The 72,089-nt window shown below is 35.0% G+C and overlaps 2 protein-coding genes and 1 pseudogene across 8 annotated transcripts; all 3 read right to left on the bottom strand.

Moving 5' to 3' along the window:
• Positions 1-28,846: 28,846 nt before the first annotated feature.
• Positions 28,847-32,004, bottom strand: LOC141717337 (protein MRG2-like). Of its 4 annotated transcripts, none has more exons than XM_074519419.1 (4): positions 31,923-32,004; positions 31,224-31,839; positions 29,784-29,868; positions 28,847-29,223 (listed from the first exon to the last, which is right to left on the bottom strand). In XM_074519419.1, the coding sequence occupies exons 2-4, from the start codon at positions 31,324-31,326 to the stop codon at positions 29,130-29,132; spliced, it is 282 nt and encodes a 93-aa protein (XP_074375520.1). In that variant the 5' UTR covers positions 31,327-31,839; positions 31,923-32,004; the 3' UTR covers positions 28,847-29,129. The 4 variants fall into 4 exon arrangements, with proteins under 4 accessions (XP_074375520.1, XP_074375521.1, XP_074375523.1 ...); XM_074519420.1 differs by having other exon boundaries at positions 31,224-31,823; XM_074519422.1 differs by having other exon boundaries at positions 31,224-31,393.
• An 8,021-nt stretch (positions 32,005-40,025) lies between these two features.
• On the bottom strand, positions 40,026-49,234 carry LOC141721790 (protein MRG2-like). Of its 4 annotated transcripts, none has more exons than XM_074524904.1 (10): positions 49,034-49,234; positions 48,401-48,553; positions 46,999-47,052; positions 46,155-46,860; positions 45,376-45,416; positions 44,697-44,801; positions 43,254-43,333; positions 42,555-42,724; positions 40,959-41,043; positions 40,026-40,398 (listed from the first exon to the last, which is right to left on the bottom strand). In XM_074524904.1, the coding sequence occupies exons 4-10, from the start codon at positions 46,177-46,179 to the stop codon at positions 40,305-40,307; spliced, it is 600 nt and encodes a 199-aa protein (XP_074381005.1). In that variant the 5' UTR covers positions 46,180-46,860; positions 46,999-47,052; positions 48,401-48,553; positions 49,034-49,234; the 3' UTR covers positions 40,026-40,304. The 4 variants fall into 4 exon arrangements, with proteins under 4 accessions (XP_074381005.1, XP_074381006.1, XP_074381007.1 ...); XM_074524905.1 differs by having other exon boundaries at positions 45,376-45,413; XM_074524906.1 differs by lacking the exon at positions 44,697-44,801.
• A 995-nt stretch (positions 49,235-50,229) lies between these two features.
• On the bottom strand, positions 50,230-53,081 carry LOC141721789 (putative receptor protein kinase ZmPK1; annotated as a pseudogene).
• Between the last annotated feature and the right edge of the window lie 19,008 nt (positions 53,082-72,089).

Here is a 72,089-nt window from a genome sequence, read left to right as displayed (position 1 = left end):
TCAAGTCAACCCCAGTTTTTGATTTTGGCATTTCCCTGGGGGCACTTAAAACCTGCAGATACAAACTAGGGGGCGCTATATATAAGAATCTAGGATTCTTACTCACAGATTATATATATATATATGTTATGTGTTTTAATATAAACTGTTCAGAGAAGAAACAACTCATGCACGACAAACTCGCTGCTGTTTATTCATTGCTTAATATCAAATATATACTGACTTACATAAACGTGCATATGCTAAGAAACAGGAACAGAAGTAACAGACTCCTACTGCACCTCACCCACTAAACTCGATCCTACAACTACTCAACTACTGACTTGACCCAGTCACACACGACCAGTACTAGTGCTAAGAAAATCAGACAAAATAAACAGCCATTTATAATGTAATTCAGATTAACAATCAACATTTCTCCCCCTTAATCTGAATTATATTCTGACAAATTCTTGATTCCCAACAAACTTCGCATTCGTTCAAACTTGATTGTCACCAGGGCTTTAGTTAGAACATCAGCTCTCTGTCCTTCGCTGCTAACATGCTTGAGTACCACCTCTCCTCGTTCTACGCATTGTCTTATAAAATGGTAACGTATGTCGATATGTTTACTGCGTCCATGAAAGACCGGATTCCTTGCCAAGTATATGGCTGATTTGTTGTCGATGTAAATAGTTACAGGACCAATGTACTTGCCTGTTATCTGACTTAAGACATTCCTGAGCCAAATACCCTGACATGCAGTCGCTGTGGCAGCCATGAACTCTGCTTCACATGACGACAAGGCCACGCACCTTTACTTTTGCGATACCCAAGTAATCATGCTTTCGTTTAGATAGAACACCATGCCACTTGTGCTTTTCCTATCATCCACATGGCCTGCCAAATCACTGTCTGAGAACCCTGTTAGTAAATGATTTCCGCTGCCTTTCGAATATACTAACCCGTAGTGAATCGTGCCTTTTATGTATCTAATGATATGTTTCACAGCATCCAAGTGAAGAACCGTAGGTTGTTCCATATACCTACTAGCTATTCCTACAGCATAGGAGATGTCCGGCCTGGTGTGAACCAGGTATCTCAAGCACCCGACCAGGCTCTTATAATCAGTGGCATTCACTATTTTCCCACCTTCATCTTTACTCATTTGTAGACTTGGATCCATGGGATATTTTGAGGCGTTACAACTTGCCATACCAGCCTTTTCAAGAATCTTTCTCGCATATCCAGCTTGCTTAAGCTCCGTAAATCCATTTCCTTGTTGAACCTCTATCCCCAAGTAATAGCTCAGCTCTCCCAAATCTGTCATTTCGAATCTGCTACTCATCTGCTTCTTGAAATCTTCAACGACTGTTGCCTTTGAACTTGTAATCAAAAGATCATCCACGTATACTCCGACAATAATCACATCATCACCGTTCTTTCTTGTGTAGACAGCGTGTTCATATGGACATCTTACAAAGTCTAAGCTTTCAAGACACTCGTTAAGCTTTGCATACCAGGCACGGGGTGCTTGTCTTAGGCCATACAATGCTTTGGCCAATTTGTAGATAAGATGTTCCTTTCCTTTTCTTTCAAATCCCTCTGGCTGACTTACATACACTTCCTCGTGTATCTCCCCATTCAAGAAATCCGTTTTAACATCTAGATGATGTACTTTCCAACTGTTCCAGGCAGCCAAAGCTAGTAAGAGACGAACTGTTTCAATGCGTGTTACAGGAGCGAAAATTTCATCGAAGTCAACTCCTTGTTCTTGAACATAACCTCTCGTGACGAGCCTTGCTTTGTGTTTTACAATATTTCCATCAGCATCCCATTTGAGCTTGTAAATCCATTTAAGACCGATAGTTTTATGTCCCTTAGGAAGTTCAGTCAAATGCCAAGTTTTATTTCTTTCTATGGATTCCATTTCTTGCATCATGACTGCTTTCCACTCCGCTTCCTTGTTTGCCTGCTTGTAACTTGTAGGCTCATCAACCCCCATCAAGAGCAGCTCTTCGTCTAGTTCGACGAGCTCTGTGTTGTTATATAAATCTGCTATACTTCTGAATTTTCTTGGAGGCTCATTTCCATCATAATTCTCACTGTTGACTTCTGCAGTTGAGAGACTTGACACTGGTGTATTTAGTACTGGTGTAGAGCTTTGGTTCGAGTCATGTTCTGTACTGGTTTCTGCATCTGACTGCTCCGGTGTGTGGCTAACATCATGATCATTCTCAGTACTCTCATCTGCATCTGATTCGTGTGTGGTTTCTTTACTGGCTCCATTCATCTCTGGGATATCAAATACGTTTGATTCTACATTGTCGCGGGAGAATTCACCTTGATCGCTCCATGCCCACCTTTTGTCTTCTTCAAATACCACATCCCTGCTTACATGAACCTTATTTTTCACTGGATCGTATAGACGATAGGCTTTAGTTCTGGGCTCCTTCCCCAAATTAACCACCTTCATACTCCTGTCGTCTAGCTTTCCGGTATGAATGCTTGGTACCTTCATATGAACGATACACCCAAACACACGGACATGTCCAATGTTTGGCTTTTCCTTGAACCATGCTTCAAATAGAGTCTGTCCAGACAATGCTCGAGTGGGTAACCTGTTTAACAAGTACACTGCATGTCTAATCACCTCACCCCACAATTTCGAGGGAATATTCATCTCCTTCATGCAGCTGCGAGCCATCTCCACTACAGTTCTGTTACGTCTTTCAACAATCCCATTCTGCTGGGGCGTATAAGGTGCAGTGTAGTGTCTCTCGATCCCATTTCCTTCACAGTAAGCTTTGAATTCATTTGAACAGAATTCACCTCCGCGATCAGTTCTGAAAACCTTCACTTTCTTACCCGGCTTGTTTCCCACCATAGCACAGAAATTCTTGAATGCATTTAGTGCGTCATCCTTGCCTTTTAACAAATACACCCACATATATCTGTTGAAATCATCAACAAGTAAAAAGAAGTATTTGTTTCCAGAAGCAGTTTGTGGTGTTATAGGCCCACAAAGATCTCCATGGACTAAATCCAAAATATGTGTTGCACAGTAACTGCTTTAGGATGGGAATTGTTTTCTTGCCTGCTTTCCCATTAAACAGCCATCACACACATTTTTGCACAGATTAATTCTCGGCATTCCTCTTACCATATGGTCTTTTGACATCAACATCATAGCCCTGTAGTTTACGTGCCCAAGGCGTAAGTGCCACAGGTGTGCAATCTCGTCTGTACTCGACAGTAAGCATACAATTCATACAATATTTTGTTCATTTTTCAAAAAAGAATGCTTCTATTTTTTTTAGCACCTCGACTGAGGTGTCAGAAGGTTCTACAACCAGTGACCAGGGATCAGTTTCGACCACAGTAAGCAGTGAACCGAGAAAATTCAGGCTGTTAAGTGATGTTTATAATGATATAGAAGAAATTGAGCTGGCTGAGGATTTGTCGTTACTTAGTATTGAAGAACCTACATCATTTGATCAAGCTGTACTAGAGAAAGAATGGAGACAGGCTATGGAAACAGAACTCGAAGCAATAGAAAAAAATGATACGTAGGAACTGACGGACTTGCCAAAAGGTCATAAGCCAATTGGTTTGAAATGGGTGTACAAAATTAAAAAGGACTCGAATGGAGCAATAGTAAAGCACAAGGCTAGACTCGTGACAAAGGGATATGTTCAAAAATAGGGTATAGACTTCGAAGTAGCATTCGCTCCAGTCACTCGTCTAGAAACTGTTCGACTTTTGCTAGCTTTGTCGGCAACAAACAGTTGGGAGGTACATCATTTGGATGTAAAGTCTGCGTTTCTAAATGGCACAATTGAGGAAGAGGTATGTTAGATATATTTGATAATGTCATGGCTAATGTGATTTATGTTTAGTTTTCAGATCTTACTTAAACAGGATAAATCAGTACTTATTGGAAGTCAGGACTTAAGGATATCAGTACTTATATTATCAGGAGATAATCATCAGAAGATGGATATCAGAACTTAAGTACTAAAGGACGTTCAGATAAGGAAGACAGCTGGTTAAAGGAAAGAAGATCGAGACAAACATAAGAAGAGATATGCATGAAGAAGGAATTTTATGAAGAATAGAATACTTGGAAGAAAAGATATCTAATTGATATATTTTAGGAAGCAGAATTATATTCCATATCAATTAGCGATTTTCTTGTAACTGTGTAGTATACAAACACAGACATAGGGTTTACACTATAAGTGTTATCACAATCAAGAAGATTATTCTTTTGTAACCCTAGCAGCTCTCGTGATATTTGTTCATCACTGAGAGAGAACAGTTCCATACTGTAACAGAGTTTATTGTTTCAATAAAGTTTGTTTTCTGTTACTTGAGTTATTAAAGTTTGATTTGATTGTGCTATACATTGTATTCACCCCCCTCTACAGTGTGTGTGTGTGTGTGACCTAACAAGTGGTATCATAGCCTATCTGTTAACACACAAACAGTTTAAGATCCAAACACAATCATGTCTGAAGCAAAAACTCCAACTAAGCCCACCAAAGCTGAAGAACCTCCAAAGACACAAATTCAAAGTCGATATGAGACTATTAGAGTTCCCATATTGAGACCATCTGAATATGCCATATGGAAGGTGAGGATGACCATGTTTCTGGAAGCTACAGATCCAGAATATCTTGATAGAATCAAGGAAGGGCCTCACAAACCAACCAAGCTCGCTGTTGCAGTTGCAGGTGATGCAGCAAAGTCTGTACCAAAAGAGAAGAGTGATTACACTGCTGAAGATATCGCATCAATTGCTAAGGATGCTAAGGTACGACACTTACTGCATAGTGCTATTGATAATATAATGTCAAACAGGGTAATAAACTGGAAGACTGCAAAGGAGATATGGGATGCCTTGGAAACAAGATGTTAGGGAACGGATACGATTAAGAAGAACAGGAAGACAATACACACTCAAGAGTATGAACACTTTGACTCAAAGGCTAATGAGTCATTGACTGATTTATATGATAGATTTGTCAAACTCTTGAATGATTTGTCACTGGTTAATAAGGAGTATGATCTTGAAGATTCAAACCTTAAATTCATGTTAGCTCTTCCTGAATGCTGGGATTTGAAGGTAACAACAATAAGAGACAACTATAATCTTGATGAAATAACTCTTGATGAAATTTATAGAATGCTCAAGACTCATGAACCTGAGATGGAACAAAGAAGCAAAAGAAAAGGAGGAAAGTCAAGGACAGTTGCTCTTAAGGCTGAAAAAGAATCCCCCAAGGCAGCTACCTCATGGAAAGACAAGGGTAAAGCTCTCTTCACAAAGTCTGATACTGAGTCATCAAGTTCTGAAAGTGATGATGACTCAGAATCTGAAAGCTTGCCTGAGACGGATGCTGATGAAGAGATGATGAAGCTGTGTGCTCTTATGGTGAAAGGAATCACAAAGATTGCATACAGGAAGTTCAGGAAGGGAAAGAAGTTTTCCAGGAAAGGCACAAGTTTTGATAAGTAGAATTTCAGAAAATCTGAGGGCAGAGGAGGAAAGTCTGACAGATGAGATTATACAAATTTCAAATGCTACAACTGTGGTGAGAAAGGCCACATATCTCCTGATTGCAAGAAAGTGAAGAGTGACAAAGGCAAGGCTCTTGTCATAAAGAAGAAAAGCTGGACGGACACCTCAGATTCTGAAAGTGAGGAGAATTATGCCTTGATGGCATATGCTGATAAGACAAGTGCTGAAAGCAGTTCTGAAGCTGCTGAATTAAAGGTACCTCAAACTACTTATGCCTTTCATACTGATGATATTAATGAGTTGAGAAGATATCCTAAAACCATGTTTATTAGTTATAGAGATCAAACTTTAACATGTGAAAGATTAACTTCTGAAAATCTTGCTTGCAAAAAGAGGAATGATTATTTAGAAAAAGAGTTAGTCATGTTCCATCAAACTCAGAAAGATAGAGATGATGCTTTCTATGTTAGGGATGAAGTGCTTAAAATGAATGAATCTCTAAAAGCTGAGTTAGAAAAGGAAAGAGAGATTATCAGGACTTGGACTAACTCTGGCAGAACAACTCAGAATTTGTTAAGTAGTAAAAACTGGAAAGAGGGCTTAGGTTATGGAGAAGATAAGAATGATAAAGGAACTGTAGATATTAAGCCTGTAGTTGTTAAACAAAAGCCAAAGTTAAAACTTGTTAAGTTTGTAGCTGTAAAGTCTGATAATGAGAAATCAGAAGTTAAAAAGGAATTAACTTCTGACAAACTAAAACAGGAAAAGACAACTGAAGTAAACGTAGGCTTAATGACTAAGAAGCAGCTTAAGCATAAGCTGAAAGATGTTAAGAATACAAACAAGGTAAAATCACCTAGGAAAAATAGGAATGGAAAGGAAGGTGTGAATAAAAGCAATGATTATAAGCCTGTTCCTGAAGCTCCTAGGAAAATGTGTCATAACTGTGGAAGTCTAACCATCTGGCTTCTTTTTGCAGGAAGAATAAGAACATAAACTCCTTACCTTCAAAGTCAGGAGTTAAGAGTCAGTCTGTTAGATATAAGCCACAAAATCCTTGTTTTCATTGTGGTAATTTATGGCATTCCATTTATACTTGTAAGGAATATCATAGTTTGTACTATGATTATTATCAAATAAAACCTTCTTTAAAGAAAGTTACCATTGTTCCTTCTAGTGTAAGTTCTGATTCAAATTCTGATATTGTAAATTCTGATAAGAAAAATGTTAACATAAACTCTGATGCTAAATCCGCTGCATATGTTAACAGACTTAATAAGGCCAAAGGATCCAAGCATGTATGGGTCCTTAAAACTAATAATTAGTGCTCTTTGTGATTGTAGGGCAACAGGAAAAACATCCTAGTTCTGGACAGTGGATGCTCAGGACATATGACTGGAAATAAAGCCCTGCTATCAGACTTTGTGGAGAAGGCTGGCCCAAGTGTTTCTTATGGAGATGGCAACATTGGAAGAACATTGGGATATGGCAATATCAATCTTGGGAATGTCATCATTAAAGAAGTAGCTCTGGTCTCAGGACTTAAACACAATCTGCTGAGTGTCAGTCAAATCTGTGACAGAGGTTATCATGTGGATTTCTTTGAAGAACACTGTGAAGTTGTAAGTAAATCTACAGGCAAAGTTGTTCTGAAAGGATACAAGCGTGGTAACATTTATGAAGCCAAGCAGCGTGGTAACATTTATGAAGCCAAGCTTTCAACAAGTACTGATGGTTCTGTAATCTGTCTGATGAGTAGAGCATCAATTGAAGAAAGCTGGAATTGGCACAAGAAACTCTCTCATTTAAATTTCAACAATATAAATGAACTATTTAAGAAAGATCTTGTGAGAGGACTGCCAAAGTCAGTATTTGCTCCTGATGGCCTTTGTGATTCTTGTCAGAAGGCTAAACAAAGGAAATCCTCATTCAAGAGCAAGAATGAATCATCAATTCTTGAGCCTTATCACCTTCTACATGTTGATCTATTTGGTCCAGTAAATGTCATGTCTATTGCAAAGAAGAAATATGTTATGGTCATAGTGGATGAGTTCACTAGATACACATGGGTGTATTTCTTGCACACAAAAAATGAAACTGCATCTATCTTGATTGATCATGTCAAACAACTGGATAAATTGGTCAAAGATTATGTGAAGAGAATAAGGAGTGATAATGGCACTGAGTTCAAGAATTTGATAATGGAAGAGTTCTGCAAAAACCATGGAATCAAGCAGGAATTCTCTGCTCCTGGAACTCCACAGCAAAATGGAGTTGTTGAAAGGAAGAATAGAACTCTCATTGAAGTTGCACGTACAATGCTTGAAGAAGCAAAGCTTCCAACCTATTTCTGGGCTAAAGTTGTGTAGACTGCCTGTTTTACTCAAAATGCAACACTCATTAACAAGCAAGGAAAGACACCATATGAGATGGTGAAGAAAAAGAAGCCAAATCTGAAGTATTTTCATGTATTTGGATGCAAGTGTTTTGTTCTTAAGACTCATCCTGAACAGCTATCCAAATTTGATCTAAAAGCTGATGAAGGAATCTTTATTGGATATCCACTTTCCACAAAAGCCTTCAGATTCTATAACTTGAGAACAAGAGTGGTCTTGGAGTCTATCAATGTCTCTTTTGATGACAAGAAGATTACTGGACTTGAAGATTTTATTGATCATGATCAGCTGAGATTTGAAAATGAAGACTCAAATTCTGATACTGAAAATCCTGACAATCTAAATCCTGATACTGCAAACTCTGATGGATTAAACTCTGATGTTATTAAAACTGTGGTGACTACGCCAAAGGAAGATGCACCTATGCAGGGGGAGCATACTCAAGATCTAACCAAATCTCAAGAAGCATCAGAACATACATCTGGCTTTTCAAGTTCTGATTCATCAAGTTCTGATAAGCCAAGTTATGATAGTTCTGAAAATCTAAATTCTGAAGAATCCAACTCAGAGAGCATAGTTTCAGGGGGAGCATCAGAAAATGTTAATGAAGACGGCATGGATCATGGGGGGGCATCCAGTTCTAGAGAAAACCTTCCATCTGCAAGGAAGTGGACTAAATCACATACACCTGATTTGATAATTGGAAATCCTGATGCAGGTGTCAGAACTAGAACAGCTACTTCAAGTGAATGTCTTTACAATTTTTTTCTTTCTCAGACTGAGCTAAAGAAAGTGGAAGAAGCTCTTCAAGATGTTGATTGGGTGCAAGTAATGCAGGAAGAGTTAAATGAATTTGAAAGAAACAAAGTCTAGACCCTAGTGCCAAGACCAAAGAACAGATCTGTTGTTGGTACAAAATGGGTATTCAGAAATAAAACTGATAGTGATGGCATAATTACAAGGAATAAGGCAAGGCTGGTTGCAAAAGGATATTCTCAATAGGAGGGAATTGATTATGATGAAACATTTGCACCAGTTGCTAGATTGGAAGCCATAAGGATATTTTTGGCTTATGATGCTCACAAAAAGTTTACTATCTTTCAAATGGATGTGAAAAGTGTTTTTCTCAATGGAGAATTGGAGGAAGAAGTATATGTTGAACAACCTTCAGGCTTTGTAGATTCCAAATATCCAGATTATGTCTACAGGCTTGATAAAGCACTTTATGGACTTAAGCAAGCTCCAAGAGCATGGTATGAGACTTTAGCTCAGTTTCTTCTGGAAAGTGGATTTAACAGAGGAACAATAGACAAAACACTGTTCTACCTCAACCATGGAAAGGACTTACTTCTGGTCCAGATTTATGTTGATGATATCATTTTTGGTTCTACAAATGACAGACTTTGCAAGAAGTTTGCCAAAATGATGCAGTCAAGGTATCAAATGAGTATGATGGGGGAACTTAGCTATTTTCTGGGCCTTCAAGTCAAGCAGAATGAAGAAGGCACTTTTATTTTTCAAACTAAGTACACCAGAAATTTGCTGAAGAAATTTGGAATGCAAGATTGTTCAAGTGCATCCACTCCCATGGCCACTGCAACAAAACTGGACAAGGATACTGGTAAATCAGTAGATATTACTGATTACAGAGGTATGATTGGCTCTCTACTTTATCTAACTTCTAGTAGACCTGATATCATGTATGCTACATGTCTTTGTGCAAGATTTAAAGCAGATTCAAGAGAACCTCACTTAACAACTGTGAAAAGAATTTTCAAGTATCTTAAAGGAGCAGTTGATCTGGGATTGTGGTATCCCAGAGAATCAGATTTTAAACTAATAGGTTACTCAGATGCAGATTTTGCAGGTTGCAAAATTGACAGGAAAAGCACAAGTGGAAGCTGCCAATTTCTTGGAGGCAGATTGGTTTCTTGGTTTAGCAAGAAACAAAAGTCAATTTCCACATCAACTGCAGAAGCAGAGTACATTGCTGCAGGAAGCTGTTGTGCACAGATTCTTTGGATGAAGATTCAGTTACTGGATTACGCGTTAACATATTTTAAAATCCCTATTTACTGTGATAATCAAAGTGCTATTGCTATGACAGGTAATCCAGTTTAACACTCAATGACAAAGCACATCAGCATCAGGTACCACTTCATAAGGGAACATGTGGATGAAGGTACAGTGGAATTGCACTTTGTTCCAACAGATCAACAACTAGCAGATATCTTCACAAAACCACTGTGTGAAGCTACTTTTACAAGATTGGTAAATGAACTTGGAATGGTTTTAGGTTTTTTCTCTAAATCTGCTTAGTTTTGTTCTGATATATCAGACTTTATGATCATTATTTACAGAAATTACTCTCTTTGTGTATTATGTGCTTAATTAAAAATTTCTTAAGTACTGACTGTTGTCTGATGTGACTTTCTAAACTCTAATAGTGATATGACTGTTTATGTAACTATTCAATCCTATGAGGATACATGTGCTAGATGCTGACCTAGTTGTCTTCAATACACTAGAGATCCCACGTTAGAAGTAATTATTTCTGTGGAAATCTACTGACACAAACAAATTCTGATATTGAGCTTAGTTGATTTTACTTTGTCTATCTTATTACTAAGTCAAAAACTAGAATGATGCCTCTCTTCTGTTCAGTTCTGATGCTAGTAAATATGTTGAATGTACTAAGTGCTAATAAACCTCACTTATCAAAAGAAAAAGGAAAAGAAACAAGGAATAAAAATCAGGTACTCATTTGAGATCTAGAGTAAAAATATGGAAGGGACGACCCAAGTGCATTGTTGGTATTAAGTAAAATGCATCAGAAAAGCAAATAAATATTTTTCTTGGTGACTTTTCACACTCTATGATTACTGGAGAAATACTCTGATAATAGCATAAATTCTGATAAGCAGTCGTGACTCACTTACACTGAGAAGCCACTGTAAAATGGAATTTAAAAAGATGCACAAAATTAGCACAAAACAGTTGAGGTGGACTCAAGCATGAACTCATTCAATAGTCGGCTTCAGAATAATGACAGATTTTTAGTAAAGTTTTAGTTATGCCTTATTTCTAAGATGTACTGAAGTGAATCAGACTTTACTCTTTGTCTGATATTTAGCTTAATACACACACTAACACTCCATATGAATGATGAAAATTACTGTGGTGATCTATGTTATTTTAGATTAACAGTTTATGTGTCAGATTGCATAAATTCTTAGGACAAGTTCTGTTGAACGTTCTGATGATTAAGTTCTGAAGAATCGATATCAGAATATGTGTGAAGAATTACAAAGATAGGCATTCATTTTTCGAGTTAAGAGGTCATGTTTTGATGATTGTTAAGCTCTGATATAAGTCTAAGTTCTGATATTAAATTCTGATCCTTTACTTGACTTATTTGTGGATAAAATCTAAAAACAATCTCATTTTAAATCAGAATATGTTAGGTTTAGAAGCTTAGGACAATCTTGTAATGCTCTGATGTAATTTAAATTTCATGAATGTATTCTCTTAATATATTAATGGAATTTCTACTTTTTGCAAGTTTTTGTCTCTGAAATGTTTATAATTTAAATGCACTGATAAATCCTGATATATTTATATTCTGATGACCATTTCATTTTTTATTTAAATTTAGTTCTGATCTTAAAATATCAGTACTTGTTTATTTGATTTATTTTGGTCATTCTCACACTCGAACTTTTTTTCAGAATATTGGTTTAGCAGTGAAAATAATTGAATAAGTGGGAACAGTTTAAATTTTGAATTAAAACTGACTTAGCTCAATAAATGGAATTACTGGGTAAGTGGAACGGTTTTTCCTTGAAAAACTGCAAGTGGGTAAGTAATGATTACTGTTTTCCCGTGCCCATTAACTATTCATTATTGCTGCATGTCTGACAGGTGTCCAACGGTTATATTTTTTTTACCAAGTATAAGTAAGAGAGAGAGAAGACTATACAATCATTTATTTACTTTTACACTTTATCTCTCTTTCTTTGTTTTTACTCTCTCTCATCTCCTGACGTTGATTTTTTATACAGACATTTTATCAAACACCTAACAGGCAACTCTTAATTTTCGATTTTTCTCATGGCACCTAAGGATTTGATCATTGATGGAGCTAAGTTCGTTCCAAATAACTATGCTGCAATTCTCGATCATGCTGAAGCTCCATCTGAGTTGCATTTTGTGCAAGATCTTCTTGCACACAGTGAAATTGGGTATGCATTGACCCAGCCTTCAGTCTTTTCAAGCCAACAAGTTCTGATATTTTGGCGGACTGGGCATTTTGATAATGGTGGTACAACTGGTACTCCCAGTATTGTTTTTGAAGTGAATGATTCTGAACATGTGGTAACTTCTGGTACAATTCGCAAGGCCTTATATTTACCAGAAGGCTGTACTTTTTCAACACTGGAGGAATCAGCTCTACAAGAGTTAATGGACAGTTTGGGGTATGAAAAGAGTTTGGCTAAGCTTGGACAATTGAAACAGGCACATATCAGAAAGGAATGGAGCTTCTTCTTCGACTGCATCACTAAAGCCTTCGGGAATAAGTGTTCCAACTTTGATGCCATTCCTATAATGAGTCAGCACATCGGGTATGCTATTATTAACCAAACTCATTTTGATTTTGCAAATGCTGTGATAGGTTTTATTGGGGATAGGATGACAGAAGATAGGAATGTTGTCTACTTTGCTAGATTTTGTCAGCTTATATATAATTTTTATTGTGCTGATGAACCCCAACCTACCACTGACATAACTCTACCTTTTAAAATTGCAAAACGAGCCTTTAATGACTTGGTAAATGCTGATCTTAAGAAAAAGGTGGTTAGAGATCTGTTTATCCTAATGTACAACCCATCACCATAACCCAAACACCACAGCAACCATCAGATGATACCACTCATACATCTATACCTCAACCTTCCCTCAGAACATATCTCAAATCCTATCTCTCAACTTCACAGACAGCTCAACATTCATCCTCAGCACCTACTGTGAAGCCTTCATCTTCCAAGCCCAAGAGGACAAAGACTGTTTCTCAAACACCACAGAAGAGGAGGAGGATTGTTTTGAGAGATGAGTCTGATAGTGAGGAACAGGTTTCTCTATCAGAGCCCATTGTTAACGAAGCTGAGAAAGTTCCTTCTCAGAAGGATTCTAGAATCGGGGGATCTAAGCTTTTCAAAAGGCTTAGAAGAATGACTTCTGCTGAACCTCCCAAGGAATCCCCACCTTCAAAGAGATACAAGAAACAGAGAGCTAAAAGGCCAATTTCAGATGATGAGGAAACAGCAGCTAAGGAAGGAGATCAGGAATCTCTGATCTCACAAGAACCAGAATTTGCTGAAGCCACTGCTTCTCCATTGACTCCAACTCATGAAGCTGCTACAGAAAAGGCCAACACACCATCTGTGTCTCCTGTACATAAGACTGTATCTCCTGTTGATCCAGGCACAAGTGTTGAAATTGATATTCAGAACCTAGTTGTGCCTGAGGTACTTTACTTAGAAGCTCCAACAGCAATTAATCCATCAACAACACCTATTACTGATGCTACTCAAAATCCAGAATTGTCTACTACACCTTCTATGCATCTAGATGTTGATGATCAGAATAAAGGTGAGCATCATGATATGGATGTTGATCAGAACTTGGAATCAGATCAGCACTTAGAGGATGATACTGAAGCCTCAATTGCTTCTCATACTGTTGTTTTATCAGAAGATGCTGATTCTGTAAGTTCTGATGCTGCAAATGCTGATGATACTGGTGATGCTGCTCCAAATGCAGATGTTGATGAAGCAGGTCCTTCAGGACATGCACCTCAGCAAACTGTTCACAAAAGTGAACTAGTAAAGAAGTTTGTTACAAGAGAAGCACCAGTGCCTTGGAGTGAAACTCCTGCAGGACAGGAGTGGACTAAGGAATGGAACTCAGTTACCTGTGTTCCATCTGCAAAGAATCTTGCTGAGCACTTGATAAAAGTTGATGAGATGTTAATTACTGATGATTTCAAAATATAGCTTCGAGTCACTGCATTGAGTACTAAACATCTGCAAGGTCTCCATTCAACTACTCATGCAGAGTTATATAAAATTCAGGAAGAATTAATCAAGCAAGAACAAGTTCAGAAAATTGACAAGAAAAAAAAAATTCCAACCTACCTTTGACAAAGTTGCTTATATTGAGAAGACCCAAGAGAAGCAACAGTCTTAGATTGATGTTATTTTGAAAAATCAAGCTTCTCAGCAATCTCAACTTGATGAAATCCAAGCCTCAGTGGAATTGCTTGTCTCTCTTCTCTTACCTGCTGATGCCAAAAAGGGGGAGAAAGTAATTAAGTCCAAATGCAAAACTGATAAGACACTGAAGGGGAAGGATGATGAAAAAGATGATCAGGGAAACTTTGGAATGGGTAGATGTCATAGTCAAGGTAGAGGTTTCTCATCAAGAAAAGCTGAAATCACAAGTCATAGGACAAGTTCTGATGCTGGAAAAAGAATTACTTCTGCTACTGGTACAAGGATAAGTTCTGATGAACTTTTGGATCTTGATGAAGAAATGTCAAGACATTTATTTCTTAAGGAAAATCCAGGAATGGACTTGGAAAGTCTGATGGAAGAAGAAGCTAGACTTAAATCAGAAAAAGTCAAATCTAAATCTGAAGCTTCTGGTAAAAAGAAACTTGCAAAACTCAAAGGCATTGTGATAAAAGAAAGGACAAATTCTGAAGCAACCAAAGCTAAATCACAAATGTAGATAGATCCAAGGTCCAAGGGCAAAGAGAAAGTTGGTCAACCTATCAAGGTTTATGTGCCTCCTGTGAATGAAGAAATTATTGATGAAGATGCTGATCTTGCTCTGACTTCAAGAAAAGTTTCTAAGACAACCTCTGACATGGCTCAAGTTGTTCAGAGTCAAGAGATAGTTAGTTCTGATATCTCAAAGAAGCAAGTAACCTCTGACATAGCTCAAGTTAACTTGATATCAGAAGATAAATCAAAGGAAATCTTTGACATTGCTCATGTTAAACCTTCAAAGATACTCCTACCAGGATTCACTAAAGCCAAACAGACTCAACCTTTGAAGACTGCTGTAAGTGGTTTTGAAGCAAGAGTGGTTACTGGAAAGGAAGCAAGAGATAAAACTGGATTGGAAAATGTTGATGAAAAAAGAATACAGAACACAACCAATGATCCAACTTCCATAAGTGAACCAGGTATTGGATCAACTCCTGAGAGATTGAATCAACTAGAATCTGTACAAATGGTTTACCATACCTACTTGAAAGAACACATCTTGTTGTACTTCATGACAGATGGGTTGTACTTCATGACAGATGGTAGGGTTTATCATATAAGGGAAAATGCCATTCCACTGGAGTATTTTGAAGAGCTGGAACATGTATTATTCTTACTTCAAGTGAATGACAAAATAACAGAAAGTGCTGCAAACTTTTTAAAGAGTCAAATTCAGAAACAGAAAAAGCTTTATTCTGTTAAGTCTGACAGCTCATATCTTCCAAAGTATAGAGATCACAAGGGTGATATTGTTGAGATGAAGCCCAATTCTGCTAAGATTATAACTATCTTTCTGGGTTACAGGGTTGTGGAATTCAATCTTGAGTCTGACAAGGCATATTTGATCAGACTGGATCAGGACATAAAGAAAGCTAAAATTAATGATCTCAGGGCTGCAATCATTCAAATTGGTGAAGATTCTGCAGAACTTAAAGATGCTAAAAGGAGGATGATTGATGAACTCAGATATGCTGAGAGATATTTGTTGAAGAACTATCTCTGAACAACTCCTGACATCAGAGAGATCAGAAGATGAAGCCAAGTCAAGATCTACAACTACTTAAATTCTAATATGGATATAGACTGATGTTGTTATCAGAAGTTAAAGATTGGTAAAACTTTAAGGACTGTAAGTTGTAGTTATCTAGTCAAATTCTCATGCATTTGTACTTAATGTTTTTGACATCATCAAATATCTGTTAAACTTGTATATTATGCTAATTTACAAGTTGGGGGAGATTGTTAGATATATTTGATAATGTCATGGCTAATGTGATTTATGTTTAGTTTTTAGATCTTACTTAAACAGGATAAATCAGTACTTACTGGAAGTCAGGACTTAAGGATATCAGTACTTATATTATCAGGAGATAATCATCAGAAGATGGATATCAGAACTTAAGTACTGAAGGACGTTCAGATAAGGAAGGCAGCTGGTTAAAGGAAAGAAGATCGAGACAAACATAAGAAGAGATATGCATGAAGAAGGAATTCTATGAAGAATAGAATACTTGGAAGAAAAGATATCTAATTGATATATTTTAGGAAGCAGAATTATATTCTATATCAATTAGCGATTTTCTTGTAACTGTGTAGTATATAAACACAGACATAGGGTTTACACTATAAGTGTTATCACAATCGAGAAGATTATTCTTTTGTAACCCTAGCAGCTCTCGTGATATTTGTTCATCACTGAGAGAGAACAGTTCCATACTATAACAGAGTTTATTGTTTCAATAAAGTTTGTTTTCTGTTACTTGAATTATTAAAGTTCGATTTTATTGTGCTATACACTGTATTCACCCCCCTCTACAGTGTGTGTATGACCTAACAAGGTATATGTAACACAGCCCATTGGTTATGAGGTAAAGGGTCAAGAGGGCAAGGTGTATAAATTACGTAAGGCGCTGTATGGGTTGAGACAGGCACCTCGTGCCTGGTATGCAAGATTGAGAAAATTCTTGGAACAACTTGGTTTTCAAAAATGTCCGTATGAGCACGCAGTTTATGCTAAACATGAAGGGAATGAGTCACTGATCATTGGTGTCTATGTGGATGACATATTAATTACAGGGTCGAGCACAACAAATATCATCGAGTTTAAGCAGCAAATGAGCAAGGAGTTTGATATGAGCGATTTGGGAAGATTATCCTATTACCTCGGCATAGAGGTTGATCAGAAACATGACTACATTGAGCTGAAACAGTCTGCATATACAACTTCATAAGGACGTAACAGGAAAGGCAGTGGATTCATCAAGATATAGAAGCATCGTGGGTGGTCTACGCTACCTGGTTCATACCAGGCCAGACATAGCGTACGCTGTTGGAATGATAAGCAGATATATAGAACGACCAACCTCATTGCACTTGGGGGCTGTGAAACGTATCCTTCGTTATATAAAAGGAACGATAAACAATGGTCTGGTGTACTCAAAAGGCACAGGTAATCATATGATGTCCAAATATTCTGACAGCGATTTTGTAGGAAATAGTGACGATCGAAGGAGTACGGGAGGCATGGCGTTCTACTTGAGTGAGAGTCTAATAACCTGGGTGTCGCAGAAACAACGTTGTGTGGCCTTATCCTCTTGTGAAGCCGAATTTATGGCTGCAACGACTGCTGCGTGTCAAGGATTATGGCTGCAGAAATTATTAAGTCAGATTACAGATACGGAGGCAAAACCAGTTACTTTGTATGTGGATAATAGGTCTGCAATAGACCTAGCAAAGAACCCAGTGTTCCATGGACGCAGTAAACATATTGACGTGCGCTTTCATTTCATTCGTGATTGTGTGGAGCGTGGTGAAGTTATTATCAAGCACGTGAGTTCTGAAGATCAACGTGCGGATGTTCTTACTAAACCTATGTCAGCAGTCAAGTTCGATAGAATGAGGGAGCTGTTAGGAATCAAGAAGCTTGCAGGAACGTGTTTAGATTAAGGGGGAGTGTGTTGGTTTAATCTAAACGCATTTTAGTATTTTTAGTAGCAGTTTATTTATTTGTTTTATTTCTGTAATTAGTAACAGACTTGGTCCTAGTAGAAGTTGAGTTTCTGTAGGAATCTGTTTCGGAAGAATAAGTCGTGGCGTCTTTGTAGGAAGGTGGTGCTACTTTCATGCAGTTGCCCGTTAGCTCTGTTTGGTTTTTAAGCTCTGTAATTTTTATTCTGTTAATTAAGGAGTAAGAGTTATTTTATTCCAACACAGTTTTTCTTTCTGGTGCATACTTTATAGATTCAACAACCGTCAACACCTATAAAAGAAATTAAGAAACATGATTTTACCCATTTTGTTGTGAAAAAACGGCCACAAAGAATGTCAAAGATACAAAGAAAGGAAAAGCCATTTTACAGTTATGTTCTACAAATTAATGGAAATGAGACTTGACACAAGAAATCTCATTTTTAAAATGCATCAAAATGCATGATAATATACAAAGTTTTACCTTGGCCTCACACCATTTGTCACTATAAGAAGCCCAAACTTTCTCACCTTCTTCATAAAGACTATTATCCGAGGAACAGTTCATCAAGTCAACCCCCAGTGTTTGATTTTGGCATTTCTGTAGGGGGCACTTAAAACCTGCAGATACAAACTAGGGGGCGCTATATATAAGAATACTAAGTTGTTTGCGGCAATGGCTTAGAGAATACACGATTGAAAGGTTCTTATATAGTGAGAGTTTATTATGACCTAGTTGACACGCGTACATATTAACTGAAACTTTTCTCACTAGTTGCGTCCTTAGCTGAACAGTCGTGTCCTTTTATAATTCATACAATTTATACAATATTTTGTTCATTTTTCAAAAAAGAATGCTTCAATTTTTTTTAATACTTTAAAGAGGAGATTGAAAAAAATTAGAGCTCTTTTTTTATGAGAAAAAAATATGAAAATTAAAAAATATGTAAATTATGTTCAAGTGTCTTGTAAATATTTATACTAGTTATACCACAAGTTATAAGTTTCAACTTAACTAATCATCAAAGTTAAATTAAAAAATACAAAACAGGTATTTTCGTAAAATGAGGTGTTTTAGTTCAGAAAAATAGAAAATATAATGTGCTTTACCTGAAAAGATAATTGGTTAGTTATAGGCTGAAAAACCAAAATACCCACCATTTGGGGAGATTTGCCTAAAATGCTGATTGGAGGGGGGTTCCGCCCTAAATACCCACTGAATACGCATTGCTCACATGCGAATTCTATTTCTTTAAAATTTGTAAAGAACATGCATGTACAGAATGCGGGGTTATTTTTTGTTTTTTAGCGAATACGCATCTTCAAGATGCGTATTCTAACTAAATTCAAAAACAAAACACGCATTCTTGTAATGCGTGTTCTTTACATTTTTTAAAAGTCTGAATACGCATATGTGCAATGCGTAATCCGTGGGTATTTAGGGCGGAACTCGCGCACACAGGTATTTTGGGCACTAGAAACTGAAAACTGGTGTATTTTGGGCATTCTTTCTTAGTTATAAATATAAAAATAATGACCAAAAACCAAAACTTTCAACGTTTTCAATGTCCGGGCACCTAGACACATACTATACATTTATTCCATTTAAGCTCGCATATTATATTTTTTATTTGCTAGAAAATATGCTAGGAAATATTTTTAGCGATAAAAAATCGAGAATAAAATCTAGATAAACAATTTTCCTCATTGATAAAAATATATCATCTAATTGAATGTCTAAAATAACACACTAAAAATCTTTATGAACCCTCAAAAGTGAAACCCCATGAAAAAACTCATGGGAAAAAGAGTGCCCCTATACATTACATTATATACCAAAATTAAGAATAAAACTAGTGTCTTCCAAAAGTTACGAGAATTCCTTCATGTCACCAAAATTGTAGTTAAATTAATTTAAAAAGCGAGCTCATTGTGTTTTAAAGCACCTATTAGTTCTTTTTCCTTTTCGAGAGACATCGATGTAGTCAGTCCTTTTTAAAGCTTCTTTCTCCCTTTTGAAAGGATCCTCTTGCGAATATAAAGCAGCTAGAGTAGGAGGTTCCTCCCTTTTTATGCTTTTCCAAAAATCGGCCCTGATCCGAACGCCGGCTATCAAGAAGTTTTTTATAGCTTCCTCGTTAACTTCCTCATTATTACCTCTCGGGGGAGGAGGCTCTACAATTCCAACATCAAGTTCCTTGTCATTGTTAAGTAGGCTTTGTGTTTCACAATCTCGCCTAAATCTGGAGATATCTCTCCATCCTCTCACCTTGCCTTGCTCCATCCGGTTATATGACTCCATCTGAAGGTGTTTTGTCACCTCTGGGCATTATCTGTCCTTCCTAAATTAGAGCCCCCCTAACGAGGCAAGAAACGCCTATCATCATCAGGAAATTCAACTATGGCTTCATCATAAGTTAAAGCACAGAGCGTGACTACTTGAAACCCATTTTCCTTATATCTTCTTCATGTATGTTGTTCATGGGGTTGGGTTGATATGGGCTCGCTCGTGGAACCATCCCCTCCAAGCAGATGGGAGATTTCCTTCCTAAAAGTCCCTCTTCCTTCTTGTAAGCATCTTATAAATGATTTCAATGATCATAAGCAAATTGATATCGTACCCCAAAAGGACGGTACTTGTTTTCTGAGTATTTAGGTCCTAATACATAGTGCATTTCCTTCTCCAAGGCCTCCATACGATAGGCCATCATAGTAATCACATAAACCAACGCAAACTAGAAATTTAGTTCAAATTACAAGACACCATAAAACCACAATTCACTTTATAGAAATAGGGAGCAAAATATGAAACTAGTAAAGAAATGATTACATCACATTATGGGGCATTCCCCGCCTTCAAGGATTTCCCGATGGGTCACCGGGCTGTGAGGCTGCAAGATCACGAATGTAGTCTTCAAAGATATGTCCCTCGATATCGACACCTAAACTCTGCATACGAGCAACGGACTGGTCATAACCATCACCGAGAGCAGCAGCAATGTCCTCCTCCCCCTTCTGAACTTCTAACTTCAGTGTCGTATTCTCTTCGACAATCAATTTATATGATTCATTCATCCCATCAACCTGACGCTCTAAACATTCACACTTTACCCTCACATTGTCACGGTCCTTCTCAGCTTCACGCAGCTTACCCTCGAGATCCGCCACCCTTTCGTTTGTTGACTACTCGGACACTTCCATCTCCCCCACATGCTTCGACAAGGTAGAATTGGCGCTTTCCAAATCACTTACTCTCCTCTCCAGCTCAATACAGCTTAAGCCCAGCCTCTTATTCTCTTCTTTAAGAGTTGGAACTTCAGCCTCTAGTTGGGATCGAACTTCACTCCCAATATCAGTTTTATATTCCTCTAATACATGCATGAAATCAGCAAGGAACTGCATAACACACATACACCAGTAGAGAAGGTGATACACTAGTTAGACAAAATAGTTGAATAGAGAAAGCTAAAAGACAAAATACATAAATTCACAAAAATTGATATGTAAAATAACAAATTCATGCCCGGCCAGCTCTTCCTTTGCACTGATCGACAAGTTCATCACGGCTCCCGGCCAGTATAGGCAACGAAATCTTGAGAAAGATGGAACAATTTAAAGGCCCTTAACGGCACAGTAGATCCCCCCGTCCAACGTTCTGAAGGTTGAATCTCAACCCTAACAGCCTATTTCCTTGCTCGAGGGTCGACAGTATTTGCATTAGAACCTGATTGCCCACCAAAGTCAAAGTTTTATTCACCCCACCAATCTCCACGGCAAGCTCCACAGCATCACCACCACTAGTATTCTTTGCCTCCATCTCGCGGAGATTTTTTTTTCGAGGGTTCCCATCAGCTACCTCAATATCCGGCACAACCTTCCCTGAATCCTCCACAACCTTGTTCCCTTGATCATCTAACAACTCTATAGAAAGGGAATGGCCAACACCCGACGGGCCGACCCTTGATGGACCAGGCTGAGACACATCAACATTCTTCCTTGGCGCCCACTGTACAAGTAGAATCATGGCCTTATCCATCTCCTCTCGAATTCTGCTGTTCAAAATCTTCTTTAAAGAAGATCTGGCCATTGAAAGAAACGAAAGAGAGATTTAGTCAAACTATAAAAATGATAGAGGAAAACAACATCGAGCATAAATGAAGCAACAAAAAGAAAATAGAAGCAAAGAGAAAGTAATCTTTAAAATATCCCCTTTACAATCATGCATTTCCAAAAAACTAAGTTCTTTTAAATATAGATGGGTATATACCGACCCCAACCCATGAAAATCATTCAAATGGTTCGTGTCATACTTTTCTATATTATTCAAATAATCGATAGTTAACTGACTAATCTTGCCACAAGGCTTCACAAACTCCAAATCTGGATCCCCAACGTACAACCACTTGGAATGATACCCAAAATAAACTTCACTCTTTTGTAAGGAGAATCAAAATAAACTTGGCCATTGTGGTATCGAACCGCGTATATCAAAAAGAAAAGTTTGAAAGAAGGAACCTGATTCATATCACAACAAAAGGCAACAAACCCGCTAAGTTGAGCAATGGAATTGGGCGTTAACTGGCTAACCCCACACCCAATCGCCTCGAACATCGCCAAGAAAAAAGGATGCATAGGAAATCGGAGCCCAAAATGGAATAAAATCATCTGTATCCCATGCATCCGGAATTCCGGCATCATCCACACACGCTCATCCGTAGTCGGCACTCGATATCGATATCCGTTGTTCAAATCTACATACGACTTTAACTTACTCAATGAAGGATCCTTGGTAATGTAATGACTTAAATATTTCAAACTCGATTTATCCCCAAACTCCTTCATACCCAATTGGAAGCTTTCCTCAACAATACGGTTACTAGACTCTAATGTCCCAAGACTTAAAGGAGGCGAAGGAAGCGGACCCACGGGCACACCTTTCAAGAAATCATCTTCATCTAAAAAATCAAAAGAACCACACTGGGCCAAGTCAGGGATCTCCAAATGGTTCAAATTTAGATATGATTCTTGATCACCCTCCTGGAGGGGCCTCTTACCTAGGTCGCGATCAGACACAGTGCGAATAGAAGAAGAACTCGAACGATCCATGGAACAAGGGGGAACGAGCAATAGAGCAAGATAACAATGCAAGTGCTGAATGAAAAGAAGAAAAGCAGAATAGAAATGAGAGAAACTTACAGGTGATAATGAAACCAAAAGACTGAAAAGCGATCCTCCGAGAAACCGCTGAGGTTTTGATAAGAATGAGAGAAGCCGAACAGCCAGCCCCCAATCAATGCCACCCTGAAAAGAAAAAACAAACACAAAAATAAGTATTTATACATACATAAAAAAAATAACAAACAAACAAAACGGAACACGTGCTCACCATTTTTCTTTTTTCCTATTTTTTTTAATTTAACCCTTTGACCTGCATAATATATTTTTGTAATACGTAAATTTATTGATAATTATCACATAACACTTCTCTAATATTTCTACCAATTATTTATGTAAACTTGAGTGACCAAAAGTTGTGATATTGCCAAAAGTTGTGATATTGTATTTTTCTAAATCAAGGGATGCTAGAGGTGTCAGATGGAGCGTCTAAGAGAATACGTAAATCTTGGAGAATATTGTGGGGGTGGAATTCCAGTGACTTTCATTTTACATTAGAAAGGGAAGGGTCTTCGGATAGGCATAACTTCATTGGTGCAAGGTCTTATGCTTAAGACGATAACATTCTTCACGGATTGAAATTATTTTCAGTATTTCCTTGTAATGTTGGTTATATAGTTAAGGACGAGGATGTTTATCCTTCGATTTACTTTTTGTTACAGTTTTATTTTATGTTTGGTGATGTTGGTCAAGTAGTAAATTAACAGGGATGTATATTTTGAAATGTACTGATTGGTGATTATAAGAACTTGCAAAAATATTTGTAAAATATATTTATAAGAACATTTTCATTAATATTTAAAAGGTGTTGCAGTAGTTGTACTACTATAGTGTTAATTTATTGATAATAAATATTATAATAACCACCTCTGGGCCCATGTGTGGGCTGGACCCGCACTATTTTTCGAAATATAAATATTTTCTATAACACGACTGTAATATTGATGTAGGGCTCTCAAGATGTTGCCATGGATATCTAGGCCAACATCAACATTTTTCTGCATGTTGTCGTAGCTGAAGATGGTATTATTTTTGGGAGCAAAGGCAACGTCTAAAAACCCACCCAGAAATGTTGTCTTTGCTAATTTTGGTCCTATGGTAACAGTTTTTCAACTTTTAACTACATTTTTTGGGTGTTGCACAAAGCAATTTATGGAAGTGCATATTTTGGGGTCAAAGGGGTCAAAGGATATGGTCACACAGTTAAAGGGTTTATGAGTACAAACACATGTACTTTAAAGTCCAAAAGTTTAATAAGCCTTCAAATAATTAGACAGCTAAAAACCCACACCGAGATATGTTGTATTTGCTAATTTTGGTCCTATGGTAACAGTTTTTCAACTTTTAACTACATTTTTTGGGTGTTGCACAAAGCAATTTATGGAAGTGCTATTTGGGGTCAAAGGGGTCAAAGATATGGTCACACGGTTAAAGGGTTTATGAGTACAAACACATGTACTTTAAAGTCCAAAAGTTTAATAAGCCTTCAAATAATTAGACAGCTAAGATTGATGGTCATTGATGGATCAAAGTATTGATCAAATTTTTATTCAAAAAAAGTATTGATCAAATTGGGGTACCGAAGTCTGAAAGTCTGCAATGCCGGTGATATAAATCAAACAAACAAATTATTAACTGAAAAGGTCAATCTAGCTCTAACATTCCAAATTATTCTGATCACTGTCCATACCGTGCGGCCGAACAAGTAGAACTTTACTGCTTCCATTTGTCAGTACACGAAACAAAATTCACATGCTATTTGTAAGGATACTACATACTTAAAAACGTACTTGCACACGCACACAGGGAGATGCCAAAAGACACAAGTATAAGTCCAATTCAAGAACTAAAATACTTAGGACTAATCTAAGCTGTACTAATAATACAAGTGTTTAGTCTATGAATATCTGTTTAGGACTAAAATACAAGTGTTTAGTCATGAATCTCTGTTTCGGAGCTGGCGTGGCGGCAACTTACGGCCAAACACATTTCCTTCTATTGTTGGTCAAGATTGGCTTCATATGTTGCCGTACAGATTCCTTGCATGCGTGCATGGAGTTTAAATATATATAGTTACTTAGAGATCAATTGATTCAAGCTAAGTTGATTATCATCCATTCCAAAACAAGGCATATCATATATTCGTTTGTTTTGGGTTCTCAGTTTGTTTCATTGTTACAGAAATCGATTGATATCCATTACACAACTACGGGGCACATTTTGTTTCACTGAATTCAATTCGAAAATAAGTTGCCCTCTGAATCAAAGTTTTAATTCACATCAAGATATCTGAGAGTAATGGCAAAGAATCTCAAGCATGGGCTTAAGATATTACTAGTTCTTATTATGGCATGCTCTGTAATTCTAGCAGCCAAAGCTCGTCCTATTGATAATGTTAAAATTTTAGACTCAGCACGCAGAGAAACCAATACGATTTTCGGAGCTCTGCAAGTTCTAAGCAGTGCGGGAAAGGTTTCTGTTCAGGAAGATAGTGATGAATCTGGTCCAAGCCCGGGTGTGGGGCACTAGTAACCAACGTCTATATATTCTTTTATTTATACAATTCACCATTATTAAGGCTAATTTTGTTCATTTTCTGAGATGGTTTACATTCTTCAATTCATGTAAAGAAAAATTTTCGACCGACAAAGAGTTAGTTGGTGGAGTGGTTCCACTTCTAGTGTATTGTATTGGTGTGTAATTAATTAGTAAAAAATATGTTGGCTAAAGAGATATAGTATCTATCAACAGATTAAACTCCGTAACTGTTTCCTATCACAGATGTAATTTATTCATATGCAGATTAGTTTGTCATGGCTTAGACAGAATTTAATAGTGTCTGACAAACATAATATCCTTATCAGGCATATGTTCTATATAGGATTAAAAGTATATACATTAGTGGCAAAATCAAATTAATTAATTTAAATTTAAAATAACAGAACTGAGATGAGTAGTTATTATTCAATGGTATTAACAATATTATTGGGCACTAATTTTAAGAAAAAAGGAGAATAGATGTAGAAAAGTTAAGAAAAATGGTTGTTTCATATTTAGGAAATGTTAAAATATGTATTAGACATTTTAAAATTTTATTGATACATATTAAAATTTGACCCTTGTTTGAAAAGGACCATTGTTATATTTTTCATTTTTTTCTTTCTTTTGTTGGTTAAGTGGTTTTACAATTATTTACTTAATTTTGAATGCACGGCTAACATTCTCTTTTTCTTTACAACATGTGAATAATTTATGTTATTTTAAAGTTAAATTACTATAAAATCTAAATATTATTTAAAAATTTATGTATATTGTAATTGTAAACTATTTACCACCTCAAAACATTCAAAAAAAATGACCATTTATTATTTAAAAAAAACTGGCTACTAATTCTGTTATAACTATAATTTGCTAAATATTTTTAATGATATTATATAAATTTAGATATTGTTTATTAAAAAATACAAAATCAAAAATGAAATATCAGATATTTTTTAAAAGAAAAAATTGATTTTCCACCTAATAGCCGCCATTTTGTCACATTTTATTACATGCTAAATTTTGCAATAAATGAGGTCTGAAATCAAAAAAAAAACCTATACTTACATTACAAATGTGCTTCCAATATCCTTAGGTCAGATACACTCAGTGACCCATCCATCTAACTGTATCCGAGTTACTCCAGCTAAGTATATCCAGCTACTGAACAAAATCTATCTCCAATTCATGAACTAAAATAAGTAGTATTAATCTTCATCTGTACTAAAATACAAATGCTCTGTCTTGAGGCTGGCCTGCAACTTCTAAGTTACAATTACAAATTTACAACCAAACATATTACCTCTATTTTTGGCAAGATTAGCTTCATACCATGTCTTCAGATCCCATGCATACAGTATATATTGAGACTTTGATAAAGGGGGAGAGATCATCAGAATCAACTTAACTTGTTTGATTACCATAATAATTCTAGCATGGGTTTCTGGTATTACTATTTACTAGTGCTTATTATGGCATGCTCTACAATTTTAGCAGCCAAAGCTGGTCCTCTTAATGATGCCAAAGGTCTGAACTCGAAAGGCAAGGAAAGTAATACAATTTTTGGGGCTGTGCATGTTGTAGAAGCTAAAACTGCAGTTCTAAGCAGTGTGGGGAAGGTTTCCGTTCAAGAAGATACTGATGAATCTGTTCCAAGCCCGGTGTGGGGAACTAAATAGCAATGTTAGGATGTTCTTAGTTTACTAGTGGTTAAGTGGCTTGTGTTGTTCTTTAATATTCCCTTGTCTTTAATAAATAGTCTCTTTTGTTAAAACGACAAATAAATGAATAATTTTCAAAGTTAAAAGCAGTAAAGGTGAAAAGCACTTCTACTGATTCCTCTTCCATGGAAGAGAAACCTATCAACCTTTTAGGTGGTGGTGCTTCTACATATTTTACTTAAAATTCACAGCATTTTAAATCAGATTGCCTACACAACTATCCATTTTCTGATATCAGTGTCTAATTATTTAAATATTATATAAACTATTTGGTTAACAAATGCATTTAATTTTCATTGTCTGTTCAGTTAAATAAAGATATCTTCTCCAAAGTAGTTTGAAGAATTAGATATACTTCAGCAAATCAAGTATCTTTGGTTGGAGCTTCAGCAGTGTTTCCTCTTCAATCTTTGCATCATGCAAGATCTATGCAACTTTAATCATTAACCGGTTGCTTAGAACTTTATATTTATTAAGAATATAAAAATGACCAACACGAACCGAGAAATCAAAAATATTTTTAAATATTTTATTTAAAAACACATTTATCAGGCAACTTCGAAATTTCACGTCAATGGTGATTTATAGAAATTGATATCATGTGTAGGATAGCCACGGCTTTGTCACTTTCTGTTAGATAGTATTAAATACAAATTGATCAAAAAAAGTAGTTCATTGAAAGGTAGCGACCACTTGCTATATTTTGCAATAAATGAAGTCCGAGAAAAAAACGAAAACGTCTAATTACATTGCAAATACTCTCAAGTGCTTTCTTCCGTACGTCAGAACATGGCTCATAGACAGAATGCAATAACTATTTCTGGATACTATCCCTGACATATATTCTGTTAAATTACTGTATATACATTTGCCCACATCACTAGAAAAAGTCCTTACACACTGAGATATATTATTCATATGTCAGACTTAGCGAGGGGCACGAGGAACACGTATAACCAAATTAAGTAGTATTAATCTAACCTGTACTAAAATACAAGTGCTCTGTTTTGAGGTTGGCGTGGCCGCAACTTTACAAGTTACGATTACAAATTTACAGCCAAACAGATTACCTTCTATTTTTGGTCAAGCTTAGCTTCATACAATGTATTCAGATCCCATGCACACAGTATATATAGAGACTCTCAGAAAGGGGGAGAGATCATCAGAATCAACTTAAACTTGTTTGATTACCGTAATAGTTCTAGCAGACAAGGTACTTTGAGGTGATGGCGAAGAATCTCAAGCATAGGCTTCTGGTATTACTATTAGTGCTTATTATGGCATGCTCTATAGTTTTAGCAGCCAAAGCTCGTCCTCTCGATGATGCCAAAGATCTGAACTCGAAAGGCAAGGAAAGCAATACAAATTTTGGACCTGTGCATGCTGTAGAAGCTAAAACTGCAGTTCTAAGCAGTGTGGGAAAGGTTTCCGTTCAAGGAGATACTGATGAATCTGTTCCAAGCCCCGGGGTGGGGCACTAGTTTGTAATGTTCAGATGTTCTTTCTTTAGTTTACGAGTGCATGTCGTTAAGTGGCTTGTGTTGTCCTGTACTATACCCTCGTCTTTAATAAGTTGTCACTTTGTTAAAAACGACAAATAAACGAATAATTTTCTGAGTTAACAGCACAGTAGTATATTTTCTAGGGCCTGCAGGATAAACATGTCATATGAGGCTATAAGCTTGTGCCAGATGGAGAAATATAAAAATTCACCGTCAATAATATGTTCATGACCATTCTGCTATTAAAATGTTAATGCAGTTTAATTACATATGTTTAAGGAGATAGATCACTAAACCTTCCAAAAACCTAGTCACTTGCATAAGTTAGTAACAGATTCGAGCCAATTACAACAGATGCAACTGCTGCAACAAAACAATGAAGTATCAATTCAACATTAGTTAACCAACCAAAACACAAGTTTTAACCTATATTGATTGAACCACCTATCCCTCTAAACCATTATCTTATACACATCTATGTCAACCTACTCTGGTGTTCAAGCTTTAATATCGTTTTTCATCTCGGTATCCAAATCTTCAGGTGTCTGGTAAGTGGATAGAAAAAGGGTACCCTGATTCTTCTGCAAAAACCTGCACAAAATGTGGTTCGTAATGTTAGTTGTATTGGCAAATTTAGGAACGAAGCCAACATTTTTTCCTTATTTGGGAATCTAAAGAAATAACAAGATCACAAACTGAAGAAGGGTTTAAAGGAAAAGTGAGAGAAAGGGCGCCTCTGATTGATGGAATTTCAACCCTCGAATCTAATTTTCATCTGTTAGTGTTTGATTTAAATGGTAATTAACCTCATTCCCGTCAACTTTGTAACTAATTCTCGAGTATGGATTGGGATTCTATATCACTCCCATTCCCCTCAACAATCTGAACGCCCCCACAGTAGAGGTGAAAGCACTTTTACTGATTACTCTTCCATGGAAGAGAAACCTATCAAACTTTTAGGTTGTGGTGCTTCTCACTGATGATTGTATATCTTTTACTTAGAATTCAAAGCATTTTAAATCAGATTGCCTACACAATTATCCTTTTTCTGGTATCAGTGTCTAATTGTTTAAATATTATATAAGTTTCATTGTCTGTTCAGAAAAATAAAATGGTAATTTCTGCAAAAGAGTTTGAAGAATTAGACATACTTCAGCAAATCAAGTATCTTTGGTTGGAGCTTCAGTAGTGTTTCCTCTTCAATCTTCGCATCATGCAGGATCTCTGGCAACTTAACTGCAATTAAAATAAATAACCAATTAACTCTAAAGAATTTTGTATCATATCTATGGTAATCAGAAGAGAAATATTTGAAAAAATTATGGCCGTGTTAAAATTCATAATAGCGAACCTTCAAGAAACATATGTACAGTTTCAAGAACAATATTTCCAACTTTTATCATATAGTGCATGGTCCTCCAACACCATAAGTAAATAATTGTTCTCTCAGAAATAAAGTACATGATCATAAAATTATATATATCCAATATAGCAATATCATAGATATATTTAATAATAGGTTCTGTGTTTTTTACATGATGCTTACTTTATTTCACAGAACACGGAACCTAAGTTCAAAGCTCATCTTTTTGCTAATTGCTCATTTGTAAGAAGTGTAATTTCAGCATGTCCAATTCCACTAATGCAGGCTTAGAATGACTTCCTCAATGGCAGAATTAAAGTCCAGGATTGTACGGCTCTAAAGTATCATGTTGCTCCTTTATTTCTTGCCATGGTAGTTTACGACATTTAGAGGGAAAAAAAATAATTCGCCTTCATAAACCAGGAAAAAGAAATATGGCTACTTACTTGATTGGTGAGGTTAAGAGACTGTTCGAGAAAAGCTGTTAGCCATGGTAGTTTACGACATTTAGAGGGAAAAAAAATAATTCGCCTTCATAAACCAGGAAAAAGAAATATGGCTACTTACTTGATTGGTGAGGTTAAGAGACTGTTCGAGAAAAGCTGTTTACTTGTAGTTCTTTTAGGAGAAAAAATAGAGGAGATCAGACATTAGGTTTATTATAGTATTAGCCTTGGCTGTTATCTTTCTTCAGTGATGTATGAACAATTTCCTGGATTAACAGTTTGTTATTTTAATAACTTGGATCTTGTTCTGGTTATCTTTCTTCAGTGATGTATGAACAATTTCCTGGATTAACAGTTTGTTATTTTAGTAACTTGGATCTTTCTATTAAGTTTACAAAATTATTGTTTAGCAAAAAAAACTGTACCTATTAACAAATAACTTTGTTTAATTTTCATTTTTTTCATTTTACCCTAGAATTGCATGTTATAGAATTTCAATGACTATAAATCAACATGCTCCAGAAAAACCATGATTTGAGGTAAGACAAACTTCTCCATATCAGAAACTCTTGTCAATTTTTTATCCAAAAAAAAAGAGTCTAACGGTGCATGATAGGTCTTCAAATGTAACTTTCATACTATTGAAACCGATGTCTTCAGAAATTTCTACAACTAATAGAACTGACCACCATATAAACAAAGAAAATGTGGTATCAAAAAGAATATACCATGAACTTCATTTAAAATATTTAATATAACTCTCTAAGACTAGTTAAGCTTACCGAAGAGACGCAATAAATGTTCAGCCCCATAAACTGTTGAAGGAGGGATGTGCTCCGCACTCACTTCTTCGTATTGCTTGCGCTCATTTTTGTACAGAAGCATTGCAGGTTATGCTTTGTCAAAGTAACAACGAAAGCCGCTTAAGATCTCTTGAATTGCCTCGCTCAACCTTTTACCAGAAAGCATGTCAGAAGATATATGACCACCACGTGAGCGGGAGAAACACTACAAACCTAGTTCGTAAAACCATATTTAAAGAGATAATGGTAGACGAAACAACAAATATTAATGAAGTTTAATTTTTTGGATGAAATAATAAACATGCTTGTAAAACTGTTAGAATTTGCCAAAAAAAGTTGAATTAATATCATTGAAACTACAAGTCAGCCAGTTCTTTCTTTGAATGTGGGCCTACATATAGATAACAAACTCTTGCAGATATTGAAAAGGAAGAAAATTTAAATCATTTATATCACATATTCCAACTGAAGCTTCCTTTCTGAAAAGAGGCAACTTTCACTAGTCTACTGGCCCTTCCTTCTTAAGACTCGATGGTTCTCTGAGAACTGGTTTATAAGATATTACAATTTAACACCTTCCTGACCAAAAAACATACTATTCACGGCCTGATTACTATATTTGGGGGATATTGCATCACTTATAATATTAGGAACATTAATAATAAAACACGAACTTACTTGTCATTCTTCTTCACCCTTAGCGCAAAATACTTCTTCAATATGTCATCGACATTGGGAGTACGTGGCAGCTTAACAAGCTGCAAGGCATATGGAAAATCAATTAAAGTCTAATTATTACATATGGAAATGGAAAAATGTTAATTATAATTGAAAAACATTCATAACTGATTAAAGTCTAATTTTTCAACATTTTAATAAGCATCCCAGCACCTGCATATCAAAATTAGGTAACATAGTTGTCTTGGAATGACAGTTCCAGTTGTAAATGTAAATGAGTATTTTCTACCCAACTGCACACATACATGGTGGAGTGTCTCAGTGCTATGTTACCCTGACTCGGATATTAAGGTCCAACATGGATCGGCAATATTCTGAAAATTTTACATATTTGTAGCCTAAAATAGGTGTCCGACTGTTCATACCCATGTCCGAGTGTCGAGTATCCGACTCAAGTACTTGAGGAAAATTTAAGAGTCAGGGTAACATAGTCTTTGTGTTGGTAATTGTTGATAACTTGAATTATGATGGGTTGACAATCCCATCCCCAACCTTGACTTAAGGACCACTGCAGGTTCCAGTCCTTTAGTAAGAGGATCAGCTATATTATTCTGAGTTCTTATGAACTCTATAGCTATGATCCTATCAGTCACTAAACCCCTTATAGACTTGAGTCTAACTTAGATGTGTCTCTTAGTTTTAGCATTATGCTTTTTACTGCTAATCTTGTCGATAGTTGTTCGACTATCACAGTGAATAGCAATAGCAGGAAGCGGTCTGCTTACTACAGGTATTGCAGACAAAAGTCCGTGTAACCATTCAGCCTCCGTCCCTGTGGTATCAAGTGCACACAACTCAGCCTCAAAAGTAGACCGAGTAACAATAGTCTTTCTGCTTGACTTCCAGGATATTGCTCCACCAGCCAAGGTGAACACGTATCCAGTCACTCCATTGGAACCAGACTTCTTAGCTATCCAACTTGCATCACTGTACCCTTCAAGCACACCAGGAAATCTCCTGTAGTGTAAACTAAGGTACATTGTGCCTTTTAGATATCTAAGTACTCTGTCAAGAGCATCCCAATGAGTTCTGTTTGGACAGCTTGTATATCTCGCCAATTTAGACACAGAATATGAAATATCTGGTCTAGTACAGTTAGCAAGATACTGCAAGCTCCCAATAATCTGAGAATACCTTAACTGAGACACAGGCACTCCTGAAGTATTCTTGACAAGGGCAACTTTCGAATCATAAGGTGTACTAGCGATTCTACACTGTGAATAACCATATTTCTCAAGTATAGATTTCTCTATATAATGAGATTGAGTCAAGGTTATTCCTTCAGTGGACTGAATCAATTTGATTCCAAGAATCACACTTGCCTCACCCATATCCTTCATTTCAAAATGCCTTTTCAAGAATTCTTTAGTCTCGTTAATAATCTCAATATTGGTTCCAAACAGTAAAATGTCATCCACATATAGGCACAAAATAACACACTCATTACCTTTAACTTTAGTGTAGACACACTTATCACTTTCATTAATCTTATAACTGAAAGGCAATATAGTTTCATCAAACTTTTTATGCCAATCTCTGGGAGCTTGTTTCAAGCCATAGATGGACTTGATCAACTTACATACTTTCCTTTCATTGCCTGATGCAACAAATCCATCAGGATGATCCATATAAATCTCTTCCTCAAGTTCACCATGAAGAAAAGCCGTCTTTACATCCATCTGATGGATGATAAGACCATGGACTGAAGCCAATGCTATAAGCATTCGGATTGTTACCATTCTTGCAACTGGAGAGTATGTATCAAAATAATCAATTCCTTCCTTTTGCTTAAAACCCTTAGCTACCAGTCTAGCTTTGTACTTATCTATTGAGCCGTCAGGGTTCAACTTCCTTTTAAAGACCCATTTGCACCCAATAGTAGAACACCCAGGAGGGAGATCAACCAACTCCCATGTTCCATTGGAAACAATAGAGTCAATTTCACTCTTGACAGCGCCCTTCCAGTGCCTTGACTCAGAAGAATCCATAGCTTGCCGGAAAGTTAAAGGTTCGTCCTCGATATTGTAAGTGATGAAATCACCTCCAAAATCCTTGACTATCTTTGCACGCTTACTTCTCCTTGGTTCCTCTAATTCCTTAGGAATAGAGCTACTACTAGGTTCCGCCCCCACATTTGTCATCTTTTCCACATGATCAGGAATAGAACTTGATGTGTGAGTAGGATCTTCCTCAGAAGTCATTTCAGGTATTCCAGTCTTCATAGGGTAGACATCCTCAAAGAATGTCGCATCTCGAAATTCAACTATCGTGTTTGCCACTATACCATCTATGTCAGATTTTAACACTAAAAATCTCATAGCTGTAGTGGTTTCAAGATAGCCCAGAAAGATACAATCAACAGTCTTTGGACCTAGTTTCTTTCTCTTGTGTTCAGGAACAAGCACCTTAGCAAGGCACCCCCACACACGAAGATACTTAAGACTAGTCATCCTGCCTTTCCATAACTCCAAGGGTGTTTTATCCATGTGTTTCAGAGGGACTCTATTCAAAATATGGCAAGCCGTATTTAGAGCCTCTCCCCACATGTATTTAGGCAACCCAGAGTTAATAAGCATACTATTAATCATATCTTTAAATGTTCTGTTCTTTCGCTCAGCAACCCCATTAGACTCAGGTGTGTATGGTGGAGTAACTTCATGAACTATACCATTATTTGCACAAAATTCATTAAAAGCATTACTCGTATACTCACCACCTCTATCAGATCTCAATCTTTTAAGTAACTTACTAGTTTATTTTTCTACTTCAGTTTTATATATAATGAATTTACTAAGTGCTTCATCCTTATGTCTAAGTAAATAAACATAACAATATCTACTACTATCATCTATAAAAGTAATGAAGTATCTAAACTGGTCCTTGGTCAACACACCACCAAATTCACAAATATCAGTGTGTACTAAATCTAACAAGTCTGAATCCCTAACAACGTTATGAAAAGGTTTCCTTATCTGTTTAGCAGACACACATACTTGACATTTAGAATTCTTTTCTATGGTATATTTTGGAATCAACTCTAAGTTCATCATGTTCTTAAGAGCACCAAAGTTTAAATGACCTAGTCTAGCATGCCATATATTTGAGGATTCGATACAGTTAACAGTAGGAATAACATTATTAATCAAATTTCCCAAAACGGGATCCGCATTAATAACAAATAAACATTTGACAAGTAACCCTTGCCAAAAAATGTACCAGTGTGAATAAGAACTACTTTATTACACTTAAACGAAATTTCAAAACCACTAGAAACTAAACAGCTTCCACTTATTATATTTCTACGCATGTTGGGAACATGATGCACTCTCGTCAGAGATAGAATACGTCCTGAAGGGAACTTCAGATCCACGTTTCCAACTCCATGTACTTGAGCAACACTAGCATTCCCCATCTTCACAGTCAAGCTATGACTCTGTTGATAAGATACAAATAAACTAATATCAGCACAAATATGTACATTAGCTCCAGTATCTATCAACCATTCATTTGACAGATAGGTAGAAAATATCACAGGGTTATAGGATACATACCAGTCAACGTTGGTTTCAGAAGCCGTAGCCTCACCAACAACCATGTTCACTACAGGCCCACTTGCGGTTCCAAGCACAACATTTGCTTGTGCTACCTCGGTTTTCTTCGCTTTCTTCGTAGGGCAGTCCTTACTCCAGTGCCCAACCTGCCCACAAGACCAGCATGGTTTGTTTGCCTTGGGTTTCTTGGCCTTGTCCTTGTCACTCTTAGGTTTATTACTATTAGCTTTCTTAGCAAAAGCCTTCCTCTTTTGTCCTACAGTTGCTATGTTTACCTTCGAGGTACCGTGTTCAGTTGGCATCACATGTCCCTGTTTGGACTTGTGTTGTTCTTGCACCGAGATGTCCAGCATAAGGTTGGTCCAGGTGATCTCTCCTTTCTGTCTTTTCAGGGAGAGAGAGAACTCTTCCCAAGACTTCGGGAGCTTTTCAATCACACTCATCACCTTGAACTTCTCCGAGAGATTCATTCCAGACTCCTTCAAAGCATGCACTATCATCTCGAACTCATGCACCTGCTCAGTCATGGACTTATTGTCCACCAGCTTGAACTCGAGGAACCTTGCCACAGAATACTTTTCTAGACCTTGTGAGTCAGTATTATGTGTCTGGTCCAGCTTCTCCCATAAGAGTTTTGCAGAGTAGGCATCAGAAGAATAGACATCAAACAAAGTGTTTGTTAGTGCCGCCAGAATGGCCGCCCTAGCCACTCCATCCTTCTCAGCCCACTTCGCAAAAGCCTTAACTGTGTCAGCCTTCTCTTGATCCACTACTGGTTTCTCATATTCCACAACCGGCCACAGACCCTTTATAGTCAACCACAACTTCATCCTTTTCTGCCAGCGAGAAAAGCCAATGCCACCGTTGAATTTCTCTGGTAAACCGGTTAGTTCAACAGCTTGTGGGAAACTATAGGTGGTCCAATCAATGGCCCCAGCAGTTGCACCCGAACTGCTACCACCACCAACGATAACCTCACTTTCGTTAACCATTATGCTAAATTCTATATAACCAATAATCTCTTCAAGAATGTTGAAAAACTCACTAACAAGTATAGCAACATAGAGGCAAGTGTATAAAGAATTTAACAAGTTTAGGCCAAGACCACAGTTAACAAAACAAAACATGCAGGTAAACAAAATCAGTAACTGAAATAACGAAGAGAGAAAGAGAGATGCACCCGAAACCATAGCTTTCAACAGTGACTGAAATAAAGGTTTACAGATACAAAATGCCAAGAAAATAATCACAGCTGAGTCACCAGGCCTTGCTCGAAGTCCTGGCTGCTCTTGAAGAGATTATTGCCCCCTACCTGCTGCGTTTGGGATGTGCGCAATATCTCCACCAGGATAAAACAGCTCGGAGTTTATGTTAACAGCAGCAACAAAACCTCCACTTCGACCAGCACCTCAGTCGCCGGAAAATATCAGCACTTCAGGACTTATGGGAGAGAAATGCAGAGAGGTTGAAGAGAAGAGATGAGAATGTAGTGTGTGTTATTCATTCAGTTTAGCCTCTATTTATAGGAGAGGAAAAATGAAACTGTCCACACACTTAATGTCTGAATTAAACTGCTCCATTAATGAAAAAATCAAAACTGATCAGATTTTGAATTCATAAATGAAAAAATCAAAACTGAACAGCTTTTGAATTTAAATTATTTGTAACAGCTTTTCACATTAACACCCACATTATTATCAGAACTTAAGTTAAGTTCTGATTTAACTCATCAGTACTTAAGTTCTGATTCTGATATCAGAACTTGTTAAGTTCTGATTTTGTTCATCAGTTCTTAAGTTCTGATTTTATTCATCAGTTCTTAAGTTCTGATTCTAATATCAGAACTTGTTACCGATCAGATTATTTGCAGGTTCAATATATTTAGACTACTTAGCCTATTTCAGAACCCAGCCCAATAATCCAATCACCGATAAATAAATTCGAATTAAAATAATTCTCAAATAAATAAAATCCTCGCCCAGGTCGCCTCGCGTACGCGAGACGCCGAGACATTCGCCCAAATCGCCCTTCGACCCGACCCGGTCCAGTGCGGGGCGCGTGTGTGTGTGTGCGCGCGTGAAGCACACAACAACACAATGGACCATCACACACCTTAGTAGTTGTATACTACTCATGTGGGTAATACCATATAAAGCACACAACCCCCTTTATTTATTTCAATGTGGGACAAACATTCTCAAATTTTCCAAGCTTTTCCAAGCTACTTTCATCTCTCATTTCATATGAATTTCATTAAGAAAATTCTTAAAACCATACATGAAAATTTAAGTTCAAATATCATTGAACAATTTCCAATCATTAGATTTTAGGATTAACATCAAGAACATAATTAAATTAAGCTCTAAAATCCTAATTTTCTAACAGGAGCTTTAGCAGTGTTTCCTCTTCAGTCTTTGCATCATGCAAGATCTCTGGCAACTTAATTAAAACAAATAATGAATTAACCCTAAAGGATTTTGTATTTTTATAATAAATAATAATTGCATAAAATATTTAATTTTATGAAATTAGGCTCATCATATTTAATCACAGGGTGGTTGCTTAGAACTTTATATTTATTCAGAATATTAAAATGATCAATATGAACCGAGAAATCAAAAATGTTTTTAAATATTTTATTTAAAAACAGGTTTATAAGGCAACTGTGAGAGTTCATGTTAGTTAATGGTGATTTATAGAAACTGATCTTGTGTAGGATAGCCGCCGCTTTGTCACTTCTTGTTAGAGTATTAAATACAAATTGATCAAAAAAAAGTAGTCCATTGGAAGGTAGCAACCACTTGCTATATTTTGAAATAAATGAGCTCTGCAGAAAAAGGAAAACGTCTACTTACACTGCTACTTTCTTCCGTCAGGACATAGCTCATAGACAGAATGCAATAACTATTTCTGGATACTATCCTTGGTATATCATCTGTTAAATGACTGTATATACATTTGTCCATATCACGGGAAAAAGTCCTTAGACACAGGATGTGTTGTAAAAATCGGGAATCGAGAAAGATCGGTGGAATTTTCGATTTGAGATTAACTGAAAATCGGGGATTAATCAAAGTAAAAATCGGATGTATTTTGGTATATATTCTGTTAAATGACTGTATATACATTTGTCGGCATCACTAGAAAAAGTCCTTAGACACGGAGATATATTATCCATAACTCGGGTGTTGTAAAAATCGGAAATTCAGGAAGATCGGTCGAGTTATTGATTTGGGATTAACTGAAAATTAGAGATTAATTGAAGTAAAAATCAGATATATTATAATATTGAATTATATTTAGTATATTATTAAGATTATATCTGTGTTGTAAAAATCGAAAATTCAAGAAGATCAGTCGAGTTATTGATTTGGGATTAACTGAAAATCAGGGATTAATAGAAGTAAAAATCGGATGTATTATAATATTGAATTATATTTAGTATATCATTAAGATTATATTATTTATTTATTAACAATTTTATATTTAATATATCATAATTTCTATAATTATTTATATTTAAATTAACATCGTATTTTAATTTTAATAAATAATTATATGTACTCCAATAAAAAAATCGTAAAGATTAATCGGAATCTAAAAATCAAATCAGCAGGGTATTTTGTAGGGAATTAATCTATTGAATCATTGATTTTTTGAACACTGCATAGGGCACCCAGGAACACGTATTACCTATATTCTGTCTTGAGAAATGCAAATGTAAAAATATAACTCATATCCTGTCCATAAACCAAAGTACGTAGGATTAATCTAACCTGTACTAAAATACAAGTGCTCTGTTTTGAGGCTGGCGTGGCGGCAAGTTACGATTACAAATTTACAGCCAAACAGATTACCTTCTATTTTTGGTCAAGCTTAGCTTCATACAATGTATTCAGATCCCATGCACACAGTATATATAGAGACTCTCAGAAAGGGGGAGAGATCATCAGAATCAACTTAAACTTGTTTGATTACCGTAATAATTCTAGCAGGCAAGGTACTTTGAGGTGATGGCGAAGAATCTCAAGCATAGGCTTCTGGTATTACTACTAGTGCTTATTATGGCATGCGCTATAGTTTTAGCAGCAGAAGCTCGTCCTCTCGATGATGCCAAAGATCTGAACTCGAAAGGCAAGGAAAGTACTACAACTTTCGGAGCTGTGCATGCTGTAGAAGCTAAAACTGCAGTTGTAAACAGTGTGGAAAAGGTTTCCGTTCAAGGAGATACTGATGAATCTGTTCCAAGCCCCGGGGTGGGGCACTAGTTTGTAATGTTCGGATGTTCTTTCTTTAGTTTACGAGTGCATGTCGTTAAGTGGCTTGTGTTGCTCGTCTTTAATAAGTTGTCACTTTGTTAAAAACGACAAATAAACGAATAATTTTCTGAGTTAACAGCACAGTAGTATATTTTCTAGGGCCTGCAGGATAAACATGTCATATGAGGCTATAAGCTTGTGCCAGATGGAGAAATATAAAAATTCACCGTCAATAATATGTTCATGACCATCTGCTATTAAAATGTTAATGCAGTTTAATTACATATGTTTAAGGAGATAGATCACTAAACCTTCCAAAAACCTAGTCATTTGCATAAGTTAGTAACAGATTAGAGCCAATTACAACAGATGCAACTGCTGCAACAAAACAATGAAGTATCAATTCAACATTAGTTAACCAACCAAAACACAAGTTTTAACCTATATTGATTGAACCACCTATCCCTCTAAACCATTATCTTATACACATCTATGTCAACCTACTCTGGTGTTCAAGCTTTAATATCGTTTTTCATCTCGGTATCCAAATCTTCAGGTGTCTGGTAAGTGGATAGAAAAAGGGTACCCTGATTCTTCTGCAAAAACCTGCACAAAATATGGTTCGTAATGTTAGTTGTATTGGCAAATTTAGGAACGAAGCCAACATTTTTTCCTTATTTGGGAATCTAAAGAAATAACAAGATCACAAACTGAAGAAGAGTTTAAAGGAAAAGTGAGAGAAAGGGCGCCTCTGATTGATGGAATTTCAACCCTCGAATCTAATTTTCATCTGTTAGTGTTTGATTTAAATGGTAATTAACCTCATTCCCGTCAACTTTGTAACTAATTCTCGAGTATGGATTGGGATTCTATATCACTCCCATTCCCCTCAACAATCTGAACGCCCCCACAGTAGAGGTGAAAGCACTTTTACTGATTACTCTTCCATGGAAGAGAAACCTATCAAACTTTTAGGTTGTGGTGCTTCTCACTGATGATTGTATATCTTTTACTAAGAATTCAAAGCATTTTAAATCAGATTGCCTACACAATTATCCTTTTTCTGGTATCAGTGTCTAATTGTTTAAATATTATATAAGTTTCATTGTCTGTTCAGAAAAATAAAATGGTAATTTCTGCAAAAGAGTTTGAAGAATTAGACATACTTCAGCAAATCAAGTATCTTTGGTTGGAGCTTCAGTAGTGTTTCCTCTTCAATCTTCGCATCATGCAGGATCTCTGGCAACTTAACTGCAATTAAAATAAATAACCAATTAACTCTAAAGAATTTTGTATCATATCTATGGTAATCAGAAGAGAAATATTTGAAAAAATTATGGCCGTGTTAAAATTCATAATAGCGAACCTTCAAGAAACATATGTACAGTTTCAAGAACAATATTTCCAACTTTTATCATATAGTGCATGGTCCTCCAACACCATAAGTAAATAATTGTTCTCTCAGAAATAAAGTACATGATCATAAAATTATATATATCCAATATAGCAATATCATAGATATATTTAATAATAGGTTCTGTGTTTTTTACATGATGCTTACTTTATTTCACAGAACACGGAACCTAAGTTCAAAGCTCATCTTTTTGCTAATTGCTCATTTGTAAGAAGTGTAATTTCAGCATGTCCAATTCCACTAATGCAGGCTTAAAATGACTTCCTCAATGGCAGAATTAAAGTCCAGGATTGTACGGCTCTAAAGTATCATGTTGCTCCTTTATTTCTTGCCATGGTAGTTTACGACATTTAGAGGGAAAAAAAAATAATTCTCCTTCATAAACCAGGAAAAAGAAATATGGCTACTTACTTGATTGGTGAGGTTAAGAGACTGTTCGAGAAAAGCTGTTAGCCATGGTAGTTTACGACATTTAGAGGGAAAAAAAATAATTCGCCTTCATAAACCAGGAAAAAGAAATATGGCTACTTACTTGATTGGTGAGGTTAAGAGACTGTTCGAGAAAAGCTGTTTACTTGTAGTTCTTTTAGGAGAAAAAATAGAGGAGCCATTGTAGTTTACGACATTTAGAGGGAAAAAAAATAATTCGCCTTCATAAACCAGGAAAAAGAAATATGGCTACTTACTTGATTGGTGAGGTTAAGAGACTGTTCGAGAAAAGCTGTTTACTTGTAGTTCTTTTAGGAGAAAAAATAGAGGAGATCAGACATTAGGTTTATTATAGTATTAGCCTTAGCTGTTATCTTTCTTCAGTGATGTATGAACAATTTCCTGGATTAACAGTTTGTTATTTTAGTAACTTGGATCTTGTTCTGGTTATCTTTCTTCAGTGATGTATGAACAATTTCCTGGATTAACAGTTTGTTATTTTAGTAACTTGGATCTTTCTATTAAGTTTATAAAATTATTGTTTAGCAAAAAAAAACTGTACCTATTAACAAATAACTTTGTTTGATTTTCATTTTTTTCATTTTACCCTAGAATTGCATGTTATAGAATTTCAATGACTATAAATCAACATGCTCCAGAAAAGCCATGATTTGAGGTAAGACAAACTTCTCCATATCAGAAACTCTTGTCAATTTTTTATCCAAAAAAAAAGAGTCTAACGGTGCATGATAGGTCTTCAAATGTAACTTTCATACTATTGAAACCGATGTCTTCAGAAATTTCTACAACTAATAGAACTGACCACCATATAAACAAAGAAAATGTGGTATCAAAAAGAATATACCATGAACTTCATTTAAAATATTTAATATAACTCTCTAAGACTAGTTAAGCTTACCGAAGAGACGCAATAAATGTTCAGCTCCATAAACTGTTGAAGGAGGGATGTGCTCCGCACTCACTTCTTCGTATTGCTTGCGCTCATTTTTGTACAGAAGCATTGCAGGTAATGCTTTGTCAAAGTAACAACGAAAGCCGCTTAAGATCTCTTGAATTGCCTCGCTCAACCTTTTACCAGAAAGCATGTCAGAAGATATATGACCACCACGTGAGCGGGAGAAACACTACAAACCTAGTTCGTAAAACCATATTTAAAGAGATAATGGTAGACGAAACAACAAATATTAATGAAGTTCAATTTTTTGGATGAAATAATAAACATGCTTGTAAAACTGTTAGAATTTGCCAAAAAAAGTTGAATTAATATCATTGAAACTACAAGTCAGCCAGTTCTTTCTTTGAATGTGGGCCTACATATAGATAACAAACTCTTGCAGATATTGAAAAGGAAGAAAATTTAAATCATTTATATCACATATTCCAACTGAAGCTTCCTTTCTGAAAAGAGGCAACTTTCACTAGTCTACTGGCCCTTCCTTCTTAAGACTCGATGGTTCTCTGAGAACTGGTTTATAAGATATTACAATTTAACACCTTCCTGACCAAAAAACATACTATTCACGGCCTGATTACTATATTTGGGGGATATTGCATCACTTATAATATTAGGAACATTAATAATAAAACACGAACTTACTTGTCATTCTTCTTCACCCTTAGCGCAAAATACTTCTTCAATATGTCATCGACATTGGGAGTACGTGGCAGCTTAACAAGCTGCAAGGCATCACCAGACAAGTTAAATCAATTTGAAAGACAAAATTATTACATATGGAAATGGAAAAATGTTAATTATAATTGAAAAGCATTCATAACTGATTAAAGTCTAATTTTTCAACATTTTAATAAGCATCCCAGCACCTGCATATCAAAATTAGGTAACATAGTTGTCTTGGAATGACAGTTCCAGTTGTAAATGTAAATGAGTATTTTCTACCCAACTGCACACATACATGGTGGAGTGTCTCAGTGCTATGTTACCCTGACTCGGATATTAGTGTCCAACATGGATCGGCAATATTCTGAAAATTTTACATATTTGTAGCCTAAAATAGGTGTCCGACTGTTCATACCCATGTCCGAGTGTCGAGTATCCGACTCAAGTACTTGAGGAAAATTCAAGAGTCAGGGTAACATAGTCTTTGTGTTGGTAATTGTTGATAACTTGAGGTTTGACTTTCAATACCTACTTCACTAAATTGTTTTAACTTGCCAGTTTTGATTTACTTGCAAGATAGAATATAAAATTAACAGAATGTGGAACCTGGTCTTTATAGACAAATCTAAATATTTGGCTTGTTCGAAGACTAATTATATAAGAGTATCGAAGTAGTAAAAAGATCTTAGCAACATCAGAATACTTGGCCAAATCAACCATCTCAAACTCCTAGCTATTAATAGTTTAAAAACCCCAAAATAGTCAGTGTTCCTTATCCAGATTCCAGTTCCATGTTAAACATCCATATAGATTCAAGTTAGATTTCCTGTTGCTGTATAATTGTATTATTAATTGATATATATTCCATAAATCTACATCTTGCAATCCTGCATACATTAAGCTTAAAACAACACGAATTCTCTAACTCTGTCAAGGTAGGGAACCTTGAATAAGGCGTGAAGTCATGTAATTAAAGATAACTGTACACTGAGTATCAGGGTAATAGCAAGGGTTATTCTAAAAAAGCTAAATTCATTTCAATAAAAATGTATATATACTTCCAGATAACAGTATATGAGAACCAAGGAGTGCCCAAGAGGTGATAAAGGTGCTCCTAGTGCCACAAAGTGCTTAGAGTTTGATTCTGAACTTCCCCTAGCCCTACACCTAAAACCATTATCAACTATCCGGAAAAAAAATATAGTTCCAGATAACAGTATAGAATAGTATTAGCGGCTAAATATTCTATACCTGGCAATATGATACATTGTGATTGTGATTAGTTTTCTTAAAAACTAATGTGATAAATAATGGTTTTGATCTAGATTGCAAAAAAAATTATTATTGCATTGAACGGTAATTTAGATTTTAGAAACCAGGTGAATGGTTTGATAAGTAAATGAAAGACGGTGATTGAAGTACCTTGCCTAAATGGGTTACATATTCACAATCATCCAGAAGTTGCTTCTTTAGGGTTGATGGTATTTCAATATTTAACAGATTTTCATCCGTTATCAAACGCTTCTCCTGATAAATAAAAAGAAAAGAAGGTTTACCTTGTCATGTTGAAAAATACTTTATTCTTGATCAATCAAAGTAATCCACTGTTGTCGAGATCTAAGAGATAATTACACAATTAATGCACCAGATATAATAAGTCAACATATTATTAAGTGCCACCATAAGTGATCTGACATTAAATATAATGGGTGATATCATCGGCATTAACAAGATTCCTGAAGATAGGCACTCGTCCTCGTGATATAACAGTCCACAGGGGTTTAACCCTCAACTTCTTGTTACCAAGTGTTTCATTAATGTCTATACCTCCAATGCTAAAACAACTCTGCATTTCCTCGATTAAAGTAATATATATGTCGAGAATCGATTATGATGTGAAGAACATGACATTAATTTCAAACCACCTCAACTTGTATCTCAAACCACCTCGACTTAAGAAAATCAAGAGCATTGAATGTAAAAGGCCAGGCTGAAACTTTCAGAGAGCAAATGTTTACAAGGACTATAAAAGTGAAGAATTGGGTTATAAATTATACAATAACGTCCAAAATCAATAAAACCTATGAGAACAGAGATATACCTCAATAATGCTTTCACTGTTTCCTAACTTGCCTCTAGCTGCTGTCAAGAACATTATATGAAAAGTTTAGAACAATTCAAAAATGCAGTTAACTATACGCTCACTATGTAACCTCAAACCTACTCAAGTAGCTGCACCAGATCAAAGTGGCTAAACTAACATGAATACTATTTTAGCATATAACATACAAAGGACTGAAGTTAACAATAATGAATATTCTGGTACTTTTTGAAAGTGCAAGTACATAAAAATCATGCAAAGTTTACAGACAGTAAGCCTCAGTTATTTGATCTCAACAGATTTAGAAAATGAATCAAAGTATATATTCAGACCACCTCCAGATATAGAATTTGGTAATATATAGGTACAAATATTGTTGGGAAAATCCAACTTGATCATGATTTGAATAGGAATTAGGATCACACTGTCTTACTGATTCCAAAAACAGTTCTATCTTCAATGTAATATATGTTTCCCCTCTCTTAATTCAACATAACTATACATCAAGATTGTACCCAGGATGGAAAAAGGCAATGGCGACAGAAATATAGAATACTTGGCACAGATATTATTAGCATAATAACAACTCAATTTAACTTCATCTTTTTCCAACACAGTTAACGTAGGTCTACCACAAATCCATGCAATAAAATAAAAAGGGATTGTAATAATGACCGTCATCATAACAGTATACAATTCCCAGCAGGCCCAAATGTATGTATTGCATGTATGAAACATAAAATAGTTCTAACCAGCAGATTTTATGGTTTTATTCTTACATTCAGGCTTTAGGTCCTTCACCATAGCTGATCTACCACGCTGTACCAACTGCTTTTGAACATCCTCTTTATTTAATTTCTTCAACTGCTCAGTGTTCAGCCATTCATCCCATCTGCTAGTATAATGTAGTTAAAAAAGTTTAGGTAGAGAGTTACCATGCTCACAGATATTTAAAAGTATAAAAATTAAACACTTCGGCAAAGATAGAACTAGAACGATCGTCCTGCAGAAAAGTTGTCATTAAACTCACTGCTTACTCTACTCAAAGAGCATACCATCTTTGCTGAATAACATTAACAATAACTGGTATAACGACATTTTTATAATAATTTCCATAAAAGTGTCCCAGTTTTGCGTTTGAAGTAATAATGACGAGGTGCTTTTTGGTTTAGCGTTTTCGCCTCTTATAAGAGAAAAATATGTACTTTGGAAGTACTTTTGCCTCTTACAAGAAGCAAAAATGGTAAACCAAACAGCCTGCAATCATCGCATTAGATAAGATCACAAAAAATTGAAGGTAATGTAAAGACTGCTAGCACCAAACAATAATTGATAGAGTTCAAAAATTAAACACAGTCACTTGGAAAATTTCTATAAAAGAATTTAATGAACAAGATAACAAGAAGAAACATTTAATTCCAACGGGAATATGCATCCTCATATCTACTCTTCAAGAGCAATTTATTCTAACCTTTTCTTCCAACCCTGCAGATATAACAAGACTAGGTCAATACATAAGATTAATATTATAGATTTTTCTTACATAAACTTTTCTCACTTGTTAAAAAGGAGAAAAGAGAAACCTGGTCTATAGACCACTAACTTATACAAAGTTGTACTCACAAGATAATGAACAAAATATGTCCATGCCTCCATCCGAGATTCAACTTTCTGTACCTTTAAAGGAAAAAAAAACATAATTTTACCACTTTCCAAGTCAAAGAATGTCAAAGATATAAAGGCAAGAAAAGAGCGAGACAGGCAATTGCTCAATAAAGCATGCATATGTAGCAAGCTATAGACACTAGTGAAGCACAAAAAAATTCTCAAGTCCCAACTATTAATGTAAAGAGAAATTGAAGTGCAGTAATGACTTTCATCAGCCATTGGAAGGAGCACATACTAAATGGTAGTACATATATCATGTATTCGGACATCATTAGAGCTAGTATCAGAGCTGCATCAACATATTTGAGATCTAACTTCGCAAATTACTCTGTTTGATGAGAAGAATGTATATACATTGCAGAGGTGTTCTAGGTAAGCTAAAACAACAATGCATCAATTGAAAATGCATCATTGCTATGGGCCATAAATATTGCAAAAATCTCTTCAAAGAGTCTTGTCTAATTGTTCAACTTAAATAGTCTGTTCCCTGAAAGTGTCATTTGCTAATGCTATCAACATCCCCATTGCCCTTCCATTTTAACAGTAAACTAGCACAAGCAAACAAAGATTTCATTTAAAGTACTGCACAAAATACAGTTATATCTTGTTAGAAAAAAAATCCCCTTAACATCACTGGTAAATTTGTTCTAAATTATTTGATTTTACGTAACACCCCAAATTTATGTTTTCCCGAAAAAATAATATTAAAAAAAAACATACATGTGCCTCATATATTATGTTTCCCAAATTTATGTTTTCTCGAAAAAAAATTGATAGTAGTTATTATTATGTTTAAAATGAAATATATATAAAATTTTTGTTTATTTTTCTCGTGTCCCCCATTTTATTATATTTGTCGAATTACCCTATCTCTGCACTAGGCACTGCCCCACCCATGTCCTTGCTTCCTAGATGAGAACATTACCAAGTTCAAATATTTTTCAAATTACCTCTTTTCAGTCAAAAAAAATAATCATTCCTTCACGAATACTGTAAAAATATGACTATCTGTATTATGTAACCTAAAAGCCTAAAACCAACAACACTGCTAACCAAATTAAATTAATAAACTACAAGAAACCAACTTGTTTATCCATCCAAGCCCCAGTTTATAGTTCATCACATTCAACATTAAAAATAACAATAATAAACAAATACAAAATGTGATGTGTCCATCAATAAAGGTCTAAAAATAGAACTCTACCAAGAAAAAATCACAAATAAGTAAATAACTACATTTTATTCAACACAATCATATTAAAAATAAATAGTAATCACTCCAATGACAAACAAAACCAAGAAAATAAATAAAAAAAAATGTACAAGTGTGTGTATTCTTGTAAGCATATATAAATACCTTGGCCTCATACCAGTTGCCTTTATGAAACGCCAAGACTATTTCACCTTCAACATAAACACTTTCATTGTTCATCGTCAAGTCAACACAATCTCCGGAGTCTCCAGTGGTGTTTGATCGTCCCATTTCCATAGGGCTTTCTTTTCTTACAACCTACAATTACAAATTTAGCCCTTTATATATCCGAAACTCCGCATACTCGGTATATCCCACTCGTAAAACACAGACTTATTACATATTACGGTTCAGATATTACGTAATTTAATAAATGATAAATACGTAAATAAGTTAATTATTTTAATCTCGAATATATGATATATGATATATCCCGTTTATAAAGTAAAATTATTACGGATCTCGAATATATTATAAATTTCACGAATATATTAGTGATATATATATATCCCGCTTATAAAATAAGATTATTACGGATCTCGAATATATTAAATATCCCGCTTAAAGTTGGATGTAAAGTAAAATTACATATCCCACCAATATATTATATTACAGATCTCGAATATATTATATATCCCGCTTAAAGTAAGATTATTACGGAAGTGTTTAGGAACATAAACTGGAGGTAAACATGTGATTGTGTGTTTATGGATTTGTGTGTAAGAAGAATGGAAGTACCTGTGCTTTGTGTTTGCGATGGATTGGTGATGTCTGAGTAGGAAAACAAACGAATGGGGGTGGTTTTTATAGTGTGGGAGTTTGATGTTCCGTTCCGTTTTGTTGTTGTCGTTAATTGGACACGTGTGCTTGTCAACGGACCATTTTTTTAAAAGATCTCGTCGATTTTGAAATGGGTTTCTGATAAGTACATCTACCGGATTTTCTTTCATTCTGGGTATTCTCGTTTGTCCCATTTTGAAGTTAAATCTTGATGAAATAATTACGATAAAGTAATAAACTCGTTGAAATAAGTATTTTTAACATAATAGACACGATATATCTTTATTTCCGATAAAGTAATAAACTCGCTAAAGTAATATTTTTTCTTATTTTCGATCCTATTATTTTACAGTTAAACCTCTTTAACTATATCTGTCATTTTTAAAAGCGTAAATTTACGGAAAAAAAAGTTAGTTATAGCGTTAATTAATGTATTAAGAAATGAAAAAATACTCAAGTTTCAAAAAAAGTTAAATTTTGAAAATAATAAATGTAGTGATTGTTTTGAAAGAAAAAAATCTTTAAATTTATATGGTCTGAGGGAGTAAATTAGTTATGAAATTCGGTTCTTTGGCAAATGTACAATAAATAAACGAACTAAGAAGTTTCGATAAATTATGTGCTTACTTTTTTGCACACACTTGCTTAAAATACAGTTTTAAATTTACATTCATTAGCGCTTGTTTTCACTCCTTTTAAAAACTCGGGAGCACAAATATGAATGTAAGTGAAACTATTTTACTCACACACCACTTGCTTTCCTTCATAATTAAAACTCGGGAGTAAGGGGTTAACAATATCTGTCCTTTTTAAAATCGTAAATTTACGGAAAAACAAGTTAGTTATAACGTTAATTAATGTATTAAGAAATGAAAATATACTCCAGTTTCAAAAGAAGTTAAATCTTAAAAATAATAAATGTTGTGATTGTTTTGAAAGAAAAAAAATCTTTAAATTTATATGGTCTGAGGGAGTAAATTAGTTATAAAATTCGGTTCTTTGACAAATGTACAATAAATAAACAAACTAAGAAATTTTGATAAATTATGTGTTTACCTCTTCGTGTGCACTTGCTTAAAATACGTTTTAAAATAATTTGACAATGTGAAATTAAAACTTACGTTTTCGATATAAATAAGTCTGAAGGTGCAATATTCTACTTGTGTCATTTGCCTTCCTGAGAAACTGGTTATATTTAGGCCCTTTCATAAGCTACATTACCATTTACCAGTATGTTAAATGAACCACAACATTAGTACAATGCAAAGTTGCAAATTTGAACCTCTAGTATTCTAGCCTTACACCCTAAGAAATGAAGTTACTCTTCAACTAGTTCTTCATTGATTTGCATTAGACCTGTGTTGTGCACTATCTGTGTATTACCAACAAGCATATCAACTACCTGACTCATAGTTGGTCTTGCACTTTCTTGATCTTCTACACATTGAAGAGCTACTTGAACAAGGGCTTCCATTCTAGGCATGTCATATACGCCATTCATCCGAGAGTCGACAATGTCCCTGATAGCAAAGTCTTTCCCAGTTCCATTGGCTGCTTGCATCTTATCGCGTATCCATTTTACCAGCATCTTCTGTTCAGGCCTGCAGCTTCCATCAGTGTCATCGTAGACATTCGTTGCAGGGTTCCTACCTGATATCATCTCCAGCACTACGATACCATAGCTGTACACATCAACTTTGGAAGTTATGCTCTGATTTGAAATCCATTCTGGTGCCATGTAACCTCTAGTCCCTCTTATCCTTGAAAACCTTGAGTTCCCTGTCACGTCTCTTTGTAGCAATTTAGACAACCCGAAATCTGCAACTTTTGGCTCGTAATTGGAGTCCAGAAGTATGTTATGAGGCTTTACATCACAATGCAAGACCCATTCCAAGCACTCCTCATGCAAATAAGCAAGCCCTTTTGCAGTGCCAACAGCAATGTTATATATTTTTTCCCAGTCAAGTGCATTCGAAGATAACTTATCTGCCAAAGACCCGTTATCCAAGTACTCAGAGACCAGAATTCTTTGCTTTCTTTTAACACAGTAACCCCAAGTCTCGATCAAATTTATGTGGTTAAGCCTCTCAATGATACTAATTTCCGCCAAGAACTCTGCCTCACCCCGGAAATTTTCTTCTTTGAACCTCTTGACTGCTGCAACTCGATTGTCCAAAAGCACGCCTTTGTAGACGATGCTACTTCCCCCTCTACCAATCTCTTGGCTGAAATTATTTGTCGCCTTCTTAAGCTCATCATAGGTGAACCTTTTGAATGATGTAGCTACCTGATGGTAAACTTGGTTTTTTTCATATGTTCCCATGTTCACAGAGAAGAAGTAAGCCACAAGAATCACCTCGAATCCTCCTAATGCACATACGAACCAGAGCATGTATTTAACTGAATCATTCTGACTATTTTTCTTGTAAGCTCTTCCCAGCTGCATTATATCTTAGCCTGAACAATTTAAACCGGAATTTCCTTCCAAAGGGTTGATCATTTTCTCATAGATTTCGATTATATTTGTTGGCAATTTTACATATGTATAGCTATGAACACCAAATTTTTGTTGCCCATTCAACAAACGACTCTTGGTGTAACAAAGATTCTGGCCTGCAGAGCCATTAGCTCTAAATAGGAACCCTTTACAGTCCTGATTACTCAGGCACTCTTCTTTGCACCTGTCAAAGGTGAAATTGATGAAGAAGCCGCTGTCATAGCCATAGAAATCAGATTGAGAGAACGGTAGAAACCCGTAAGTCCTGCCATCATCATCTAAAGGCTTGAAATCTGGCTCACATCCGTAAGACCAGTCCGTTTGAACTTTCATAGTGTGCCCTGGTAAGCATTTGCATTTTCTTCCAGAATTCTGAGAATAAGTACACAAGCTATTTAGTCCACATATCCCGTGTACGTGACAAGGCCGCGATATAGCCTGCCATGTAACTTCCCAAACTTTGGTCTTTTCATCTAGACTGTAAACACGAATATTTCCATCTGGCTCAAGTACTAACCTTCTCCAAATCCGCGAACCAAAATCTGATGTCGTGAATTTGAAATTATCTGTTGATGAGAAGTAACCGTAACCATCAAGAACTGCAATTTTACTGCTATTGTACATAGTCCTATTTGCTTCTGCAGGATGCTTCCAAGCAGAAGGCCAATAAACGCTACTCACTTCAAGATTGCTCAAGGATAAACGGAGAATGTTATACTCATCAAAACGGAACTTGTAGAAACCAGAAGAATAATTAGTACTACTTCTTGTCGATATTAACACCATGCCTCTGGTTAGTGGTTGTTGTGGAAGAAGAGTATCAGTTGGAGAATCAAAACTTTGCCACAATCTTTCACCCTCTCTAGTGTAAAGAACAAGGTTGCCATTGTCTTCGAGACTTAGTGTCACTACTGAGGTGTTTGAGTTTGTGACAGTTTCCCAAACAGGTGGATGCCATTGTCCTGCATCTATCAATACAAGATTACCATTTTTGAGCAGGGAGAGCTTTGAGCCTTTCTTATTAACCGGATAGTCGCGATTGGCCATCCAAACTACGACGTGATTTTGATCAGACAGTGACTGATCAGTGAACCATATGGCAAAGCAATAAGCATTCACACCAACACTGTGAAAGCCTGCAGAAAAAACTTCATTTGATGACATTAAAACATCATCTTTGTTTTGGACATCAAGAGACGAACCTGCACTTAAACTCGAGTGAATCGAAGAGCTTGGAACTGGTAGTGAAAAGGCTACAAGCATAACTACAACAACAAAGTTCAGGAATGAACTATCCATGGTAAAGTTTATTTGCCAACTGCAGAGGAACTGTGAACTGAGTATATTAGTGCTGGTATGATCACACCCGAAAGACGAAAGAATTTACATTCATCCCAAATTACACAATATTCAGTTTGGAAAATCAAGAAACATGGTGTTGCAGATGGGTATCATGGTCAGTAAACTTCATTACTCATGCATACTTATGATCTTTGAAAATATTAATTAAAATCTGTATAGATAAACTCAATTATGATGCTCAATAATGGAAGAGGGGCCTCAGCACATATGGTTGTCAAGACTTTTAGTACTTGATTCAAAAAATGGCTATATGACTTCAAAAAAAAAATTCAAACGAATGAATCAGATGTATATAGAGGAAGTAATAATGCAGACATGCAAATATCTTAACAACTGCGTGTTGATAAATATGACTTGCAATCTTATATGACCAATAAATTCAAGATTGTTCAGGTGTTGCATCTTAATAATGCTATAGTACTACGAAACAATTACAAAAGTTTAATGCTAATTTATCAAAGACTTAAAAAATACGAGCTCATGGTGATTTTCAATTTAGTAAAGGTTATTAGTACTCAGGGACGTAACCTAGGCTTAAGCCGGAGATGATTTTGAAAAAAAAAGTTAGTGGTTGTACATGTTCTTAATTTACAACCCAATTAAATTTAAAGTCCACTATTACGCCAAATTTAATCCGGCGCATTTAAACTAATAATTGTCTAACTCACCAAATCTCATTGAAATTTAAAATAGCAAAATTTAAAGATCGAAATCTATACTATATTATTATAAGCACAACAACACCATGTAGTTGGTCGGTTACTCGGTACTTGGTACGGTAAATAATAACAGTCAGATCTAAAAACAGACAGATGGAAACCGTTAGATATAATAATAAAATAATATTATATTAATATTTAAACTGCTCTCATAAATTTAGGGTTTGAATCCCTTCAACAGCGTATTATATTTAAACTTTTATATTCTTCATTTTTAACAATTTTCATAGGTTGTTCGAATCCGGTGAACAACATATTATATATTATATTATTTATTTTCAGTCAAGTCTCAAATTATTATAAAGCATATATTGTTATAACTTATTATATTCTTCAATTTATTTTTCAACTATTAAAAATTATATTATTAAAAATTATCGAGTATTAAAAGGAAACTGTGCGATCGGTCGGGTTATAGGCTAGTTATACAAACACTAAACATTGTGTAATGTGTATGATGATATAGGTGATTGCTGATGAAATTTTAACAAAGACTTGTCAATCCCACCCTATTTTAAGTTTCTTGTTCCTTCCATGTTGCTTGTTAGTATATCTCGTGAATTCGACTAAATTTTCAATATTAATGTTTTTAGTACATCTCTGAAAAATGGGTTTAAAGAGCAACCATGATGGGTTACCTATTTTGAACTTCTAAAATATATTAAATTAATGAAGGGTCAAAAAGGTATTTAATTCCAATGACATTTTCTATATTGGTTCCCTATATTTTAAAAATAATATTTAATTGATAATAATTTGAATTTTAAAATTGTAACGGCTAGATATTTACGTATAAATTACAAGAAATATATTTTATATTTTAATAGCTATATTTTACCGGATATAATTTAACAGTTATATTCTAACAACTAGATTTTATATGTTACATATATAAATTATATATTGGTTACTTTCCTGACAGGGAGCAAGGTGAGCTGAGTGACTACAGTTTTCATTCCAATTACTCGCATTTAGACAGTACTGATGACGAAGTATGCTATCGCACAAGGGAAAAAATTGATGAAACAATTGCTCAAGTTTTTGGTTCAACTGCAAACCAATCAAAATCTGTGAAATACATCACAGAGTTGAGACCACTTATTCTAGGAGAAATGGATCTGGGTAAAGGTGCAAAGGGACAAACATCAATATCAAATGATCTCAAATATGTTGTGGTGCTCAAGCCTAAACCCTCAACCTTTAGGTTTTCAAGCAAACATCCAATGGAGTTTGATTATTCACCTCTCAGGCCTGATGAGCAGAAACTAATGGAAAAATCCATTTCTAGCTACAAGACTACCAAGGATGAAATATTAAGAAAGAGGATAGCAGAATAGATACCACTGATGCTCTACAGTGAGAAACATGTAAAATAACATGGTGAGTTTGTGGCTCCATAATAATGCTTGTGATTCTATGAAACTCTCCCCTTCATACATCTGGAAATTATTATGGGAGCGCTTTCAACTCAACAATGGGTCTAGAAAATACTAACTCAGCAAAGATCTTTATAGCCTCAAACAAAATGAAAAGCCTTTGGTGGAGTATTATACAACCTTGAGTGCATTATGGGAAGAGCTGGAAGACATGAATGATTTACCCAATGTCACCACTAGCACATCTAAAATGACTGTTTTGTTGAAGACCATCCACGTACGAAGGATGAGTATAAAGTGTTTCAGTTTTTGAATGGCCTAGACGAGGTCTTTGGGCCACGTAGGAGTCAATTACTGATGTCGTCTCCACTATCTAGCGTAGAAATGACATGTGCAGCAATCCAACAAGAGAAGTCCTAAAGACACGTTCTTCACAACCTCAAGAACAGTGATAATGATATATCAACTATGTTTAATCGAGGGAATCAAATTATAACCGAAAAATATGTCATGTGCAATGCTTGTAAAAGGCAATGCCATACGACAGATGTTTGTTGGACTGTCACATGATACCCTAAGTGGAACTACAAGTCCTTAAGAACACGTGCAAGAAGGGGATGCTCTCCTGGAAGGTGGAATGGTCAAAAAAAATTATGGTCTAAGATCTGCTAATATGGCTCAAACAACAATATGAGCAAAATGAAGGACATCAAATGTAGTAATTACTCATAAACAATTTGAGCAGCTCCTCAAACTCATTCTTAGAAATACAGCAGGACACAGACAAATTGAGGAATAATTTGATACTCCATTCTTAGGCTGATAATGTGTGGTGCTGCTGAATCCAAAATCCAAGAATGCATTGTAGATTCAAGAGCATCAGACCATATGACTTTCTTTATTACTTTGCTGGACAATATCAGACCTGCACTCCCTCATATGACAGTTAAACTTTCGGTAGTATAGCCAACATCACACATATAGAGTTTTAGGTATTGGAATTCTATTATTCAATGTGTTGTTTGTTCCATAATTCACACACAATTTTCTTTATGTCACAAAATTGGGAAAAGATAACAAGAGTGAAGTCATGTTTAAATAACAAAACCAGAGTCTAAGGCCATTGTGGGTGTAGGGTACCTTAAAAATAACTTGTATTATCTTGGTAATTCTTCTGTTCAGCATACATCCGAGGTTAGCATCAATAATAGCTCAATTCAACCTTGTAAAAATGCCCCACGGTTTATAAATATACATTGTGGCACAACAGACTTGGCCATATATCTGATTTTAAACTAAAGTTGATTCCTAGTCTCAAACTTGCCACACATACACAACCTAAAGTCTTCCTAATATGCCCTATATTCAAGTTCACTAAATTACCATACACTTTGAGTGAATCACATCCCGCCGTACCTTTTTCAATTGATACACATAAACACATGAGGGCCTTATAAGGTGTGCACAAAATATAAATATAAGTACTTTCTCACGATTGTTGATGATTATTCGAGAATCACCTGGTTGTACTTATTCCAAAACAAGGCTGATTATGGAAATACTCTGTCAATATTTCTTAATTATGTGAAAAACCACCTTGATGACAACATTAGGACTATTAGAAGTGACAACGCGCATTAGTTTATTGATCAATTATGTACGAATTTCATGAATGATTATAAAATCATTCATCAAACAACATGTAGCTACATGCCATAACAAAATGCGAGGGTTAAAATAAAATATAGGCATGTGCTGAATGTGGCCAGGGCTCTAAAACTACAATATGATTTGTCGGATTTGCATTGGGTTGATTGTGTGTTAGCAGCTAGATATGTCATAAATAGAGTTCTGTATTTTATGTTGAAGGATAATGTAAGCCCTTATAAGATTTTTTTTTAGTGAGGATTCATATTACAAAGAAATGAAAGTGTTTGGGTATTTAGCTATAGCTTCACCACCTGGTGTTTCCACATAAAAGTTTAAACCAAGAACGGTGGCTTGTATTTTTGTTGGATACCCAGATGCAAAGAAAGGATTTAAGCTACTGACATTGGCATGTATGACGTCTTTCGTATCAAGGGATGTTTAGTTTCACGATCATCTATTTCCTCTGCTCGATTCAAGTACTCTTATGTAACCTGTTCCAATCACACTTCCCGAACTATCCATCCCAACAAGTTTCTTTGATGATCATATGTTTAATGACATTGAGCAGCTGGACCAAGAAGATCCACCTAGGTAACAAGAACACCTACAAGTTGAAACACCAGAAAGAATAGTAATAATGATGAGAACTTGCCACCAGTAAGGAGGTCCACTAGAGTTTTCAAGCCACCTGTTTGGATGGATGCTTATATTACCAAGCCATTTCAAACTTCCACTGCATTGTGTGCCAACATTACAAATTAGTCAGTTCACAACCAAATATTTCCTTATTTACCTAAATTTTGTCACTTTGCCCTAAGTTTCCTTTTAAGTACAACAACAAGCATCTCATTTGTAGTAGTATGATGATGTGGCTAGATACATAAATGCATCCTTGGTTTCAAATTTAGAACCAATGATACATATATGCATATTTGCATCCAAGTATAGAACTCCTTTGAAGTTAAAATTTTTGACATATGATTTCAAATTATAGAAATGACATCACTTATAGCATTGCATCAGACTTGCTCTTAGATGTTATCCGTTGACACTACATTGGTGTCATCTGTTGAAGCTTTCTTGATAGCATCCATTGACAGCTATAACTGATATCCGTTGAGGGCTTGACTTATCCGTTGAAGACATATTGAGTTATCCGTTGAAGCTTGTAGAATCATCCGTTGAAACTTTCTAGATTAACAGTTGAAGTTGCTTCCTTAGCAGTTGATACTCTTTCACTTATACAAAATTACAAGGCATTTTATATTTACACTTAACCCACCTATTTTGCATATCTTGCTAGTAGTCAATATGACTTAGAAACTACTAAAACTACCAAATCCCCCAGCCATTCTAGTGTATATAATGTGCTACATACTTATTAATATAAGCCACTCCTTCAATGGATAGATAACTATGATTATCCGTTGAAGGTTACAAAGACACTAAATGAATCTACTTAAGGTATTTTGGTGAATTATCATCAAGACTACAATATATTCTTAACAATATCCCCCAATTTATGTCTAATGGAATTATATATATAAATTCAGGTTGACTTGATGATAACAAAACACCCTATAAGACTATTACATTAAAAAGTAGATAATTTGTAAAGTGATGCATTAAAATAGAGCTGTACAAAGGAGGTTGATAGAAGTTTACATGCCTTTTTCAATGTGCTCCTCTAGACTGAGCAAATGATTTTCTTTTTATTGATTCCCTTGTCTTCCTTCCCAAATTTTTATTATTTTCTTCAATCTGGAGTTAGAGTTGTCTGTAAAATTCAGGTTCATCTTCTTCATTGATATCCAGCATCTCCTGCATTTTCTTGAAAGTTTCATTACTTGAAATTTTAAGCTGGTCTTCAAGTCTGAAAAATCTTCTGACATACTTTTCATCTCTAAACTCCATGATCCAGTAGGGTTTCATGTGCACTATATTCCCAATGTTTGAAAAAGTTAAAACCCTTGGTAGTGCACTGGGATCTCTCAAGTTTTGTCTGATTTGACTTATCTTTTTGAGTATTTCTGACTTAGCAACCTTGGTGAATCCAAAGTCCTTCTTCATTACAGAAAATATTTTGATGAAAACATTATAGCTTTCATTGAGAATCCTGTAGAAAGGCCATGTTATCTCATTACCACCCTTGTATCTAAAGGCCAATCTTTCTGGAAGTCTGTAATTAACATCAATTCCTCTCACTTCATCCAGTTCTTTCAAAAATAATTCAATGTCAAAAAATTCTTTAATTTCATAGATGTAGAGTTGATCATCTTTGTTGACAGTAGGCTTGGGTTTTGAGATGACTTTGGTTGGAGGTAGGGTTGGCTTTCTCTTCCTTCTAGAAGTTCTCTTCTTTGTTGGCAATGGAATATTTAGATCAAGAATCGGTAAACTCTCCCAATTTATAGGTTCATTCTTTGGTACTATAGGTTCACCATGAAAGTTTACCTCATGATTGACCTTGATTTCGGCTGCTTCCACAGTGGGCACAGTTGGTTGACTTGTAGGCATATACTGAGATAGTTCACTTTTTTTTTCTAAAACATTTCTTGGTCTCTTTGCTTTCACCTTGACACTTTTTTTTCTGTTGCCTACTCAGATTTCTCTTCTTTCTTATCGGCCATTTCCTATTCAGATGTAGAGACATGCTTCTCAATTTTATTTTGAGCCTGCTTTTTCTTTGGCTTTGACTAGGTATTCAACCCCAAGTGTCTGATTTTATTTTGATTTATTCAAATAAAAATTGGAAACAATTCAGTCCATTCAGGACAAACTGGGTAGTATCCGATAGGTTATATTGCGTTTTAGAGTGATAGCGATACACACATTTGATAAGTTATATTTTGTAGTGTGTAGAGTTATATGTAATATAATTTTCATTTATAACATTATCCTCAAAATTATCAATTGCAGAAGAAATTGTATCGTGGTTTGACAATTGCTAAGTTGGAGAAAGGACATCCTTGGTTTTCATATTCATGTAGCAAATGTCATTTAGAAGTTGTTGAAGTTGGGAATAGATTTAAATGCGGTAAATATAATCGCACTTTTCCAGTTGCTGAAAAAAGGTATTGTCACATAGGAAATAATATATTTAACATTCGGTTGGTACAATTTCTTTGGATTACGAAATGTTGAATTATTTAATAATTTTTTTTCACTCAGATTCAGTGTAAAGGCTGTTATTATGGATCAATCGTTTTCATGGAGCATTCTTCTCATGGATCGTGTTGTGAAATGGCTCATAGGATTCTCCGCTTCACATCTTTATTTGAAGCAAACATAGGTTCAATCAATTATATTTTTAAAATTTGTTTCCATATTATAAATTGTTTGCAATACAGACCAATTATGTTGATGGCTTAATTATCAAAACAGGAAGAGGTAGCTGCTAAAGTGTTTCCTGCATTTCTGCATGGCATGGACGGCAAATAAATTATTGTTGTTGTTGAAGTTCATGCAGCCAAAGATGTTTCTGAAAATTTTATCATCAAGACCCAAGACATGTATAATTCAAACATGTATGCCATGTCAACTTCTGAATCATCCAATCATGTTGATTTCCCTACCCTTGATTTGTCAGAGGTATGAGAATTTTTTCATAAATTACTGTTATTGCATATTTTGGAATATAATTAAACATTATTGACTAAATGTTTGCATTATAGTCATTTGATCAGGCTGAGAGTTCAAAAACCCCTGGATCTTGCAAATCCGTTAGTAAGAAGATAAAAATGGTAAATAGTAATAATAGTTTTTGAGTTAATCTCTTAACGTATGCGTATCATACATTAAAATGCTCTAATATTACAGGAGAAGTGATGATGTACATCTGTTTTATGGCATAGATGCATCATTTGATCTTGCAATCCAATTTCCTAAGCTTTTATTTATGATATTTCTTTATCACATTGAACTCTAAACATTATTTTCGGTTGTTTCAAGTTTGTTTTTATATTATAATCTATGAAGATTGCTCTTTGGTTTTGTTTGTCGTTTAATTCATAATTTTGGATAATCACATTTTTAATGTTTAATGCAATGTTAAGAGGAACACCAAATTTTCGATTCCTGCTTTTAGTTATATACGTTACAGGTAGTTAATCTTATATAGTTATAACTGTTTGAAGTTAGTTATTAAGGAAAAAAACTGTTTTATAAATAAAACTCAACATCCATTCCCCAACAATCAAATCTCTGTACCTTTTTTTGTATATATAGAAGTCTGTCATTATGGTTGATATTAGTTGGTCTTTAAACGTTTTAGTAAGAATACCAAAAACACAAAACAGGTAATCATGGAACATGTTGAACGTGTATGGGAATTCCCTGCTCAAGGTTGGATCAAGATAAATGTTCACGGTGAGTTTGTTCAGAATGCTCTTGAAGGCCAAAATAGAAATGGCATTGGCGTTTTTGTGAGAGATTCAAATGGCTTTGTTCTTAGATTAACATATGGCACCATTCCAGGCCTAACTAATCTGAATAGTGCTTTATGGGCTGTTTTGATAGGAATGCGTAGAGCATTTCAAGACCAGTATGAATGTGTTATCATTGAGACTGATAATATCCAGGATTCAAAATGATAACCAATGTAATCAATAAGCTGAAGCATAAACAACATTTATCTTGAAGCATAGGGTTATTCACAATACTATGTCGGTATAACAAGGAATTCAAAAAAATTGGCTTTCAATCTAGGAAAGAATCAGAAAGTAGAAGACCAAGGGTTCAAGGGTTCCAAGAATTGGTCTTCTGTTAAACAAGGGATAAGGGTTGGTACGTTAAGAAATTCAATATCAGAATCAGTATGTGGTAGATATGTATTTGTGGAGTGGTATCGTATATGTATGGCTCGTATCTGGGAATTCAACAATCAATGGTTTATGAAAAATAAAGCTTATGGCTCAAGATCAATAAGAATCAGGGTTCAAGGTTAAATAGTTTAAAGCACTTGCAATATAGAACAAGAATTATTTTGAATAATAGCGACATGTTATGAAAACAGTTCGAAAATATTTACAATATATCTTGAAGATAAGTTCTTAAGTACTTGCCTTATCATCGACGATTTCCACTTTACTTGTACTCATCTAACAGTTTTACTCATCAACCACTTTTCTTCTCTTTCTATGCCTTGCTTCTATTTATCAATCACTTTCCTTCTCTTTCTACGCTTTGATTCTTATAGATCACTGGTTTCCTTTTCTATGCCTCACTGACTATATTAGGCATCACGAGTATCTATCAATTATTCAGACTCATATTATTCTAATCGTCACATAGACGTCATAAGCTTTTATCTACCATTCGTTTCACCCAAATCCGATTTACGGATTGAAAGTTATGAATAAAACAGTCAAACCATAACCATATAGGCATATAACGCATCAATCAGTTAACACGTAGCACATAACATGTAAGGCATTCGATTAAAATAATTTTTTAAAGAAGATTCGGGTTAAAATGATTTTCCAGGTATTTATTACGAATTTTTGAACATTTTTCGGAATTAAAACAGGACTCCGAATCATTTTATAATTAAAAAATAGGGTTCGAACACCAGAATCTGATTTTAAAATAATTTTATAATATTTATCGAGCCTTGCAAATAATTTAAAATAATATTTTAAAGCTCAAACCTATTTTTTGGAATTTTTAAATCAATTTTAAATAATTAAATCTAATTATTAAATCAATTAAAATCAATTAATAATTAATTAAATTAATTAATCAATTACTTATAAATTAATCGATTAATTAAAATAATTAAACACTAATTAAAATTAATTAATATAATAATTTTAAATTATTTTTGAATAAATAAATAATTAAAATAATTTTCTGAATTTAATATAATTAAATAAATAATTTTCTGATTTTTAAAATAATAAGAATATCATTTTTAAAAATAAACAAAACAGAAATCTGATTTTTGAAAGATTCTAAAACTATAGTACTAGTTTTGCAAATTTTGAAAAGTAAGGGTGGCTAAACGGCAATTAGCCGTCTTCTCCGGCGAGGTTCGCCGTTCAGCCACCGCCAGCCGCCATTAACGGCGACTGAGCTCCCCGGCGATCCCTCGAACGGGCCCAGCTTGACTTCAAATTGTGCAGATATGTAGATGACGATACCAGGAACACGATTATGTGTTTAAATCAATCGAATAACGACCGAATCGCTGGGAAATCTCGTCGAAGAGTTCGACGCCGCCGCCTTGCACCGTTTTCCGACAAAGCCCTTCCGGCTATCGTCTATTAATTTCATATACATCATTCGATTCGTCTGTTTACGATCTACAAGATGGTGTAAATAATTATAACCAATAACTCCTGAATCAAAAACACCTAAATTCTAATTAAGAACATTCAAACACATAATCCCTAATTTTCAATTTCGAGAATCAAACTCAATTTTATATATGTTACTGAACTCCAAATTAATCATATAATATACCAAAATGACCCGGAAGAAATAATCTATACGATTATGCCATCAAATCATATCAAAAATATCAAGAACAAAAATTCATATTTTAATCCATAATTAATTCGAATTTAAATAATTAAATCAGAAAAATACCTTGCTTTCTGGGGAAAAACAAATGGTTGATTCAGAAAGAAGATTTCGAGAGCTTCGTTTTGATATGCTGCACGCCCATATCGGAGTTCGATAACGCCTTCGTTCATATGTTTGATTCTCAAGAATGTATCGTTTTTAGGGTTTTTCTCCGTAATTACTATATTTTTACTGGTTGTAAATGAATAAATGAATAAAATAAAATAAGAAATATGCTATATATATTTACGGAATATTGGTTCGTTCTGGATCATTTTGGATCGTTAAATTAGTTGTTTAGCCACTAAGTAACTGCATAAACGAGTATTGGATATATAAATTAGTTACTTAGCCGCTAAGTAACTGCAAAAACGATCCAATTTAGTACCCGTACTGGATAATTATCCAAACCGGGCTTCTTATAAAACACTTTTTTCAAAAATAATTTAAGAATATCTCGTCTTTCGAAAATACGGGTTTTGTTGATTCACCGAAATGATTATTGTATCTAAAATCTTGTGCCGGGCCGCGCACGGGTCAAACCGTAATCCGGATTGAAAAAGTCAAAATACGGAAAATGTCTGGAATTACCAGATTAGGTTAGGAAGGAGTTTTCGGAAGAGTTTCGGGTTGTAAAAACATAAAAACGGTTGAAGTCGGACGATTCCCGGATTTATAAAATAATTTTGTAATTATTCAGAAAATAATTAATAAATTCATAAATCAATATAAAATCATTTAACAACCCAAAAATTACCAGAAAAATACCATAATCATCAATATTTTATTCTGGTCATAATAAAATTAACAAACTTATATTGTATCCCATATAAGCATTCACATATTCACATCAATCATCAGATAATTCACCAAAAATCACATAATAATCATATAAGAATTAATTATTAATAAAAATAATTACACGCTATATCCCGGATATTACATCATTCCCCCCTTAAAAGGATTCTGTCCCCAGAATCATACTAAGGATCAGATAATGATATATTCAAGTATCTCACTTCCATTTTCTCAGGTTGATCTTTCAACCCTACAACTTTTCATAAACTTTTACTCGCAACATCACTCACTACTTAACAGCCTCTTATTGGCATTATAATCCATCTGATGCTCATATAATTCAACCCAATTCTCCATTTTATATATAATGGAGCTAAATTATTCTTCCTGAGTGTACACACACACACACATATATATATATATATATATATATATCTTATGAATCTGCTAAAAGTGTGGCGGTGAAGCCAACTTACTTACACTTATCCTGACTATTTTACTGTCTCAAAAGGACTAGCGTAATTCTTACTAATTATCCTTTCTTCGTAATTCTAGTAATTCGTGCTCATGAACGTTTGTAATAGCTACTGGTTATTGAACCCCATTCCCACATATTTCTCTATTCTGTTAACTTAGTTAATAATCACTTCCAATCGTATTCCAGGCTCTTTAATCGTTCTTTTAATCTTCTTGTCCATCTGCAAATGATATATTGAACCATGGCGTATTCGATTTCTAACGTTCTCGAGATTACTGCAGGGTTAAGAATTAACGAGAAAATCTCGACTGAATATGACTGACCCACAAACTTATCACCATATTTTATTTTCCTTAAATCACAATCGAGGATGTTTATCGAGCGAAGATCTCTTACCATTTTAAAGAAAGTACACTAACCTGGAGGCATCACCAACATATTTTTAACCCATATCATCATTTATTTTTATTCTAAGGAGTTCTCATAGAAACTGACCGCAATGCTTTCCTTGACGTCTATTCACATATAACGTTTATTCTTTCCTTATGCCATACTATCAAAAAAATTTCTTTGACATCTATATCTCGTATCATACCTTCGGAGTAGCTAGAATCTCTTGAGTTATCATTGTTCAACCAGATTCCTATCTTTTTAGTTCCGCTTTATTTAATATTCGTTATCTAGGAGTAGTACATACCATTCTTGTTCGACATAATTTATCGTATTCTGAATACTCTCGTCAAATTTAAAATCACCCTATATTGATTATCTACAATTAGTTTCTGGATCTGATGACGTACCGCCATTTCTTCAAGCAGCGACTAATCCACTTATGGGATAAACTATTTATTACTAAATGAAAATGATCAGGTTTAAATAACCTATTAATAATAATACAATTAACGCTTTCCTCACCTTTTGTTCTCAGGTGGCATCACCATGACGTTTCTTGGAGAAATATATCCATCTAGTCTTTGATGTCCCACCTTAACTCCTTGATACGTGTAACATTTGCTAATCTATCCCACCATTTCTTTCTTCATATCTGGCCACCAATAATTTTCCTCTAAATCTCTATACATATTGGAACTTCATGGATGGACCGAATGTCTTGAGTTGTAAGCTTCTTGTATAGTTCCATCCTTCAATTCTGTCACTAGTGGAATCCCAAATTCTGAAATAAAATCTGAGAATGCCTTGATCATCCTTTTGAGTATATATTTTCTCTAATGTTAATATCTTGATTTATTATTTCCCCTTGACATTTCTTTATCTTCTCTAGGAATTCCGGCTGAAAAGTCATACTATACATCTTTGCATTATTAGGTTTGCAACCTCTGGCTTCCAATCTCAACTTTGAAATTCCTTGTATAATTTTTCCAACACTATCAACACGTTCGGTCTTTTCTTTCTGGTTAATGCATCTGTTACTACGTTTGCTTTTTCCTGGGTGATAGTTAATCGTACAGTCATAGTCCTTGCTCAACTCCAGCCATCTTCGCTGTCGTTCATATTACCCATTTTTTACCTATATCCTGGCATCTTATATAGTTTCTTTATCATCCTTTTGATTCCACTTCCTTTCCTATCTTCGTTCTTCATTCTCATAGCTTATTCAAAACCGAACTCTTGACATTAATACTCATTTTGTTGTCATATCAAATTAGATATTAATACGAACTTTGATGCTCACAACATCCCATTCTGAAGTAAACATCAATCATCTGTATTAATACCATTTTCGATATTTAACAACAACCTAAGTACCAACATCAATCAGAAACTGAATTAAAACTGTATCTCACACTTTCCCAAAACAGAAATACTTGACAAATCATTTATCGTATGATTATCAGAAACAAGATGTCCTTTGATAAAACTTTATTGCAGATGATAACATCTCCCTGACTATCTAATGAAATCCATACTGGTGTAGTTATTAATTTCTACTTTATTCCATCTCCCTTCTTCCTTTCTTCTCGTTGCTTCATCTTAAATCTTTAGCTCTTGAAAATATTCTTCTCACTTATCCATACAAATGATTTTTTTTCTCTTGTCCATTATGAAGGGCATACTCATCCTAGTAAAAACTCACACATTTGCAGCAATTTCTGAATTCTACTAGCGTCCTTACTTTTTCCCGATTCCTCATTGTTTTGATTTCAAATTTGAAAGTCACATCAAAATTTGACTTAATCTAATTGGAATCGATTTCCATCTAAATGACCATTAATTGATAAAATTAACCAATTAACTCACTTAATTGATCAATTGTACCAAGTGATGACTGGCTAAATGAAATCAAAGACCAATTATATATAGTCGAATTGGATGTAACAACCTCCCTCGAGAACCAAGATCACAATTATTTGTAGTATCACAGGAATATCAATAACATACGAAAGTTTGCATTCTATCTTTAAAAGCAGGGTAATCTCTAAAAATTTGGGCAGCATCTCCTCTATATTATTGACTACCAGTCGGACTCAAGCCGACACCAACAATCAATCAATCAACCAACAGTCACTCAAACAAACAATCATCAACCTTCAAATATACCAATCCACTGCCACTTTCTAAACTCATTATGTCACCACCGCATATTATACTAACCAATACAACCCATATTTTAGTTCAACCTAGGATTATAGCGAACAATTCTGATGATACCATGTCATTTCTCATATCTTCTGATTATAACAGGATATCAATACTGAGTATAATTATAAATTATTCTAGAATTTTTCAAGTTCGTGTTTCAATTTAGGCTCTCTACTTAACAATTCATCTATCCTTGTCAATATACACTTGTTCTTATTGATTAACTTGTTCAACTTCTGATGACCAGCACCTGGTCTCAATCAACACTCTTATAATCTTGCGAATGAGTTCATTTGGTTTTAAAACTTCACATCTTAAAAATTGTTGCAGTCAAACCGCCATACCTTCATCTCCCCTTATGTCTTTCCATATTGAACCTTCTTTGCCGACCCTGCTACAAGCGTAAATTTTACCACAACGCACTTTCTTGAGTGGGAAATCCCAACCATCCCTTGATGAACACACTTAAAATTTATTCGTATCTAGCATTTCTTTGATCTTGAATCTTCATGACGAATATCTCCCACATGGTTGAGATATGCTTCATTTTCATAACGTGATTATCTGGTTATTATTAAGAATTTCTTCATTCGCCTTCATTGTCCAATCGATCATTTGCCTCATCTGATACATGCAGCCTTACTTTCTTGTTTCTCTAGTTAATTTACTTCATACAGTTTACTAATTACTCCAGTTCACGCCAAAATCTCGGACTCGAAACATATCATGTATATAGATTTTCCGCCTTTGATTTGATGCTCTCGCAACTATCCCGTTATCGGTATAATGATTCTTCTCTGCACGTAAATGTCCGCCATTCATCGGCTTGCAATTGTCCACACTTGTTACGTAACTCCGTCTGCTACACGGGTTCATTTCGCTTCCTTTTTAAAACATTCAAAGAGTAGACCATACACAAGAATGAATTTGTGTATATGATTCTGATTGAAAACTTTCTGTAAGGAATAAGAGTACAAGGAATTTTAGAGAAATTCATGAATCAACAAATCAGGATCTAAGAAAAAAGAATGAATAGTGATTTGAATAGGAATGAGACAACCATATTAGTACTCAAGATGGCCAGTCTTTCATACCATATGGCACATAGCACATGATTAGGTGGCGTCCCACCAGACTTTTCGTCATTTCGACAAATCGCCACACCATAACACTGCTTGTCCCAATTAAGAAACAATATTTTGAAGGATGAATGATTTGAAAGGGATTCAACAATCACCTTATAAAGCTGATTATGAAAGAAGTTCATACTTTACTCGAGATTGATAAGAATGATAAGAAAGAATGATATCATTGGCCGTCATTCGCATTTTATCTGCTTACAGCTGCAACTCTTTTCCGATCAATAGATCCCATGCCGAGTCGTGTATTAATTTTAGAAAGTTCTCAGAAATGCTTTCTTGAATCGATTATTAAAATAATTTCCCATTTATTAGGTCTTGTATCTTTAGCGTCACGCTTCCACGTTAATATGCGATTTTATTTGCAATCTTAAGAGATTTACACTCATAACTTCAAATTTCACTTATGCTGCTAATCGTTCAATTTATCGCCTCTTTTGCTAATAACGTTCTCCCTTTAGAAGGTCTAAAGATTTCCTTAATCTTCTTTGCTCGTACTCAGCTTCTCGTGAATTGACATATTCCTCGTTCCCTAATCGTCTTAGAAATTAGATGAACAGTTTCTCGGTAATAGCGGGTCCACTTGGCCTTCTAAACGGATCATACCAATCCCTAGAACAAGTATTCGTCTGGATAATATGAATCTTACAACAAACAAGAAACTCAAGTAGTAATTGGACAACCAAGTTTTTAAAGTTAAGAAAATCTCTTTTAAAATCTGGTTTAAAATTTTGAAAATCATACACCTGGTCGTCATTACTATATGAGTGGGTTGTCGTCCTTCTCAACTATCACAAGGAATCCAATTAGGAAAATAATCAGATAAAAGCCCATTCATTTCCATATATCTTCTACCCCTTATTGGGTCCATTTTACCTTCATTGGTCAACAATAATTCCAGTTATCGTTGCATATTATCTTATTCATAGCTTTTCCTCAAATCTTTCATACTGGTAATACTTCCATCATTACTTCTTACAAATACTAAGTATAACAAATCTATCCAGTAATCATCAGATTTATTTTATAACACAAGGTCAATTTATATCACATTACTTCTATACGTATCATGTTTGATCATATTATCATCATATAATTTCAAGAAAGCTCTCGATTTCCAATCTTCTCAAATTTCTTTAAAGATCAATCTAGCTCACTCCACAAGATAATCGTTGGCGACATACTCATTAGTAGCTTCCTATAACCTGGTAGCGGCTATCTTCCGAAACACACGTATCCTCACTCTAGTTTCTTCTAACATTTCTTAATGCCTCGTGTACTCGCCATATGTTATAGATTTCGAATCCATCCTTCTGGATGTTGTTACTCCATAAGACGAGTTTTGAACGGATGTTATAGAACAGAATGTAGAGTAGACAGAAAAGATGCGCACACAAATGAATATCCAGTAGAACTAGAATCAGTGTGTGGGGGAAATTCTTGAATCGATAGCCTCGCATCAGGGGATGAGATAATAATGTGAAAAGGTGCAACCGTCTTAACAGGAGGTGACATGACGAATACCGGTGGACGAGCAAGGCGTGAATCAGATGATAGTCTTCCGAATGATCAGACGATCCAGGGATAAAAGAATCTTCCATCACCGCCATCTGAAAATCGCGTCGCTAGATAAGGATGTCGAATTTCATCACGAATCCCACTAAAACCTACTATTTAATCGCACTCAACCTCTTGACGTTCTATCTTTCTATTTTCTAATCCTAATCCTAACCCTCTATCCATTCCCGATAATCTAGGCTTGTTTCAGTGACTTATAACCTGTAGCTCTGATACCAACATGTGACGCCCTCCAAACTCGGGTCAGAAGTTTGGGGCTCACAACACACACCACAATATTTAAACTTGTATATAAAGTATTATATGCATTGACCCTTCTGTACACAACCATGGATCGTAACAGGTTAAAGTATGAATACAAGCCATGAACTTAACTTTTATTACATCGTACCAAATCCCAACTAATTCAACTTACAATGGCTAAGAATATCGTACTTACAATCTTACACAACTCATCTATAATATAAAGCTCCTGCTAGCTCAATCCAACTTAACCGGAAATCCTAGCTCGCACACTGGACAGGGAATCCTCGTTACCAACAATTTCCTTTCCAACTGTTGAAAACATAAATTTTTTGGAAGAATGAGCTTACTAGCTCAGCAAGTAATAATAGCAGCAATTGAGGTTAAACAATCACCAATTGGAATGATTCAGAAGAATCAAGTTTCTGAATAAGCAATGATTAAAATTGGATATTCAATTTTCATTTTAAAAACCAAGGTTAGGCTGCTGATCAGTCACTCACTAACCCCGAGCAAGACTCTCATCTTTGCTCTATATACTGGATCCAAGGCACGCATTGGCCTACTATGACCACGAATCTGGTCCGACCACGAATCTGGTCCACATTTATAAAACCATCCAATTCTAAAATAATTCAAAATGATAACCAATGTAATCAATAAGCTGAATCATAAACAACATTTATCTTGAAATATAGGGTTATTCACAATACTATGTCGGTACAACAAGGAATTCAAAAAAATTGGCTTTCAATCTAGGAAAGAATCAGAAAGTAGAAGACCAAGGGTTCAAGGGTTCCAAGAATTGGTATTCTGTTAAACAAGGGATAAGGGTTGGTATGTTAAGAAATTCAATATCAGAATCAGTATGTGGTAGATATGTATTTGTGAAGTAGTAAAGTATGTGTATGGCTCGTATCTGGGAATTCAACAATTAATGGTTTATGAAGAATAAGTCTTATGGCTCAAGATCAATAAGAATCGGGGTTCAAGGTTAAATAGTTTAAAGCACTTGCAATATAGAACAAGAATTATTTTGAATAATAGCGACATGTTACGAAAACAGTTCGAAAATATTTGTAATATATCTTGAAGAGAAGTTCATAAGTACTTGCCTTATCATCGACGATTTCCACTTTACTTGTACTTATCTAACAGTTTTACTCATCAACCACTTTTCTTCTCTTTCTATGCCTTGCTTCTATTTATCAATCACTTTCCTTCTCTTTCTACACTTTGATTCTATTTATAGATCACTGGTTTCCTTTTCTATGCCTCACTGACTCTACTAGGCATCACAAGTATCTATCAATTATTCAGACTCATATTATTCTAATCGTGACATAGACGTCATAAGCTTTTATCTACCCTTCGTTTCACCCAAATCCGATTTACGGATTGAAAGTTATGAATAAAACAGTCAAACCATAACCATATAGGCATATAACGCATCAATCAGTTAACACGTAGCACATAACACGTAAGGCATTCGATCAAAATAATTTTTGAAAGAAGATTCGGGGTTAAAATGATTTTTCAGGTATTTATTACGAATTTTTGAACATTTTTCGGAATTAAAACAGGAGTTCGAATCATTTTATAATTAAATAATAGGGTTCGAACACCCGAATCTGATTTTAAAATAATTTTATAATATTTATCGAGCCTTGCAAATAATTTAAAATAATATTTTAAAGCTCAAAACTATTTTTCGGAATTTTTAAATCAATTTTAAATAATTAAATCTAATTATTAAATCAATTAAAATCAATTAATAATTAAATAAATTATTTAATCAATTATTTATAAATTAATCGATTAATTAAAATAATTAAAATTAATTAAAATTAATTAATAAAATAATTTTAAATTATTTTTGAATAAATAAATAATTAAAATAATTTTCTGAATTTAATATAATTAAATAAAGAATTTTCTGATTTTTAAAATAATAAGAATATCATTTTTAAAAATAAACAAAAGAGAATTCTGATTTTTGAAAGATTCTA

The sequence above is a fragment of the Apium graveolens genome, chromosome 4, assembly GCF_009905375.1.
Source record: "Apium graveolens cultivar Ventura chromosome 4, ASM990537v1, whole genome shotgun sequence".
NCBI classification, from domain to species: Eukaryota; Viridiplantae; Streptophyta; class Magnoliopsida; order Apiales; family Apiaceae; genus Apium; species Apium graveolens.
Note: the sequence above shows the minus strand (reverse complement) of the source record. Positions and strands in the feature narration are given on the sequence as shown.

Bases quoted from the DNA above. Each gene is read 5' to 3' on its own strand.
- LOC141721790 (XM_074524904.1), bottom strand. From the start codon at position 46,179: ATGGTGAAGGACCTAAAGCCTGAAT. The intron at 43,334-44,696 runs GTACTTCAATCA...GATGCCTTGCAG, and splicing joins ATGTAACCCATTTAGGCAAG to CTTGTTAAGCTGCCACGTAC. The intron at 40,399-40,958 runs GTATGTCTAATT...TATTTTGTGCAG, and splicing joins AAGATACTTGATTTGCTGAA to GTTTTTGCAGAAGAATCAGG.
- LOC141717337 (XM_074519419.1), bottom strand. From the start codon at position 31,326: ATGCTTCTGTACAAAAATGAGCGCAAGCAATACGAAGAAGTGAGTGCG. The intron at 29,869-31,223 runs GTAAGCTTAACT...TTTTAATTGCAG, and splicing joins ACATTTATTGCGTCTCTTCG to TTAAGTTGCCAGAGATCCTG. The intron at 29,224-29,783 runs GTATGTCTAATT...CATTTTGTGCAG, and splicing joins AAGATACTTGATTTGCTGAA to GTTTTTGCAGAAGAATCAGG.